The sequence below is a fragment of the Mytilus edulis genome, chromosome 4, assembly GCF_963676685.1.
Source record: "Mytilus edulis chromosome 4, xbMytEdul2.2, whole genome shotgun sequence".
NCBI classification, from domain to species: domain Eukaryota; kingdom Metazoa; phylum Mollusca; class Bivalvia; order Mytilida; family Mytilidae; genus Mytilus; species Mytilus edulis.
In genome coordinates this window covers 53,797,887-53,850,630 of record NC_092347.1, presented here as the reverse complement: position 1 = coordinate 53,850,630, position 52,744 = coordinate 53,797,887, and the positions used below count along the sequence as shown (strand labels likewise).

The following is a 52,744-nucleotide window of genomic DNA, read 5'->3' as shown; positions in this document are numbered from 1 at the left end:
CCATACCGCAAAGTCATCTGTAAAAGGCCTTGAAATGACAAATGTAAAACAATTGAAACATTTGTTTTTTTAAGCCTATATTTTTGAGGGAAAGAAGTTAAGGTTATAAATATAGTTATCAAAGGTACCAGGCTTATAATTTAATACGCCAGATGTGAGTACCGGTATATGTATACCATTTTTTCTGCTAGATTATTGTTTTCTGTTTTCTGTTTGATAATTGGTAATTAAGGTTCATTTTAGTACATCTGGTGAGCTGTTTGTTTGGCAATTGCAAATGGCAGTCAGCAGGGTTTAAGAACATGTCTTGTTCAACCTGCTAGTAAAAATGTTTTGGTCTTTTGGAAAATAATGTTTGTGCTGTATTTAGACCCCTCTGCCAAGAAATTTGTTTTGCATGCACATGTAATGTCGTATAAAAATTGCGGTTATTATCCAACGCAATCATGTTTGAAATTTGTTTTCAATTTAGACTTGTTTATATTTTTTGTGTGTGAATAGATTCATAAATAAAATTAATTTGACAAAACCTATGATAAACCCCTACTATAAAGAGCGGCATATAGTGATGCACATGTCCATCCATCCCTATGTACTTCTGTTAGAACTATAATTTCCACTCCAGGTTTCAAGTACAGCTTAAACAAATCTTTATGAAATATCAAGGCAATGTCATGGACCATAAAATTTAGGGTAAGTTAGATTTTGATGGTTTTGACATTAAAGTTGAACAAGATATGCCTTAGTTACTGCTTAAATAAGGGTTTTAATGATAATACTGCTTGACCAAATCTATTGAAATGATGTTAGTATAAAAAGGATGTGGTATGATTGCCAATCAGTCTGATTTAAACCAGTATAGGTTTAATCAGACTGGATGGCCAATGAGACAACTCTCCACAAAAGAGACCAAATGATAGAAATTTTTAACTATATCCCAAGTCAAACTGAACTGCTAAAATTATTTCTTCATATTTTTAGCAGTCCTTCAGCTATTCTAAACATTCAAATGCATTTTGACTCCAATTCTGTGTGTAAATATTTGCTAGTGAAAAACTGTATTTTTGTCAATTATAAAATTAATTTAGGCTAAATGGAATACTTTCACACACCTGCAGTACAGTAAGTTGAAGTTACAGATGCTTGTGTATATTCTGACAAATCATACAGAAAACCCAAAAAAAGGGGGAAAATTCAAATAGAATATCTGATATTGACAGGATTGTAATAAAATACTTTTGGTCCACATTAAACATAATAGACATAGAGAAAATAGTACATTTGGTTATAAAATAATGATGAAAATGAAATAAATTTTAATCTGAAAATCACTTAGTCAAGGTAGTATTAATAGTCTCTAGTATGAACCACTCTTATTAAATAGACAATAGACAATATTTATTAGTTAATATTTATTAAATAAGTTGCTTTTTTTAAAAGCCCTGATACTAAAAGTGCATATTTAATTGTTTCTATTATTACGGCCACTTACATAATTAGTAAGGAGTCTAAGGTCAGGTAAAGTACTCACAATTTTTTTTATATTCCTGTAACAAGTCTGTTATTGGATTGTATAGTTACTGCTCTAATTACAAATATAAATTAGTAACAACTTTTTGAAATTTTACAAAGACTTACAGTTAAATAAAAGAATTTATTTTTTCTTTCATATCTTGTACACTGAGTGTAACATTCATGTGTATCTTTGTATAGCAACTTTTGACATATCTGATAGTATTCCACAGCAGTTATTAGCAGTTAAGAAAACCATATTAGGATGTATAACTAAGCAGTTTGCATGAATATTCATTATTGATAGCTGTTATTATATCAAATCAATTCAAATCAAATACTTTTATTGCAATATAAATCAAATAAAATGCTTTGCTGTGCGCAGCCTGATATGACCACAACCTGATACAACCGCAGAGCTTGATCCCTGAACAGTTGGGGCAAATTTGAACACAATATTTAAGCTTGATGCATGTCTGAATTTGGATTGTGATCAAATTTTGGACATAATACAGGTTTCTGACACAAAACAAATGTCAAGGTCTTACAAATCTATTGGGCAATACTGAGCAATTAAAGATTTCTTCTTGAAACTTTTCAAAAATTTGAAATTTAAAAAATTTTGAAAAAAAAATTAAAACCCTTAAAAAAAATTGGAACCCCCTAAACTTTTTGACCCCCAATCCCCTATCCCTTTTGGAAAAAAATACCCCAAGTCTTGATCCCAGACTTTCCTTTGTAGTATGGAACCTTGTGGTACAACTTCAGAAAAATCTATACACTTATACACAAGTTATTGTCTGGAAACTAGAAAAATGCTTGTTTTTGTCCCTTTTTATGGTCACTTATTCCTGCATGAATGTGGCAATAACCCCCAAACTCAATTCCAGCCTTACTTTTATGATATTGAACTTTGTGGTACAATGTCAGAGAGATCCATACTCTTACACACAAGTTATAGTCCAGAAACCACAAAAATGCTCGTTTCTGGTCCCTTTTGGGCCCTTAAATCCTAAACTGTCTGTCGAAGGCAAAGGGGATATAAGCCCTAAGCCGGGAATGTCACAGTATATACCCTTTCCGGGACCTGAATTACACATATATTACGGATTACCCCTGACTTAATGTTATTTTTCAGTGCAGGTATTTGTTGAAAACACATATATATTGAAAAAACCCAACCTAGTATGTTCGGCATACGTGAAGGATTTTCTAATTTGCTGTGAACATAATTTTATCGTGTATGTAATAATTTATAATAACACTTTTAACATTAAATTAAAGTATTAAAAGTGTAAATTGCGTTATTTTGTATCAAAAATGTATTGACTGAAGCACGTCATTATTTTCCCTCTGTGAGCCTCTGACAGTCTGATAGCTTATGACTACGTCAATAGTAACTGATGTTATGACGACGTTTTTGAGGTTCCAATTGGGGATAAAAATGTCGTATATACCCCGCAGTTTCCTGAATATATACTGACATCTCTGTGTTGTTATCCAATCACAAACCTCAACACATCTGTAATCCATAATATAAGTTTTTATCCTGTAAGTAGAAAAATGCTTGTTTTTGAGGCCCTTTTGGTCCCCTTATTCCTAAACCAGTGGGACCATCATCCCCAAAATCAAACCCAACCATCCTTTTGTGGTATTGAACCTTCTTATTAAATTTAAAAGAGATCCATTCACGTAAACTCTATAAAGTTGTCTTCGGACGATGACAACATCCTACCATTATATGATCCAAAAAAATGTTTGCAGTCGTATAAAAATATGATCTGTTAAAAACGTAACATACATACAAAAATAAACAATACAATATTAAAATAGCAGTTCAAATTATTGATTTGGGTCTCCCATCCTCAGTTCTTATGACTGTCTTGTAAAGGAAACTATTTTTAATTTGTCTGTGAGATGTGGGTTTTAGTATTATTTTAAATTTTAGCATGTCATCTTTAGCAGTATCTTTCCACTCAGAATTAATTTTCATAGAGTCAAAATATGTTTTTCTATATAGGTTATATTTAGGGCATTTCAGAAAGAAGTGTTTTTCATCCTCTATCTCATTACAGAATTTGCAGTATCTTGGATCTTGAGATGTCTACCCTTTTCTAATAGATAGTGTGTTCGCCAATTCTGAATTAAGTGAATAGTTTTCTGGAGTCAGAATGGTTATTTTTTAGGTAAACTACTTGTTTTAAGTTAATCTTAATATTTTTGTAGAGGAAAATTTTTATTACTTTTATTTATTAAAGTCAATTATCTTTTTTTCCAATAGATTATTGATTAAGACATTGCAATTAGATTTAATTTGCTTTTATGTTATTTATGGCTGTACCTGTCTTGTACAGTTGTAATTATATCTGGATTAATATCTAATTCTGTTAAAATATCAAAAAGGTAAGTATACCAATATGTCCCAAGTCAGGAGCCTCTGTTAGTCTTGTATTATTTTTAATTTTGGTTTCTTGTGTATAATTTGGAGTTTAGTATGACGTTCATTATCACTGAACTAGTATATAAATATATGTTTAGGGGCCAGCTGAAGGAATTTCTTGCTGCATTGAAGACCTATTGGTGACCTTCTGCTGTTGTCTGCTTTATGGTCGGGTTGTTGTCTCTTTTTGGGTATCTCATTTAAATTTTTCATCAACAATAACTGTGAAGGCTAAATAAACTGATAAGAAACAGCTATGGAATGGTATTTGAATGCCTATATGCAAATTAATCATTGCCTAGAACAGCTATCAAGTAAGAACTGTGAATGCTTATAAACTGCTTAAGAACTGCTGTCCACTTTTACTTGCCAAGTTGGGCTATATGTCACTGTACAGCCTTCAATAATGAGCAAAGCTCATACCGCATAGACAGTGGTTGTCGTTTGTTGATGTGTCACATATTTGTTTTCCGTTCATTATTTTGTAAATAGATAAGGCTGTTAGTTTTCTCGTCTGAATTGTTTTACATTTGTCATTCCGGGGCCTTTTATAGCTAATTGCTTTGCTCTCTTTCAAGATAAACAACTTAAACCCCTCAAACACAGTGGCTCAAAGATTAAGCAGAATCAATTATGTAGAAACATAGAGTTAAGTGGAAAAGATTGGTCATAAAAAGAAGAAAGATAAAAAGACAAGCAGAATGATATGCATGTTAGTAGAAAATTAGTACAAGGTTATACTTCTAAAAAGTTTTTATTCAGAAGAAATATTACACAAAATGTTATGTGTTAGAAAGATCTAAAAAAGTTAAAAATTAACGGCAAATTACAAGGCTTCATTTTAAATATACAAACTGAGACAGCTAATACTAACAACACAACACCATTTTTTATAAATAAGGACTTTGCTTTATTAAAAAAAACATAAAAACTGTATCAACGCAGCAATGAACAAATTAACTTTAAAAACTTCCCATATACAAAAAAAACATGGATGACAATTTGGTCTCGTCTACATGCTTCAAGAACACCATTTATTTCTGTTCTATTTTTTTTATCAAATGACTTAAATAAAAAAAATTAAGGAAAATTATTCTTTTGAAAAAGTAAAATCCAAATTTGCTATTCTATTTTTGATTTTAATTTGCAATATCTATGTTTCAAAATAACCTTGAAAGGTTTCAGTTTCTTTTTATCTGGGTTTTTATATGAATGTTATAATTTTGCAGAAGTTGGAAGATTTTTTGTTGGAAAAATCTGCATCTCTTTATTTTTTTAAAAGTACATATATTAGTTAGCAATTTTTGTCATCTGCATAAACATGAACAAAAATTAACAACTTTTAATAAAATTCTGTATTAACTGTTTCTTCAGCGATTCCCTTGATAGATGTCAAAAGGCAGTATATTGTATATGAGAGCTTCAAAATCAAATCTATACACAATCCATGCTTAAAGGAAATTGTACTTGGCATACAACTTTTTTTCTTTTAACTTTTACCTTTTCAGAAGGACATCTGATAAGGGAAGATAACAAGCGTATTACACATATGAACCATAAATATAGAATATCATTATAAGGAAATAAAAGGTGTTCTTTGAAAACATCTGATAGGTAGGTACTAATATGACGTGAAATGGCTAACAAGCATAAGAGCAAAAATATTCCAAAAATAATGTGAAAAATTTATCTGATATATATATATACCATAATACTGAGTAACTACCATCACAATATTAACTCGTACAAATCTACAGGTAGTAAAATAACATGTGAAAATAGCTATTTGATTTTTTTTTCTATACACGTGATAAATAACAAATGTGACATGATTTTGTAAAAATACATGTTTCAATCAAAAATATGCTTTTTATTTGAATATTGCACTTAGGAGAGATTACATTTGACAACTGAGCCGATTCTGTTTAAAACAATGTACAGCCGTGGAGATACTTGTATAAAACTACACAGATATTTTTCAGATTGCTTTTCATATATGAAAACACATATTGAGATCAAAATGTCTTCTTCTTTGGGCTGGACTTTTCATAAATTAATATAAATTTTTACTTGTCATTTTTAATACAATTTTCTTCTTCTATCAATACTTTAATATTATTGAAATCTGAATATTTTGTATGAACTTTTCATCAGCCCAAATTTTTATCTATTTAAAAATTAAATCCACTTTTTTAGAAATTTGTTTGTGATGTATCATATTAGCTTTAAAATGAAAATTATCTATGTATTTTATCTACTGGCAAGCTGATTTTGGTAAACAACCAATATCAAAATAGACAAAAAAAAAACATACCACAACTATGTGACATAAACAGAAACTTTAAAATAAATGTTGAAAAATTGACTTTTGATATAATCAAACAAATTTCAAACTCTAAATAAGGTTAAATTTTAAAATTAGTAATTTCTTCATGTCAATTCTTTTGAAAGATGAAAGCTTCCAAAAAATGCTTGCATTTAATAACTAATTTGTTTAAAACAAAACAAAACATTAATAACCAGTGACTAGAGAAAGATCAACAAAAGAATATTTATTTTCTAAATGTGATCTGTTTGTTATTCTTAAATATCTGCTCATCCTCAGCTTTAAGAAGTTCAAATCTCACAACTGTAGAGAACGACAATAAAAGTAAATGCCTCTTAGAATTAAATACTTCTTCAATTTCTTTCAAATGTAAGAATTCGCCTCTCAGAATTAAATACTTCTTCAATTTCTTTCAAATGTAAGAATTCTTTAATCAAGTTAAAATTACCATCAAATTTGTCACATTCCATTTCATACAACCTTAATCTTAATTTTTTCCTTTCTATTCTGATACTTGTCTTTGAAATTCCTCTGGATATTAACTTTTTCCAGAATATAAGTCTCAGCCAGCCTCAATTAATTCATACAATAAAGTTTCAAGTTGTCTGCTTTGGTAAACCAATTATAAGAATGTCAATAGAGATCATTCTCATTTTTACTATAAAACAAGAATGTGTCCATAGTACACAAATGCCCCACTCGCACTATCATTTTCTATGTTTAGTGGACCGTGAAATTGGGGTCAAAACTTTAATTTGGAATTAAAATTAGAAAGATCATATCATAGGGAACATGTGTACTAAGTTTCAAGTTGATGCAGCTTTAACTTCATAAAAAACTACCTTGACCAAAAACTTTAACCTGAACTTCGCACTATCATTTTCTATGTTCAGTGGACCATGAAATTGGGGTCAAAACTATAATTTGGCATTAAAATTAGAAAGATCATATCATGGGGAACAAGTGTACTAAGTTTCAAGTTGATTGGACTTCAACTTCTTCAAAAACTACCTTGACCAAGAACTTTAACCTGAAGCGGACAGACGAACGGAGGCACAGACCAGAAAACATAATGCCCCTCTACTATCGTAGGTGGGGCATAAAAATAGTAATCTAAGCTATTCTTACAGGAAAACACTTAGTTATATGTACATTCTTGTATTGTCAAAGACAATTATTGAATATGTGACAATTTTGATGGTACTTTTAGCTATGTGTAGTTAAACATGCAGCTGCAGACAAAATAAACACTGTATACAAAAAAAAGTTAACTTCTATAGTATATAAATAAAATACAAAAATAAAGATATTAAAAATAAATGACTAAAACTGAAAATCTTCTGAAATGTTACAGTATCTGCTTATAATTGAAGTAGTAACAAATATCAAATAATTAAAAAGGAATATCACATTTATCAAATGAAAAGGTATAAAAATAACATTAAAAAAACCAAGGCAAGATTTACTATTAACTCTGTAACTAACAAAACATAACAAAATTATAATATATTCTACACTACTGAACATATAGACATACATATCTCCATCTGAGAAATTTTCAATTAAATAAATAATCTGATATATAAATATCTGCTATATAAATTTAAATAGTATTTTCTATTCTTGAATTCAAATTTCAGAAATGTATAAATCTTTGGAAAACCATTTGAATCTCTCTGAAGTAAGGACTGAATATAACAATGAAACTAATATGGTTATCAGTATATAGTTTCTCCTCTTAATTAAAGTTTCATTTCTTTTTGCTTTTAATATATTCAGACAGTTGTTGGAGCTGGCCATTTTAACTTGTCAACATTTGCTCTTTTCGGCAATTGTATGCACAAACTATTTTTGACTTGTCAACATTTGCTCTTTTTGGCAATTGTATGCACAAACTATTTTTTATTACAAATTCTTTTGTATGTGGTTAATTTAGAAGTTTAATGTTCAAAACTATTTCTCTTCCAAATGAATCACCAAATAAAAATTTCTGATAATTTGAACCATGTATTTTCTTTAAAATGTGTAATTCTCATTATACTACATCTCAATTTATTCATCAGTTTCCATGGCACCAAGTAAGTCAATTGGAGGCGTTTTCCTTCCTTTACTTTAGACAATTATGGAACCAAGGTGACTCAAAGGGGTCAATAATATAATGAGTTTACTTCATGCATAGACAAAACATTGACAAACATTTTAGGCTTTAAATAACACAGAGTTCACAGAGATATATCTACTTAACAACTTTTAATAAATAGGAACAACAACCAGATATTTACATCAATAAACAATTAAAAAAAACAGGAATCAACATCAGAATCAATATGAAAAAATACCTTTTTTTGTTTGTTCGGTCATACAAAATCCTTGAAAGTATTTACAAGGAAGCACAGTAATTTTTTTGTCATTGGTATAGTAAGCCTTTTTTATAACAAATTGAAAATACAAGAAAAAACAAAGGCGATCTTTGCAAAAATTTCTCCTATATGAAATTTCTCTTGAAATTCCCACTAAAAAATAATTTATCTTGAAATGCTACATTAATTCAATATCATTACAGAATAAACTTGTATAAAATAAGGTTTGGTGTTAATATATTTTGTGCATAGATTTTAATTTGAAGTATCAATAGCCCACATTCTTTGTTGACTAGTGTATGAAAAATACATTTAACTTGTTTAATGAACCAAGTTTTAAAGCTGACTTCCCAAATCTTTTAAAGGATCATGATTATTAATAGGAAAAAGGAGGAAATAAAAAGAAGTCAAAGATGAAACTGATTTTTTCCCCTAACAATTGCATAAACATTGTCTGAAATTTCTTCCATGAGCAAGTTTAAATTCACCAAAAGCAATTTAATAAGTCATAAATATTGTGCATCTTAGATACAAATAATATAAAAATAACAAAACAATTATGAAATGGAATTATCTTGAGTACAGTACAAAAGTTTAGAAAAAGTTTTTTTTTCATGCTATATAAAAGATTGGGTGTCAACCTCTGTGAAAGGTCCTGTCCATTTCTTGCCCGTCTATAACTTACACTAAGCCATCATTTTTAACATACAGTGTATAAATATTACACACGATATGTAAACCATGAAACAACTATAATCACCATGACAACACTGTCATATGGTCACCATGGCAACACTTCCTTCACCATGACAACCATCACAGATAACAGTTCACCAGTATACAGTAACCAGAATGATCACAGTAATCATTGTTTTGAGAGGTGTCTGGTTAATACAAATAAATACATCAGTAACAAAGGAATAAAAAATATAAATTAGGCATCTTTATATAAAAACAATAGCACCGTAAACAAAATATATACTCTAACCTTTTATTGAAATTTCTGTCATCACAGAAATGGAATATGGAGCTACTAGAACACTAACAAAAACAATCCCTGCATAAAATCTGTCGGTTTAATCTTTTGTTGTTTCTTAATTATAAAAAAAAAATATTTTCTCTTCATAAGTTTCATATTCAACAATGTGGCATCATTTACAGCTATTGTATTTGAAAAATTAAATGAATACATATAGATATATATCAAAGTTTGAATTAATTTATAATTTTTACATCCATTTTTTAAACTTAGGATAAAAATACATGCATGTATCAATAATACCATTAAACAAAAGCATCTGAAAAAGGATATGCAAGATGTTATATTTTGTATATTTTTCTACTAAGCTCTGAAAATGTTTGAAATGAAAGATGTAAAATTTAAAAGATTCAGCAATGATTTTTCTCTAAATTAAGCTTTGCATATAAATCCGCTATTTTGACATAAATATTAAAAGTAATTACACCAAATGAATATTAAATAGACAACAATAAGTTTGATTGCTGTTAAATGTATTCAAAATATACTTCTAAAACACTTTGGCCAGTTATGTTATGTCTTATAAAAATTCAATGAATAAAATATAAAAAGTCAAATTTCATTTTTGTACAAAAAGGCAATAAATAAGCTCATTTATAGCTAACACTCTAACCTGTATTTCTTGCAAGCCAACCAATATTTAGTCACATTGTTGTAGTACTGATAACATTACAAAAGTCTTTCCTCTTTTAAAAAAAAAATAAAATGACTTTGAACACTTAACTGTTTAATCTCAGCTGAAAATACTTTAATTTTATCCAGTAAGTTAAGTTTGAACAAATCTGATATTTTTAGATATCAGGTTTTTATTTTAAATAAGTATTATACAAAAATGTATGGGTTTTATGGGGATAACAGCAAAACTGTGTGGTCTTCACTGCACAATTAGTTAAATGTCATTTTTTTTTTATAGTATTTGGAATCTTGTTTATTCTTAAAAAATAATATCCAGAAAATGTGACCAAACTTTCCTTATTCGCCCATTAAAAAATTAATCATTTAAATATATAAAAAGTCACAAACAGCTAAAAACAAATGCTGGCAAGGCAGGGTTTAATATGATATGTTTTAATCAATTCAGCATCTAAAGTAGTGTAAATGTTTGTTTTTTTTTTATATATGCACTTCCTGCATAATATAAAGCCGCCACATTGAAAAAGTACATTTCATGAATGAATAAAGGGCTGCGCTTAGGCGCATGATATGCCCGTTGCTCTTTTAACTTGTCTTTTATGCTTTAAATGAATTTATATGATCAACTAGAAATAGTGTGAGCCCTGTCAAATACAAATAATAAATAAAAATGCACAAAAAAATGGCACTATTAAGGCTACCTCAAATTTAACTAAGTTTGTTTTCTTAATTTTTCATCCATACATAAAATTTTGTGAAAGTGTTAGTTATAGTCCCAAAATTGGAAAAATCCCCCCTTTTTTAAGCATAAAAATTCATAACACAGAAATGTAAAATCTGAAATTTATAAAAATTGAAAGGGAGCTTACATTAATAGATATAAACAATTCACCAAAGTTTCATGGACATTGGTGAAAGCCTTTTTGAGTTATTGTCCGAAGTGTTAAAAATCACCCTTTTTTTTATGAATAAAGCCCCATAAATCCAAAACTTAAAATCTGAAATTTATAAAAATTGAAAGGGAGCTTACATCAATAGATATAAACAATTCACCAAAGTTTCATGGACATTGGTGAAAGCCTTTTTGGGTTATTGTCCTAAGTGTTAAAAATCACCCTTTTTTTATGAATAAAGCCCCATAAATCCAAAACTTAAAATCTGAAATTTATAAAAATTGAAAGGGAGCTTACATCAATAGATATAAACAATTCACCAAAGTTTCATGGACATTGGTGAAAGCCTTTTTGAGTAATTGTCCGAAGTGTTGAAAATCCCCCCTTTTTTTATGAATAAAGCCCCATAAATCCAAAACTTAAAATCTGAAATTAAAAAAAAAACGAAAGGGAGCTTACGTCAATAGATATAAACAATTCACCAAAGTTTCATGGACATTGGTGAAAGCCTTTTTGAGTTATTGTCCGAAGTGTTGAAAATTCCCCCTTTTTTTATGAATAAAGCCCCATAAATCAAAAACTTAAAATCTGAAATTAAAAAAAAACGAAAGGGAGCTTACGTCAATAGATATAAACAATTCACTTAAGTTTCATGGAAATTGATGAAGGTGTTTTTGAGTTATTGTCCGAAGTGTGGACGACGGACGGACAGACAGACAACGGTATACCATAATACGTCCCGTCCCGGGCGTATAAAAATCAGAAAATAAATATTTAATTTTATCTTGCCAAAAGATGAAAAATTGAATCTGAATTACTACTGGAAATAATAATGTTGTATTTATTCAAAGTAATAATTAATTTATATGTTTTTCTGAACTCTACATTTCTAAAAATGAAGTGTACTTAAGAAATGTAAAACTTAAAAAGTATTTCCTTTCCAACAAGAGAGGAATATAAAGTTTAGTACATATGATTATAGACTAGATTTAAATGTTCAATCGTGAGGTCAGGTTAATAAACATCAACATAAAGCACTGGAAACCATAAATAATAAAATATGAGGAAAATAAATTACCAGATAGAGGAAATATCAACAATTTTACTTCAGAAGCAATTTTTGTACTTTGACATGGCTACCTAGATTTCCGTTTATACCATGAAAGTTTTTGTCATATAATATGTAAATAATTTCTGGTTCCATGGAATAAGCCAAGTCTTTAAGATGTTGAGAAATTTTCTTCAATCCAACAAAAAACTCACTGAAGTAAACATTTGATATCGTCTTAAGGATATATAACAAGGGATACACAACCATATAGTTTCAGGCACAGAACTAGTACTATGTCTGTACCTTAAAAATCTTTTTTTCAATGATTTTACACCTTCTGTAAAAATACCTCATCTCTTCTGATTTAATTTAATATTAACAAGTGAAGTTTTGAACAAACCAAATACCTGAACACTTTTTTTCACAATTTTCCACAAATACAGCACAACAATTAATTTAGAAACAATAAATGACATTATTGCTAAATACTCAAAATAACTGAGTACAGGTTAAAAAAAAAACAATCTAAAACTCTTAAGGAATTCAATAATAAATATAACATATTTACAGGAATAAGTTATAACAAGTAAAAAGTCTTTAGAGAAATTCTATCTTCCTTTTTTAATGAGCAATGAAGTAACAAAAAGTTTTGTTGACTAAATAAATAGCAATGAAAATTTTGAATTTTTTATACTCAAAAACTATTTTATTTTGCACCATATTTTATTAATTTGGCCAATAGTTTTAATCATTGAAAGGATGATGAAGATTTACACTCAAATGATTGGACAAACAGAAATATACAGTATACACAACAGCATATCTATACACTGGCCCTTTCTTAAAATCACAGTAAAAATTCATACAAAACAGCAAAGGTTATAAAATTTCTCTAATTACATCATTAACATCAGCATGCAATAACTTCAAAGTCGCAAAAAAGTATAAAATGCTTATAAACATCAAAATACAAAGTGAAAATGCTGAATAATTAAAAAAAAACAATTCCCTCAACTTCAAAATATTTAAAGAAATCATTCAAAACAAATAATTATTAAAATATATTAATTTACTATATGTGACTAGATTGAACACTTAATTTCAATTCTTATTCTAAAAATGTAAGTCTTTTGAGAAAGTGAAAACCACACTTGGCAAGACTGAGACAAACCCTTTTGTCACTGCTGCAATAATAAATGGACATACAAATAGCTTTCTAGAAAGTCTTCTGTGAAAAACTAGAAAAAAATTATTTCAGAAAAGTTTCTAAAAAGCTGTGAATATATTATGCCATGATCTACTTTAAAATTACAATAATATCATGGCTAGTCCATGTGTTGTTAAGTCCAAATGCAACAGCTAGCACTTTGTTCCTTCAGCACCAACGGAAGGGTACAGCTCTTGGTCTGTCTGCTCCTTCTTTGACAAGTGGTTTGTGAAACTCTCTCCCTGGTCTGGAATGGATCTGAGCCCAGCAATGCTCACAGTAGTACTGTAGGCAAGTCACATTGGCACAGAAAAATGGAGCAAACTTTCCTCCACATCTTGCCCCGTGACATTCATCACACATCTGGTCATCTAAGACATACGGCTTTACTTCAACCTAAAAAGAAAACTTTTTCTATAACACAAATCTTTTTTTAGGATTCTACATGTGCTAACACTTGTTTGGAGATGTCAGTCAGATTTAATACAGTGTATGAGTTCAAAAATTCAAGTAATTCAACAAGTTAAAGAAAGAAATTACTATAAATGTGGCACCTTATTACTATGTTGCTTTTTTTGGTTTTTTTTTAAATAAAAATGATAGTAAATAGATCTTTTTCTGTTGTTCAATTATTGAATTGCAAAAGTTTTTAATATTTTATCAATGCTTATTATAAAAATTATTTGTCTTATTCACCTTGGCATCAATATGTTGAATAACTGTATCAATGGTTCAAGTATCTATAGCTGGCAAGAACTAATTCATATCATAATAAATAAGAAAATAGTTCAAAGAATTTATTTTGCTCTATTAAATAACAAAAGAATAATATTTTACCCGTTTATCAATTTCTCCATGCTGTAACTGGACAAATCTAGCACTAATGGCAGCAATATAACTTTGCTGATTGGAGAAAGCAACTCTGCCTGCTCCTTTGGGATATTTCAGTTCTGGATCAGTATCAATTCCAGCATAGCAAACACCTCCATATAACCTATCCATTATCATTGCTAATTCAACTGAAATGAAATTTATTTCATCAATAAAATTGACCACCATTAAACCTTTCAATGCTAAACGAAAAAAATAGAAAAATGGCTGCAGGGTTAGACACTAACGCTAGCCCGCTAGCACAAGACTACCGGTAGTAACTTTTGTGTCGGGCTAGTAAATGTCTGTAGCGCGGTAGCCCAAGGGGCTAGTAAATTTATTTGTCATTGAACATCAATCTGTTGTACTTTCGGCAAAGTAAAGTCCAAACACCGGTCATATCTGACAACTTTGTTGAATATTGTCTACACTGGTTCCACGACCTCTTTATTTACATACAGATACAGATACTGGAGGGTAAAATTTCTACCGTAAACCAGTTGCTATATACAGTCAACTCGGTCTAAGATTACTCGTCCTATAAAGAAAGAATGCACCGTTTCAAGATAACCCGTTTTGAAATAAATATGAATTAGACTGCATATACATTTTGGTTTTATTATATTTTATTATTAATCACATCAGAGATCCTGATAAATGCGTAGTTTACCCTTATCTATTACATAGTCGTCGTGTAAATAGTTAAAATTGGAAATATCCTTTCGTTCTTAAAATAGAGCGTTAAAGGTTGCCTGTTGAAATTTTCCTTTACTCCAAAGGTACACGTGGTGATGAAAACTTTTTGATCTTGTCTCTTTATCGAATTAGCGTTTGTCATGTCGTCATAATTCTTTTCGTATTGCTCGGGATTTATCATTACAGTTGCAATGGACTGAAACGAAAGTAAATTTCCGGTAATAATATTAAATGTGATTAGCTTCTTTTTGAGAGCTGAGGGGTGATGATGATAGCAAGACTAAGCCATTGGTATCAGAAAGCGTCCATTGCACCGGGATGTATGCATGTCTTAATGCATTAAAGAGAACAGGGTTAAATCTCGTCATGATCCAAATCAGTTGGAACATGAAGACTCAGCATCAGAAACCAAAAGTAAAATAGGGGACAAGTCAACTTATGAATGTAAATAAAATTAAACAAAAACATTGTTTTTTTTTAATTTGATTATTTTAGTTGATGAGTTAACACACATGTTTGTTTTGATGTAAATGTAGATTGTCACTTTCTTTGTGGTTGGTCTATACACCTTATCACTATTAAGTCCAATCCGGGAAAAACAGTCATTTATACATCTTCCTGTTTGGATCAAGCCGAAAAATAGAGGTCATCAGAAGTGAGCTGAGGGAGGAAAAACTTTCGAAAGCGATCATTAAGAAACTTTGATAGAGTATGATCCACTTTTTCGAAATTAAAATTGAAGTAAAAAAATATTTTGTCTGAAGAATTTACGGTAGTTTAAACAGGTCTCATTAAAAAGTAGCATGCATGGTAAATTGTTTAAACAGGGTCCCAGATAGCTTCAATTGGATGAAAAAGTTGTGTAATTTTAGAACTTATCCGGAATGGAATAAATAGCGATTAGGTGTATTGTTCTGTTTGCTGGAGACTGTGAGATATATGTAGTTGTCAAACTCAGAACAATATTGTCATTAATTAATTTGATGCTGCAGGATTATTTGTAAATTGAATGTGGTGTCAGTCATTAAACCTCCCTATAAACCTGGTCAAGGTTTTGAGGTATACATCTTTAATCTGGGAACTATTTTTTTTTAAAAGTAGGTCTGGAATATACAAATGTTAACACAATAAATATTTAAGATATATCATCAATTCTTAAAAGGCCTCAGAATGCAGGATTTTGCCCCCAGACCCCCCTAGCAAGTTCGCGGGCCTACGGCTCGCCCACTCATGGGCCAACTCACCGTGCTACCTGACACAGAACAGGGCTAGTTGAATATAATTTTTACTAGCCCTGTATGCTAGTGCCTACAAAAGTTAGTGTCAACCCCTGGGCTGCTGCTGCTGCATTTATTTTTGTGTTCATTCATTAGAACAGTATAATAATTTTATTAAAATTTTCATCAAAAACTACCTTGACCAAAAACTTTAACCTGAAGTGGGACAGACGGACGGACGCACAGACCAGAAAACATAATGCCCCTCTACTATCGTAGGTGGGGCATAAAAACAATAGATCAAATGAAAATGCCGCCAAATAAGCATGAACATGTGTGAGTCTCGCGCTACAGACTTGACAGCCCTGCCGTTCTGGACACTATTATTTTTTTTTCCGCGGCTTTTCCCCGTCGTATTTAGCATTTTTGGGGGATGAATTTTCAGTTTCGTTACTCCCTTCATCTACCGTTTTTCGTTTTGAAACTGACGAAGTTCCTGGGGTTCTCGTACTAAAATATTAAGAAATATTTTGTTGCATGGTTTCGTGCTCAAGAACTGTGCAACAAGACAGGTCAATACCAATCAATACATCATACCCCCAAATACCGTTAATTGAAAATCTCGGCACGATAAGCAATGTACCATACCCCAAGCCAAGGTATGAGAAATCCATATTTAAAGTACGAGAATTGCAATCAACACATGATACCAGGCCACCCAGACATGCCAGAGTTATTTGTTCTAATTTTAAAATATGTACAACAGGACCTGTACAAACCATTTCAAATTATTGGAATCCCGGATGACTTAATTGAATCGAAATGGCCAACATAGAATAGTGATGAAGGGATTTTTCACTTTCTATTTTGGAAACGTCAAGAATTTTATGTTACTAGTCCGTCGGGCATATCGGATTACACATTTTAATTGCCCGTGGCGTAAATGATCTAGTCCCGGGCGTCGGGCTAGTGGATTTTTTAACCCCTGAGTTCATACAATGAAAAATTAGAGAGAACCCGAATGAAAACTGAATGGTAACGAGTCTGGATGAAAAATCCATTGTCAATGCGACATATGTTGCGAACAGCAGTGGTGGGGGCGTATGTCATCGAGGCATATGCTGTGTATAGCATTTAAAGAGTTAAAAGATTTCAAAGAATTTCATACTATGCACACAGCTATCCTCATAATCCTTAGCCATTTATGGCCATGACTTTTTCACAAACTGACCTTTAAATCAAAAGGCTTTCTCCCTGTCCTGCTTACAACAAATTGTATCAGTTTGATGTTCAAATTTTTTGGGCAGTATAATGATAAGGACAATAAATATAAATCTGGTCCCTTTAATCTAAAGCTTTATTCTAAATAAATCAAGATACTTTAAATAAGATGCTATTCTTGTTATATTAAGTGAATTACCAGCTCTAAGTGGTCTTGGTACTCCACCAACAAAGATAGTTTTTCTTGGGTCCAAAGGTTGTGATCCATCCATAACAAAATCAGAATCGCTCAAAGTCCATGGCCTTATCTGTACCTGAATTGAAATAAAAAATTCAGAATCACTCAAAGTCCATGGCCTTATCTGTACCTGAATTGAAATTAAAAAAAATCACAATCATTCAAAAGTCTACAACACCTCTTGCAAATTCATAAATGCAAGTCCAATTTTTTTTTTTTTTTTTTTTTTTTTAATATATCAGTATTTTTATAACCAAATGCAATTATAATAGTATTTTAACTCAACAGGATAATATATCATGTTGAATATTAGAAACTGTATCGATGCAAGAAAAAATCATTGTGACTGTGTCAGTATATTATAAATATCCTAAATCAGACTGTCAGATAATTCTTTTGTCCCTTCTGTAGACTAGTCCAGATTGACTGGAATTTATATCTTCTGTTAAAAAAGAATTAATCATGATTTACATGATTTACATGATTTACAAGTTTCTTATTTCTTGCTTTTAGTACTGTACCTCTGTTTACAAAGCAAAACGTGTCATAACTAAAAAATCGGGCGATTCTTCTTTCAACTTTATCAATCTAGATTGTGTTGAATAATGCTGGGTTGGTTCAGTGGTTTGAACACATATCCCAGATTTTTTTTAGTGAGATATGATATTATCTCGCAGGTGAATCTAGTAGATACTTAATTTAAAAACAAGCTGAAAAAACCCAATTGCTATCTAATATATGTATACTTACTGGTTTATCTTTCATTGTTGGACTGGAAACACACCAATACAGTTTGTCATCATCAAGAATACAAGATTCCACCAAAGCTTGAACAGACATCTCGTCTTGAAATAGCAGGAAACAGTAACCTGTTAACATAGTTCAAGTATAAAATTATTCAAGAAAAAAATAATTCAATTCCCACTTAGATTGAACATTCAATATCATAGTAGATTAGCAATGTTTTAGTGTTAAAAAGGTATATTATGTGTCTGAAATTTTCTAGAAAATCTCCATTAGGTAAAACAGGTTTTATTTTGTAAAAATCTAAGCCCATTCTTTCAAAATATTCACTATAATTAAGTATCAACATGAAAAATGCAAGTTATTCAAAAAGCAAATATCATAGAACATATGATATTTTTTGTCCTATTATTGTAAATGATTTTTAACATGTATGTTGTGTGTGTCATGGATTGTTTAAGTGTGTGTATTGTATAAGATGTTGAACATGTGTTACAAGTGAGTTCCATGGAATGTACAAGATGTTGTAGCATGTATGTTGTGATTGTGTGTGTCATGGATTGTATAAGAATTTGTGTGCATTGAATAAGATGTTTAACATGTACATCCCTAGTGAGTGCCATAGATTGTATAAGATATTGTAGCATGTATTTCACAAAGTGTGTGTAATGTTTTGCATATGATATTTGTAATATATGTATATGGTGAGAGTGCCTTTTATTGTATAAGATGTTTGAGTATTACTATTGTGTGTGCCATATATTGGATGCGATACATTGTATAAAATGCTGTAGCATGTTCATTGTGCGTGTGCCATTATTGTTAAAAGTTTTGTTGTATGTTAATACTGTGTGTTTGTCATGTAATTTTAAGATGTGGTTAGATGTAAATCACAAGTGCAGGTATGCCAATCATTGCTTAAAATCTTGTGTTACAAGTGCATGATGCATGTGAACTGTTTCCCATCCTCATTATCGTGTATCGTGTTTCTTGTGGTTAGTACTTCGCTGAAGAGTTAGTAGGGAAAGGTGTTGTGTTCATATCAAATTGTATTCAAGTTATGTACAAGGCAACGTTACGTAAACAATAGGCAACGTAAAACAATAGGTAACATTAGTGACGTTAAAAAAAAAGTGAAAATTAATCTAAAAGTATGAAAAAAAAATTAGCATACAAAGTGTGAAATGATAATTAACTATTTAAAGTCCATGTAAAAAAAATTGAAATTATTAAACTGTCTATTCACTATGATCATTATCAAAATTACGGCGCACTTGATACCAGTATTATATTGTCATGAAAATATTAAGTCCATGTTTGAATCTTTAGCTTGGCTTCAGTTTTACTCGGTGCTCTGTCTCCGGGGATTTTCATCATTCCTGGTTCCCTGCTAAATGTGTGAATCCTACCATTGTTCTTCATTGTGTTGATGTTTGATTGATACGTCTCAAAAAAGTCTTTGTTAAATTTAATTGAATTGTCAGATACTTCTCCCATTGATTCGATTTTCCCAAAACGTTTCAAATCGACTTCTTCTGTCTTGTGTTGAAACATGAAAGATGAGGATGTGGGTCCAGCTGAGTCTTTCATTGGTCCAGAAAGTAGGTATCCGAGTTTTGATTCTACTGCGGTCGGGCCTGGTCCACGGATAACAGTGTTTTCTACGATATTCCAGTAGTAATCTGAACCTATTAACTAGAGGCTCTCAAGAGCCTGTGTCGCTCACCTGTTAATGTGTTTACTGATGTCGGCCATCTTTGTTGGTAGGCGGGGTCATTAGACACTCTTTTTAAAAATAGATACCCTAGTATTATGATTGTGGCCAAGTTTGGTTAAATTTGGCCAAGTAGTTTTAGAAAAGATTTTTACACAAGTTACAAAAATGAGGAAAAGTTGTTTAATATTGACTCTAAAGCGCAATAACTCCTTAGGGGGTCCTCTAACAATTTTGATCTTGCTGACTTATTTGTAGATCTTACTTTGCTGAACATTATTGCTGTTTACAGTTTATCTCTATCTATAATAGTATTCAAGATAATAACCAAAAACTGCAAAATTTTCTTAAAATAACCAATTTAAGGGCAGCAACCCAACAACAGGTTGTCCGATTCAACTGAAAATTTGTGAGGGGATATATCTTATTCTGATGGACATTAAAATCTTGAAAGATTTGCCCTTAATGTCTTGGTTTCAAAGATATAAAGCAAAAACTGCATTTTACCACTATGTTCTAATTTTAGCCATTTTGTTTGGTAGGCTGGGTCATCGGACACATTTTTTAAACTATAAACCACAATGATAATTGTGGCAAAGTTTGATTAAATTTGGCAAAGTAGTTTTAGAGAAGAAGATTTTTAGAAAAGTTACAAAAAATGATGAAAAGTTGTTAAAAATTGACTATAAAGGGCAATAACTCCTTAAGGGGTCGACTGGCAATTTTGGTCATGTTGACTTATTTGTAGGTCTTACTCTGCTGAAAATGAAATCCTGAATTTATTCATGTCGCTTACAGGGTGCGCTAATCTAAGTCCACTGAGGTAAGGCAGTTTAGCAGCATTGTATGGCGTGCGATTGTGTAACGGGGCTACGATAGTAGGGACAATCAATACTTCCATCGGTATTTTCGTCCCATTCTGAGTTTGTAAATCTATTACAGCAATGTCCAAATTGCGTATATTTCTGTTTGCATCTCCAAATGCTGCTAGGCTTGATGGTGAGGTTCCATTCGGTTTCAATTGCAATTCAGCAGGTAATTCCTCGCTAATAAACGACTTTTGAGATCCTTCATCTAAAAGAATATTAGCAGAAGCTGACCTGTCATCTACCCAAACTGGTGAGATGGCTGTTTTTAACAATACGTCTGTACTTGGTTTAATGTCCGATCGATGTCCGAGCGATTCTAATCCCCTTATGCACAATTCCATTTTATTGTTAAATGCTCTTATGCTGTGCTGTGTAAGTGACGGATGCGTAAGTTCAAGTAGATTCTGCATGTACGCGTTTATAATGGTTTGTATCTGTCCATACCTCTCCTTTAACAATATAATTGCGTGTTCATAGTTAGCGTTTGATAGAGATAAACCGGATATGCATTGTGCGGCTTCACTGTGTACCTGAGATTTGAGATAGCTGAACTTTTGTATATTTGATAAAGAGGGATTGTGATGAATGGTTGTCTCAAACGATTCCCAAAATGTCTGCCATGTTAATATGTCTCCTGTAAAGTTCGGTAGATCAAGCTTAGGTAGTTTGTGATAGAAGTTTGTTGTTGTTGTTGGGTTTGCATTCGTATACACAGAGTTATTATCTACGGAAAATACATTCTCTGAATGGTTTGAGTTGTGATTTGCAAGCGTATTTGCTATTGGAACATAAGTTGATTCACTCACCGTTTGTTAAGATGAGGTTGTTTTGTTTCCAGAAACTATGTCCTTGAATCGGCGAATGGCGACTTCCATATTCATTGCATAATCGTTACGTAAACAATAGGCAACGTAAAACAATAGGTAACATTAGTGACCTTAGTTACTTAGTAAATGTACAGCGGCTAATACTTGACACCGATCATTTATTCATATAAAAAGAAATGAGCTGTCAAAATTGACAATGAACCAGGATTACTGTTGTTTTTTTATTGTAACAGTTGTTGAATATAATTATATAAAAGGACAGCTATGTACATGTACAAATGTATGATCCAACCTATCAAAAAGTAAAACCAAAACCTCTGAACAGCAAAAGTAAGTTGAAATAGTCAATGTCAAACTTGACCTTCCATCAGGCCATAAAAAAGAATAGGTTTATTTGCCCAAACGCTACCTACCCAGAAAAAAGCTACCTACTTAAATTCTTTTATTGTTCTGATTTGAAGAAGTTTTTTTTTTTATCAGATAGGCATGAAGACTAATAAACACCCGGTACTTCAATTTCTCTCTTTGAAAAAAAGAAAAAGAAAATACCTACCTACCAACTGTCTCAACCTTTGGGTAGGGTTTGGACAAACCAAAATATTTTTAATTGTGGCCTCAGTAACAACATATCAAAATAGCAATGGATGAACAGTTCACATGATATTACACTGAAATTACATAATTTCTTATTTATCAAGGACACTTACTCCTGTCATCAATAACAACAGAATTTGCACTTAAACTGCTGACCTAAAGCCCTCTGTACTTCACTATATTTTTAAATAATCATGATAATCAAGATTTTTCCTCAATGCTCGATTTGTATAGCACACATTTTTTATTTTGTGTTCAATACTTCTATTCCCTTTGCTTATATCAAGCATGTCTGTTAAATCTCATCATCATTAACTATATGGTCTATTCCCAATACACTACGATAAACTCCATTATATATAACATGTAATATATAAAATATTCTCTGGAGGAATGAAATGACAAGTATCATATAATTTCACATATTTACAACATGCAATTCATTTCTTATACAATACTTCCACCCACAATCAATAAGTTAATGACATAGTGGTATAGTCTTATATCTTTGTAATTTCACCATCAGTAAATTCTCTATTGCTGTTCTCCAGAGTTTGTTCTTAAATCATATCTTTGGACAATGCGCAATTCAAATGAAATACCATCTTTTATAAGACTTGGTGTTTTCATGCTTTCCTCTATAAACTCCTTTGCCTTGAAATGTGCTATTAATACATGTAATGACTAAATCTTACAAAATCTGTCTCTTAAATATTTTTTGAAGTGTTTTTTTGGTTATTCAGATAAAATTTACCTTTTGGTGGAAAATACGATTTACTTTCGGCTTTGTGGGGCCAGTCAACTACAAGAGGACCAAATCTTCTAAATGCTGCTGTAATCTCCTCTAGAAGAAAACAAAACAATTTGCTATATTAATAAAATTATAAATAACGTCAAGATTCCTTTTTCATTACAGCTTATGTTATATACTCTTTCATCTTAATCTTATCATAACACCAGTGATGTTTTCACTACAGTGCAATAGAAATATCTTAAGATTGTCTATTTGGATTACTCATGATCAGTCAATCAATTTTGTAAATATTTCTACAAACAACTGTCATACAAGTGGGAGGTTTTGCTAGAAATCAAACCCTGAAAATATTTATTCAAGTAAAGAAGAATCATATGACAGTTAATTTCAATTCATTCCAATTAAAATTGGGTGATATATGGGAGCGTTTGATTTTGTCAGGTTTGCTGGTATTCACCCTTTTTGAATTTGACCTTTGGAGTTTGTTTTGTTGATTCTTTGTTAACAGTAATTACCAGTCATACATATAATGACATGTGCTTTTAAAAAATAATCATCTACACACATAAATTACTATGATAGCATGTTATATTGAATCATTGTTATTGGCTTTAAAATGTCCAGTGGCCACAGCCCGTTATTACGAAAAATAATGTAAACAATCTTTTCTTTGCTTAATCCAAACTTCTGTTAACTTGTTTATGGATATCAAAATTGTTAAAAAGCTGAAAGCAAACAGCTGCTACCACGATCAATTATGAGAATACAATAAAACTATAATACCTTCATCAATATCTGGGGGAAGACCTCCAACAAATACTTTGCGTGAAAAGCGTTCAATTCTTTCCCCCTGTGGAGAACCCCTGGCAGTAAGGCTTGCCACTGTCTGGTCCAAAGAATCATCATCTAGCATTAGATTTCTGTCAGGGAAGCCATAAATCTGTTTACCTGAAATTAATCAAATATATTGATTACATTTAGCAAATAATTTAAAACCGATCAAGTTTTATAAAAAAAATCTGAAAATTACATGAAATATTAAAAAGTTCAATACAATCCATAGACCAATTACTTGGTAATTATAATTACCTAGTATTTCGGTCAACATCAGATATTTGACAAATCTATCAATCTCAGTACTAGCTAGTCTAATCATAATACCTACAGATATACTTTGTATAAAAATATGATTGGGCGTTTATTTTTTTTTATAATCAAATATATGAAAAGGATGGAGTACTGGATATCTCAGCTGCAGATCTCTCACCCCTAAGGCCCTGCAGCAACCTCCAAAAAAACACACATAAAAAATGATACAGATCTGAAACCGAAATGAATCAAGCCTTTGATTCTTCAGAAATGTTTACCCCTCTTCTTTAGTGCAAGTTCAAAGATATGTATCTGTAGCAAGGTTACATCATTTCAATCAAAGTTTAACAGATAAAATTTGTAAGAAATATATTGATATCATTGAAACTGTTTCTCCTCAAACTGACAAATGTTGTTTTCTTTTCCCTACATTTCACCATGTTCTTTATCACAGAGCCTTTCCCAAAAGCCATAATTTTTTATTGTATGGTATTACATGTATTTGTTTTTATTGAAACCTATAATGCATCTCCCATTTGAAATAACATATCCCCACATATTCATAAATTGGTATAATTAGTACAAAAACAGAGTTCACGAAAAGAGTTCGCGAAAAGTGGTGGTCCTCAAGACTTTACCAACAAAATTTGGCATAGGACTGACACAATTTTAGTATTTTTCAATAGAATTAATAGTGAGGACCTGCAGATTTTCTTCAAGGACCACCAGGGAAAAAAGATTTCGCGAACTCTGCAAAAAGCTAAAAAAAAAAACGCAGAAAAAAAAACTAACATGATATTAAAACACCATCTAATCAATAATTCTGTTTTATGCAGCTTTTATTCCTAAATGAAATAATAAACAGCTGCGCCATGAGCGCATGATACGCCCGACGTGTTATGTGGAAGTCTTATGCAATAATCATAAATAGTTTCTGAGAAAGTTTTAAGCAATAACCATATATTGTTTTAGAAACAGGGCGGGACATGTGAAACTCCCCACCCTGTTTTTTTTACAAAAAACTAAATATTACCAAAACAAAATTTTGAATCAAAGCCAAAAAGTATACAGATCTTTAGATTAATATAACAAAGAAGTGTGTAAAGTTTTAAGCAATAATCATAAATTATTTTTGAGATACGGCGCGACATGTAAAAAACCCTCCCCTGTTTGACAAAATACTCAATAACTCAAAAAATAAAATTTTGAATAATCACCAAAAAGTATAGATCTTTAGATTAATAGAAAAAAGAAGTGTGTAAAGTTTAAAGCAATAATCATAAATAGTTTTTGAGATACGGCACAACATGTAAAAACCAGGTGCTCTGCAGGGCGCAGATTTATACGACCGCAGAGGTCGAACCCTGAACAGTTGGGGCAAGTATGGACAAAACATTCAAGCGTGATACAGCTCTGAATTTGGATTGTGATCAAATTTTTGACATTACATTGGTTTTTTTTACACAAAACAAATGTCAAGATTTTACAAATCAATTAAAGATTTCTTCTTCAAACTTTTTAAATCTAAAATTAAATAGTTGACACAGCATAGGTTTCTGACACTGAATGAATGTGGTCTAATGAACTTAAAAGGTTTTTTTTGCCTTTGAGCAATTCACTATGCTGTTGAATATTAATCCTCTCAAAAAAATGTTTGAAGAAATTTTCTTTTTATTTATGAAAACTGAAATGAGAAAAATTTAAACCCCCCCCCCTTTTTTCACATCCCCGTTTCCCTTTTTCCAAAACTGATATCAATTCAAATTTCTAATGGAGTTTGCAACAATAACTACTCTTTTAAATACATCATAAAATATTAAAATGTAAAATAAAGTGCTTGTTATCACTGAATGGTAAAGATTGGTTGGTAGTAAAAGTGAATATACATTGTTTATTGTATAAAACAATAAAAAAAAACTTCATCAGCAACATTTTATATTAGCAAATTTCCAATGAAGTTATTTACATAAAGTTATTGGCAAATAAAAATAGAAAATGACATCATAGTCATGTCTGGCAAATGTCCAACATACATTATCTAAAAACATTTTAGATAAGATAAGGAAACTAGAGGCTCTAAAGAGCCTGTGTCGCTCACCTTGGTCTATGTGAATATTAAACAATGGACACAGATGGATTCATGACAAAATTGTGTTTTGGTGATGGTGATGTGTTTGTAGATCTTACTTTACTAATCATTCTTGCTGCTTACAATTATCTCTACCTATAACAGTACTTTCTGTGGAAAATGTTATTGAAAATCTTCAAATTTTAAGAAAATTGTTAAAAATTGACTATGAAGGGCAATAACTCCTTAGGGGGTCAATTGACTAATTGGTCATAGTGACTTATTTTTAGTTCTTACTTTGCTGTACATTATTGCTGTTTACAGTTTATCTCTATCTATAATAATATTCAAGATAACAAAAAAAAACAGCAAAATTTCCTCAAAATTACCAATTCAGGGGCAGCAACCTAACAACCGATTATCCGATTCATCTGAAAATTCCAGGGCAGATAGATCTTCACCTGATCAACAATTTTACTTCCTGTCAGATTTGCTCTTAATGCTTTGGTTTTTGAGTTATAAGCCAAAAACTGCATTTTACCCCTATGTTCTATTTTTAGCCATGGCGGCCATCTTGGTTGGTTGGCCGGGTCACCGGACACATTTTTTAAACTATATACCCCAATGATGATTATGGCCAAGTTTAGTTAAATTTGGCCCAGTAGTTTCAGAGAAGAAGATTTTTCTAAAAGATTACTAAGATTTACGAAAAATGGTTAAAAATAGACTATAAAGGGCAATAACTCCTAAAGCGGTCAACTGACCATTTTGGTCATGTTGACTTATTTGTAGATCTTACTTTGCTGAACATTATTGCTGTTTACAGTTTATCTCTATCTATAATAATATTCAAGATAATAACCAAAAACAGCAAAATTTCCTTAAAATTATCAATTCAGGGGCAGCAACCCAACAACGGGTTGTTCGATTCATCTGAAAATTTCAGGGCAGATAGATCTTGACCTGATGAACAATTTTACCCCCTGACAGATTTGCTCTAAATGCTTTGGTTTTTGAGTAATAAGCCAAAAACTGCATTTTACCCCTATGTTCTATTTTTAGCCATGGCGGCCATCTTGGTTGGTTGGCCGAGTCACGCCACACATTTTTTAAACAAGATACTCCAATGATGATTGTGGCCAAGTTTGGATTAATTTGTCCCAGTAGTTTCAGAGGAGAAGATTTTTTTAAAAGATAACTAAGATTTACGAAAAATGGTTAAAAATGGACTAAAAAGGGCAATAACTCCTAAAGTGGTCAACTGACCATTCTGGTCATGTCGACTTATTTGTAGATCTTACTTTGCTGAACATTATTGCTGTTTACAGTTTATCTCTATCTATAATAATATTCAAGATAATAACCAAAAACAGCAAAATTTCCTTAAAATTATCAATTCAGGGGCAGCAACCCAACAACGGGTTGTCCGATTCATCTGAAAATTTCAGGGCAGATAGATCTTGACCTGATAAACAATTTTACCCCATGTCAGATTTGCTCTAAATGCTTTGGTTTTTGAGTTATAACCAAAAAACTGCATTTTACCCCTATGTTCTATTTTTAGCCATGGCGGCCATCTTGGTTGGTTGGCCGGGTCACGCCACACATTTTTTAAACTAGTTACCCCAATGATGATTGTGGCCAAGTTTGGTGTAATTTGGCCCAGTAGTTTCAGAGGAGAAGATTTTTGTAAAAGTTAACGACGACGGACGACGACGGACGCCGGACGCCGGACGCAAAGTGATGGGAAAAGCTCACTTGGCCCTTCGGGCCAGGTGAGCTAAAAAAGCTTCATCAGCAACATTTTATATTGGCAAATTTCCAATGAAGTTATTTACATAAAGTTATTGGCAAATAAAAATAGAAAATGACATCATAGTCATGTCTGGCAAATTTCCAACATATATTCAACTACTATTCTATACAAAGAAAGATAACTCCAATTGAAAATTAATTGCTATTGCACAATATTTGTGCAATTTAGATATTTCTTGCTACATGTATTGTGCAATACTGTGCAATTGAAAATTTCTTGCTATTGCACAATACTTGATATGGAATCCTGATTTGGACCAACTTGAAAACTGGGCCCATAATCAAAAATCAAAGTACATATTTAGATAAAGCATATCAAATAAGCCCAAGAATTTAATTTTTGTTAAAATCAAACTTGGTTTAATTTTGGACCCTTTGGACCTTAATGTAGACCAATTTGAAAACTGGACCAAAAATTAAGAATCTACATACACAGTTAGATTTGGCATATCAAAGAACCCATTTATTCAATTTTTGATGAAATCAAACAAAGTTTAATTTTGGACCCCCATTTGGACCAACTTGAAAACTAGGCCAATAATTAAAAATCTAAGTACATTTTTAAATTCAGCATATCAAAGAACCCCAAGGATTCAATTTTTGTTAAAATCAAACTAAGTTTAATTTTGGACCCTTTGGACCTTAATGTAGACCAATTGGAAAACAGGACCAAAAATTAAGAATCTAAATACATAGTAAGATTCGGCATATCAAAGAACCCCAATTATTCAATTTTTGATGAAATCACACAAAGTTCAATTTTGGACCCTTTGGGCCCCTTATTCCTAAACTGTTAGGACCAAAACTCCCAAAATCAAACCCAACCTTCCTTTTATGGTCATAAACCTTGTGTTTAAATTTCATAGATTTCTATTTACTTATACTAAAGTTATGGTGCAAAAATAATGCTTATTTGGGCCCCTTTTTGGCCCCTAATTCATAAACTGTTGTGACCTCAACTCCAACCAGGTGCTCCGCAGGGCGCAGCTTTATACGACCGCAGAGGTCGAACCCTGAACAGTTGGGGCAAGTATGGACAAAACATTCTAGCGTGATACAGCTCTGAATTTGGATTGTGATCAAATTTTTGACATTACATGGGTTTTTTTTTACACAAAACAAATGTCAAGATTTTACAAATTTTACAATTAAAGATTTCTTCTTCAAACTTTTTAAATCTAAAATTAAATAGTTGACACAGCATAGGTTTCTGACACAGAATGAATGTGGTCTAATGAATTTAAAAGTTTGTGTTTGCCTTTTAGCAATTCACTATGCTGTTGAATATTAATCCTCTCAAAAAAATGTTTGAAGAAATTTTCTTTTTATTTATGAAATCTGAAATGAGAAAAATTTAACCCCCCCCCCCCTTTTTTTCACATCCCCGTTTCCCTTTTTCCAAAACTGATATCAATTCAAATTTCTAATGGAGTTTGCAACAATAACTACTCTTTTAAATACATCATAAAATATTAAAATGTAAAATAAAGTGCTTGTTATCACTGAATGGTAAAGATTGGTTGGTAGTAAAAGTGAATATACATTGTTTATTGTATAAAACAATAAAAAAAACTTCATCAGCAACATTTTATATTGGCAAATTTCCAATGAAGTTATTTACATAAAGTTATTGGCAAATAAAAATAGAAAATGACATCATAGTCATGTCTGGCAAATGTCCAACATACATATCTAAAAACATTTTAGATAAGATAAGGAAATAAGATGTAAAAAAACTGCTTGTTATCACTGAATGGTAAAGATTATTTTAATTTATTAGTTGGTAGTAAAAAGTGAATATACATTGTATATTGTACAAATGTATATAACAAAGATTTAAGTTGATTCTGGACAAAGAAAGATAACTCCAATTAAAAATAAATCTTGCTATTGCACAATATTTTGCAATTAGATATTTCTTGCTTACTATTCTGGACAAAGAAAGATAACTCTAATTAAAAAAAAATTTGCTATTTCACAATATTGTGCAATTAGATAATTCTTGCCATTGCGCAATACTGTGCAATTGAAAAGACTTGCTATTGCACAATACTTAATATAATAATTTTAGATCCTGATTTGGACCAACTTGAAAACTGGGCCCATAATAAAAAATCTAAGTACATTTTTGGATTCAGCATATCAAAGAACCCCAAGATTTCAATTTTTACTTTAGTGTAGACCAATTTGAAAACAGGACCAAAAATGAAGAATCTACATACACAGTTAGATTTGGTATATCAAAGAACCCCATTTATTCAATTTTTGATGAAATCAAACAAAGTTTAATTTTGGACCCCGATTTGGACCAACTTGAAAACTGGGCCAATAATCAAGAATCTAAGTACATTTTTAGATTCAGCATATCAAAGAACCTAACTGATTCATTTTTTGTCAAAATCAAACTAAGTTTAATTTTGGACCCTTTGGACCTTAATGTAGACCAATTTGAAAACGGGACCAAAAGTTAAGAATCTACATACACAGTCATGACAGTTAGATTCGGCATATCAAAGAACCCCAATTATTCAATTTTGATGAAATCAAACAAAGTTAAATTTTGGACCCTTTGGGCCCCTTATTCTGTTGGGACCAAAACTCCCAAAATCAATACCAACCTTCCTTTTATGGTCATAAACCTTGTGTTTAAATTTCATAGATTTCTATTTACTTATACTAACGTTATGGTGCGAAAACCAAGAAAAATGCTTATTTGTGTCCCTTTTTGGCCCCTTATTCCTAAACTGTTGGGACCTCAACTCCCAAAATCAATACCAACCTTCCTTTTGTAGTCATTAACATTGTGTTTAAATTTCATTGATTTCTATTTACTTAAACTAAAGTTATTGTGCGAAAACCAAGAATAATGCTTATTTGGGCCCTTTTTTGGCCCCTAATTCCTAAACTGTTGAAACCAAAACTCCCAAAATCAATCCCAACCATTCTTTTGTGGTCATAAACCTTGTGTCAAAATTTCATAGATTTCTATTAACTTAAACTAAAGTTATAGTGCGAAAACCAAGAAAATGCTTATTTGGGCCCTTTTTGGCCCCTAATTCCTAAAATGTTGGGACCAAAACTCCCAAAATCAATACCAACCTTCCTTTTGTGGTCATAAACCTTGTGTTAAAATTTCATAGATTTCCATTCACTTTTACTAAAGTTAGAGTGCGAAAACTAAAAGTATTCGGACGACGACGACGACGCAGACGACGACGCCAACGTGATAGCAATATACGACGAAAATTTTTTCAAATTTTGCGGTCGTATAAAAATCAATCCCAACCTTCCTTTTGTGGTCATAAACCTTGTGTTAAAATTTCATTGATTTCTATTTACTTAAACTAAAGTTATAGTGCGAAAACCAAGAAAATGCTTATTTGGGCCCTTTTTGGCCCCTAATTCCTAAAATGTTGGGACCAAAACTCCCAAAATCAATCCCAACCTTCATTTTGTGGTCATAAACCTTGTGTTAAAATTTCATTGATTTCTATTCACTTTTACTAAAGTTAGAGTGCGAAAACTAAAAGTATTCGGACGACGACGACGACGCCAACGTGATAGCAATATACGACCAAAAAATTAAAATTTTTGCGGTCGTATAAAAACCTCCCCTTTTTTACAAAATACTCAATAACTCAAAAATGAAATTTTGAATCATCACCAAAAAGTATACAGATCTTTAGATTAATATAACAAAGACATGTGTAAAGTTTTAAGCAATAATCTTAAATAGTTTTTGAGATATGGCGCGACATGTAAAAAAAACCTCCCCCTTTTTTACAAAATACTCAATAACTCAAAAATGAAATTTTGAATCAACTCCAAAAAGTATACAGATATTGAGATTAATATAACTAAGAAGTGTTTAAAGTTTTAAGTCATAATCAAGAATCGTTTTTGAGATACAGTGCGACATGTGAAAAAAACACACCCTTGTTTTAGTTATAAAGTGCCTTAACTCAAAAAGTTTAAATCTTATTTTCACCAAAAAGTATACAGATCATTTGACCATCATAAGAAACAACTATATTAAGTGTCATGAAATTTGGATAAGTCGTTCTCAAGTTATGGTGCGACATGTTTACACCGGACAGACGGACAGATGGACAGACAGACGGACACCGGACATTTGTATACCATAATACGTCCCGTCAAAATTTTGACGGGCGTATAAAAAATCATATTCATCAAGTTTCAGGTTTCAGGCAAAATGTGATGTACCACCATCGTGTCAGAGAAGAAATTATTTGAAACCCTTTCCAGTCCATGATATACTCAAGTCTTTTACCACTATTACATAAAAAGTAGCAAAATTAATCCATAAATGAATAGATTGAAGCTCATTATTTGAAACCTTGACAGAATAACCTTCGGCATGTATTTATCTAAAGGTGATGAATGCAGTCAATTATTTTCTGTTATATACATTTTGTCAAAGACTGAAAAGAATGTAAAGCTTAATAATGATGAAATTCCTGCATTTTTTCTTAATACAAGTAATTGTGTGAAAAACATTCCTGATGAATTAAAGTAATTATTGGCTGAAAATCACAAATAAAATCAAACTTTAAAACTGTAGATTAGATAAATTCCATTGATTTAAATTTAGCTTTGTTCAGTACCAGTATAAAAACACTTTATTTCCTCATATTCAGCCATTTGTAGCATTTAAAAGCGTATTGAACAATCCTTTACAATTGTACAATCTCAATAATGGTGAATAATCTGCCAATTTGTTTACTGTAATACAGTGTAATATATGATATACAGATATAACAAAACCAAGTCTGCTAAATGATTTTTGTCACAGATCTTTGGAATTTGATGTCTACTCTTATTTTCCAAATTTAAGAGCTACAACGAATCAATATAAAATTGTGTATGAATTTGTATTTTTGTTGGTATATGGAAAGTGAAACAAATAACAGAAATAATGGCCATGGTAAAAGAGTTCTATTGCTTCATTCATTATATTATTTCAAAACGAATTTTAATATATACATGTCATGCAACTAGAAGAAATTGTAATGTCTTAAATAATTGAAAGCGGCTGCACGGTAAATGAGTGCCAAAATTGTGAACAACATTATCAAGCTGCAGATAAAATATAAAATCTTTCCCTCACATAGAAGTAATTAAAGTGGTTCGACAAAACATTTCCAGGTACAAGTGTTGTCAAATTAAACTATTGATGTTACTTCATGTAGGAAATTAACCAAACTCAAAAAGTTAGGGGACTGGACTAGTAGGCCTACCGTCCTGTTTCTCATAACATAAACAATTTATGACTTAATAGTTATCGAGTGGCTTGACAGGCCTGAGGGGTCACCACACTTCTGAGTTTTAGGGAAAAAGACTTTAAGTGACTTCTATAATTATATTAAGGACACAAAGAGCACTGGTTTAATTCCTTACCTTTAAGCATATCATTGTTGTCACCAGAAGATTTCATAATGTCTAACAGCTGACTTTCAAATGCAGAAAATTTCATACTGTCTAGAGAACTGGTGCGATCCTGAAATCATACAAAAATAATAAATATAAACAACGTACAAGTAGCCAAATTTTGTAAACTTTTTTTATATATAAGTTATTGAAACAATAAACTAACTAACTTTAAAACATTACTGAGAAATTGACAATGGCAGAAGCCAATGAACGTACTGGTGTTGCCATTATTTTGCTTAAATGGTCAGATGTAATAGTAAAGGCATTTAGTATCTTCTATATGTTAAAGGATAGTTTCAACATAATTTTCATTGAAGACATTCAGTATTTTTAGTCATCCTCAAAAATCAACACTTGAAAAACTTGCAATTTGATCACACTTATAAACAGTGGCGGATCCAGAACTTTTCAAAAGGTGACTGACCTAAGGGGGCTCTAGTCATGCTTCAGTGATTCCCTTTATGATCTGTCAATTGCCGATCGCTAGTCAAAAAAGACGTCCTCGTTGGGCAAATGCTACATGAACAAAATGTTGACTTTGCAATTTTAACAGAAACCTGGTATTACGATGAAAAGCAATATCAATTCGAAACATCAGATCTTAATCAAAATGGGTACAAAATAAGCGTTTCAAACAGGCAAAATAGAATCGGTGGCGGCGTTGCCCTATCATGTCGAAGCAGTATTAAAATGTGTAAACTGTTTTCCGGCACAAAATCGTGTTTTGAGTATGGAATATGGCAACTAGTATTTAAATCTATAACAATAAATTGCATTGGTATTTACAGACCACCATCCTTAGCGACACCAAATCAATTTGTGAACGAATTCTTTCAGTTTCTAGAAGATATAGTCCCTACGTATTCAAATCTAATAATCATGGGTGATTTTAACTTGCACATCGAGGAAAACAGTAATGCGATTTCGGAATTCAATAACTCTCTCGATGCACTCGGATTAATACAACATGTAGACTTTCCAACGCATATTCACGGCCGTAGTCTAGACTTGGTTATCACGGAATTCACATCATTTAAAAATCTTTCAGAAGGCGAAGTTAAGACCATCATAAATAAATTGCAATGTAAATCATGAGAACTTGACATTTTGCCTACTAAAGTACTTAAATCGTTCCTTAGTGAATTGTTGCCTGTTATCACAAAGTTAGTTAACTTGTCTCTTAGTCAAGGCGTCTTCCCATTAAGATGGAAGCAAGCGGTAGTCAGGCCTCTGCTGAAAAAGGCTGGTCTTGAACTAATTTACTCAAATTATAGACCAGTAAGCAACTTGTCTTTCCTGTCAAAATTAATTGAAAAATGTGCGCTATATAAGACTGAATAAACACGTGAAAGATCATGATCTCCTTCCTACAAACCAATCTGCGTATCGTCAATTCCATTCGTGCGAATCTGCCCTTCTACGACTCGTTAATGACATACTCAATGGGATGGAGCATAAAGAAGTCACCGCTATGATCGCCGTTGATTTAAGTGCAGCATTCGATACTGTAGATCATAGTATTTTGATAAAAGCACTCGAATATCAGTACGGTGTAAATGGAACCGCACTTAAATGGATTGATTCCTATTTGAGACCTCAAAGCTGTCGTGTAAATGTCAGCTCTACAACATCATCAGAGCGACAACTTGAGTGTAGCGTACCACAGGGAAGTTGCTTAGGTCCCTGGCTTTATTTAGTCTACGCCGGAACTCTATTCGACATTATTCCACCATCTATTACTGTGTACGGATTTGCCGACGACCATACTGCTAATAAACGTTTTGTGCCAACATTAACGAATGAGATGGATGCAATTCCTGACTTACAGGACTGCGCTGTTCATATAAACACCTGGATGAACAGTAACAAACTAAAAATGAACAATGCGAAAACAGAGTTTATTCTCTTTGGCAGTCAACACCAACTCTCTAAATGTCAGACAAAAGAAATAATCATTTGTGGAGATGTTATAAAATCAAAAACATGTATACGGTACTTAGGAGCTTTTCTGGATGATGAGACTCTAAACTTCAAAGACCATATTACTAAAAAATGTAAAACAGCAATGATGAACTACTACAAAATAAAGTGCATAAGATCCTATCTATCGAAAGAAGCAACTGAAACTTTGGTCTTATCTTTGGTTATATCACATTTAGATTATTGCAATGTTATACTTTTTGGAATTTCACAAACTGATTTATATAAATTGCAACGTATACAGAATATGTGTGCCAAACTTGTGTTCAACCGTTCTAAGTATGATAGTGCCAAGCAGGCATTGTTTGACTTACACTGGCTTCCGATCAAAGCTAGAATTACATTCAAAATCTTAACATATATGTACAACTGTCATGTAGGTAATGCACCGTCATATTTGATCAATTTGTTAAATCCTCAAGTGTCGAAACGTTCATTAAGGTTGTCAGAGTCATCTATTGGTTGTTATGCAGTCCCATATAACAAAAAGAAAACTTTTTCAGATAGAAGCTTTAGTACTATTGGGCCAAAATTGTGGAATGAACTAGGTACAAATGTAAGAAACTCTGAATCTTTGGATACTTTTAAATGTCGGTTGAAAACATTGTATTTCGAAAATTATTTTGAACTTTTCAGACTTTTTTCTTGTGTATCACAGTGTATATTTTCAATTTTTGGTATAGTACATACATATTGTATTTTTGTATAGTATTTTTGTATTTTATATGTCATTTATGTACAACGCCATTGAATACATATTGTATATGTAGAAATAGGCGTTTAATTAAGTTTTCATGTTTCATGTTTCATAATCAACCAATTCTCCCCTGGATCCGTCTATGCTAAAATTCACTAAAGAATTAAGAAATCTGTGTCATGTGACTTCTTTGTTGATGAGAAATTAAAACTTATTTAAATATCAAAGCATAAAAATACATTTTCAACATATAGTCCAGTCAATCTAGGATAAACCTTAAACAAATTGCAACAGAATATTTTTCTGCTCGGGTTTAAATTAAAATATTGTTTGTTTGCCCTTTACCGACCGACCCTATAAATTCGTTCCGCCTGAAAATCTTTTATTTGTATTTACCAGCAAGATTTTATATTATTTTATTTTTTCGTTCCTACAAAAAATCTTATATTTGTATTTCCCGCTCAAAACTTTTTTACCGGAATCCTCGGGTTTTATCTTTATCACATAAGGTCTAGTCCGTTTGGTATCAAGTGAGCGTTTGACATGCACACTTGCATTTAGAGTTTCAAAGCATTTGTTTGAAATCGATGTTGAACGCTTTGAAATCATGATATGACGTACGTTAACTCTGCATCTTTATACTTGAAGAGCAGGGTTCATTTACAAAAAAGTTCGTTTAATACAAAATTATCAACGTGTGTACAAACTATTTTGTGTAAACGGACGTTGTATTCTATGTAGGGATGGCCTTTTGTGATCCGTAGATCAGGATGATTATGTTAACAATGCCTTCGACCAGCATTGCTATATTATTTATATCTGACATGAACCAAAGGTTACAAAAGCCTGTAAAGTGGAGAATATTTGGCAGTAAAATCGCCCAAGTTTTCCATACAGATCATTTATAAATGTGATGTAAAATACGTGACAATTGATTTTAAGTCTTGTAGCATTTTTATTGGAAACATAGGCACACACGGAAATGTAAACACTAGGGACCTTTTCTACTAGTAATGTATGTCTGCCCGGACATATTTTACCAGGACAAAGTTATCCCTTACAGAAAACCTTTAGGTAGAGGTAAGCGTACAAGGTACGTAGTACAGAATATAAGTGCAAGTTAAAACTCTTCAAAGTTCCAGGCATATATAAACGTTGAAAATATGCGGCACAGCTCTATATTTTGATATTTGAAAACAAAATAGTAGTGCATATGAATTAACTTCACATTCTACATTTTTTTTCAAAACGTAGTCCCAGAAACTTATTAGCAAAGCAAAACAGACAAAAATGACATTATGCAGATTTTGTATCTATAAAATAAAATATTATACCTACCTGCCTACCCATGAAAAAAATATACCGAGCCAAGTTATTTTTTTGGGGAAAAAAATAAAATATTTTACCTACCTACCTACTCTGTTTCAAAACATAGGGTCAGAAAAGGGCAAACAAACAATATTTTAATTTAGGCCTCAGACCCGTCAATAACGTCATTATATCAAACATACTTCAAGTCCTTAGAATGGTCTAAAATCTTTTTTTTGCGATTTTATATCATGGTCTTAAAACGTCTAAAATATGTTCAACAAAGGCCGCCATACATACAAAGGGGAATAATCGTAATAGATGAACATTTTGTTTTGGTTGATTCTGAGCGATGTTCTGACGAATTTAGTAAATACAGACTGACTAAGAATATTTATTAAAAGGTAAGTTACTATATAAATACGAGAATTGGTACAAAAAACCCGTATGAGTAGTGAATTTTGCGCATATTTACAAAAACAAGAAAAGATAAATGACGTCATCAAATTCACGTTTGAAAACGCTTACCTACGATTTACAGTATTGTTTACAGTTAAAAAGTTTATTAATTGTATTGATACATCATAAATAATATTAGGCTGAACAAATTCTCCGTCAATGACTGCCCATGGTTAAATGAAACACATTTCTGTAAGACGTCTTGTAAAATCTATGGAAAGCCAATCGGGACATTAATCCAAGCATTTAACGTTTATCGATAAAAAAAAACAGAACGGCAACAATTAAAAGGAGTATTGCTCTTAACAACCAGGTGCTCCGCAGGGCACAGCTTTATACGAACGCAGAGGTCGAACCCTGAACAGTTGGGGCAAGTATGGACAAAACATTCAAGCGTGATACAGCTCTGAATTTGGATTGTGATCAAATTTTTGACATTACATGGTTTTTTTTTACACAAAACAAATGTCAAGATTTTACAAATCAATTAAAGATTTCTTCTTCAAACTTTTTAAATCTAAAATTAAATAGTTGACACAGCATAGGTTTCTGACACAGAATGAATGTGGTCTAATGAACTTAAAAGTTTTTTTTTGCCTTTGAGCAATTCACTATGCTGTTGAATATTAATCCTCTCAAAAAAATGTTTGAAGAAATTTTCTTTTTATTTATGAAATCTGAAATGAGAAAAATTTAAACCCCCCCCCCCTTTTTTTTCACATCCCCGTTTCCCTTTTTCCAAAACTGATATCAATTCAAATTTCTAATGGAGTTTGCAACAATAACTACTCTTTTAAATACATCATAAAATATTAAAATGTAAAATAAAGTGCTTGTTATCACCGAATGGTAAAGATTGGTTGGTAGTAAAAGTGAATATACATTGTTTATTGTATAAAACAATAAAAAAAACTTCATCAGCAACATTTTATATTGGCAAATTTCCAATGAAGTTATTTACATAAAGTTATTGGCAAATAAAAATAGAAAATAACATCATAGTCATGTCTGGCAAATTTCCAACATATATTATCAACTACTATTCTATACAAAGAAAGATAACTCCAATTGAAAATTAATTGCTATTGCACAATATTGTGCAATTAGATATTTCTTGCTATTGTGCAATACTGTGCAATTGAAAATTTCTTGCTATTGCACAATACTTGATATGGAATCCTGATTTGGACCAACTTGAAAACTGGGCCCATAATCAAAAATCAAAGTACATATTTAGATAAAGCATATCAAATAAGCCCAAGAATTTAATTTTTGTTAAAATCAAACTTAGTTTAATTTTGGACCCTTTGGACCTTAATGTAGACCAATTTGAAAACTGGACCAAAAATTTAGAATCTGCATACACAGTTAGATTTAGCATATCAAAGAACCCATTTATTCAATTTTTGATGAAATCAAACAAAGTTTAATTTTGGACCCCCATTTGGACCAACTTGAAAACTAGGCCAATAATTAAAAATCTAAGTAAAATTGAGAAAGGAAATGGTGAATATGTCAAAGCGACAACCACCCGACCATAGAGCAAACAACAGCCGAAGGCAACCAATGGGTCTTCAATGTAGCGAGAATTCCCGCACCCGTAGGTGTCCTTCAGCTGGCCCCTAAAATATGCATAATAGTACAGTGATAATGGACGTCATACTAAACTCCGAATTATACACAAGAAACTAAAATTTAAAATCATACAAGACTAACAAAGGCCAGAGGCTCCTGACTTGGGACAGGCGCAAAATTGCGGCGGGGTTAAACATGTTTATGAGATCTCAACCCTCCCCCTATACCTCTAGCCAATGTAGAAAAGTAAAAGAATAACAATACGCACATTAAAATTCAGTTCAAGAGAAGTCCGAGTCTGATGTCAAAAGATGTAACAAAAGAAAATAAATAAAATGACAATAATACATAAATAACAACAGACTACTAGCAGTTAGCTGACATGCCAGCTCCAGACCTCAATTAAACTGATTGAAAGATTATGTCTTCATCATATGAATATCAGGTACAATCCCTCCCGTTAGGGGTTTAGTATCATACTATCATAAAATATATGAGAAGAACATAACCCGTGTCATGCCAACAACTGTTTTTTTAGAAATAAATGTGTTTAGTTCCGATGCAAAGACCCTATCAGTGAATCAATGTTAAAGCCAAAATATGCAATCTTTAATGACCTGACAACAGTATCGTAACTATATCCCCTTTTAATAAGTCTATTTAAAGGTTTTGTTAGTTTCTGAGGAGAATACTGACATTTTTGTGCTTTATAAAGAATATTTCCATAAAATTTTGGATGTGAAATACCTGAACGTATAAGATGTCTGCATGTTGAGTTATATTTACGAATTATTTCCTTATACCGGTGATAAAATTTAGTAAATGTTTTGACCAGTTTGTGATATCGAAAACCCTGGTGTAATAATTTTTCAGTAATACATAAATTTCTCTCGCTAAAATCTAATACATTGTTACATACACGAGCGAATCGTACAAGTTGAGATATATAAACACCATAAGATGGTGACAAGGGAACGTCACCATCTAAAAATGGATAATTAACAATAGGAAATGAAAAATCATCTCTTTTATCATAAATTTTTGTATTAAGCTTCCCGTTTATGATATAGATATCAAGATCGAGGAAAGGGCAGTGGTCATTGTTATCATTAGCTTTATTTAAAGTAAGTTCTACAGGATAAATTTCTTTAGTATACATACTGAAGTCGTCATTATTTAGAGCCAATATATCATCCAAATATCTAAAAGTATTGTTAAATTTTTGTATCAAATGTTGTTTTGATGGGTCTTTGTACATTTTTAAATTCAGCATATCAAAGAACCCCAAGGATTCAATTTTTGTTAAAATCAAACTAAGTTTAATTTTGGACCCTTTTGACCTTAATGTAGACCAATTGGAAAACGGGACCAAAAATTAAGAATCTACATACATAGTTAGATTCGGCATATCAAAGAACCCCAATTATTCAATTTTTGATGAAATCACACAAAGTTCAATTTTGGACCCTTTGGGCCCCTTATTCCTAAACTGTTAGGACCAAAACTCCCAAAATCAAACCCAACCTTCCTTTTATGGTCATAAACCTTGTGTTTAAATTTCATAGATTTCTATTTACTTATACTAAAGTTATGGTGCAAAAACCAAAAATAATGCTTATTTGGGCCCCTTTTTGGCCCCTAATTTATAAACTGTTGTGACCTCAACTCCAAAAATCAATCCCAACCTTCCTTTTGTGGTCATAAACCTTGTGTTAAAATTTCATTGATTTCTATTTACTTATACTAAAGTTATTGTGCGAAAACCAAGAATAATGCTTATTTGGGCCCTTTTTTGGCCCTTAATTCCTAAACTGTTGGAACCAAAACTCCCAAAATCAATCCCAACCTTCCTTTTGTGGTCATAAACCTTGTGTCAAAATTTCATAGATTTCTATTCACTTAAACTAGTTATAGTGCGAAAACCAAGAAAATGTTTATTTGGGCCCTTTTTGGCCCCTAATTCCTAAAATGTTGGGACTAAAACTCCCAAAATCAATCCCAACCTTCCTTTTGTGGTCATAAACCTTATATTAAAATTTCATTGATTTCTATTCTCTTTTATTAAAGTTAGAGTGCGAAAACTAAAAGTATTCGGACGACGACGACGCGGACGACGACGACGACGACGCCAACGTGATAGCAATATACGACCAAAAAATTAAAATTTTTGCGGTCGTATAAAAAATGCTTTCGGTTTCTTATGGTTTCCTGTCACGTTTAAAAAAAACTTTAATTTAACATGGAAAATATATAGATTTAAAATATTAACATGAAGCAAGTAACACTAGTAATGGTGTTCATTTATGTCTTTTGAAATATATTGTGCAAAATAAAGAAAATAAAGATTGGTTTCCTGTTTGGTTTCCTATCACGTAAACGGTGAATCAAAATGTATTAATTTTTTCTTGAAAAACTCAATTGTTCCATTAATACTGTTCTAACACCAACACAACCCACAGAATAAAAGTTAAAGTTTTAGAACTTATAAAAAAGGATACAAAAAGAAACCAAAGGCTGAATACCAAATTATGGTCCATATACGATATGACAAAGATACAGAACATAAAGATAGGATACAATGTTAACACAATAACGACACTATAAAGTTGACATTGCGATGTTGACAATATCGACAAAACATCGTGCACTGGACATACTTCAGATAATAACCAAAAACGTTAAAATTTCTTTAAAAATTACCAATTCAGGGGCAGCAATCCAACAACCAGTTGTCTGATTCGTCTGAAAATTTCAGGGCAGATAGATCTTGACTTGATTAACCCTTTACTCTATGGAAATTATTTTTTAGCATACTTGATTTGCATAGGATTTTTTCAATAAAAAAAATCATCAGGTTTAAAGTTGCATTGTTAAAGCAAATATTTCATTTATGAAATTCCGATCAGATATTCTCATGAATATTCTGTTTATATTAGATACAACTTTTATTAAGTCTAATTCTTATTTGTCTTAGGCAAGACGTTTTAACTGAGGCACTGCACAGGCGTCAAAAGGCATCATTATGGCAGAGTTCGCAAAAAAGGTCAGTCTAGAGGATTTTACCCCCAAAATTTTGCGTGGGACTGACACAATTTTAGTATATTTAAATAGAATTAATAGTGAGGACCAGTGGATTTTCTTCAAGGACCACCAGGGGAAAAAAGATTTCCCAAACTCTGTTATGGAGTAAAGGGGGTAGCGTCAAAAAGCGTCATTATGGAGTAAAGGGGGTGGCGTCAAAAAGCGTCATTATGAAGGAAAGGGTTAATAATTTAACCCAGTCAGATTTGCTCTAAATGCTTTGGTTTCAGAATTATAAGCCAAAATCTACATTTTACCCCTATGTTCTATTTTTAGTCATAGCCACCATCTTAGTTGGTTGGCCAGGTCACCCCACACATTTTTTAAACTAGATACTCCAATGATAATTGAGGCCAAGTTTGGTTAAACTTGATCCCGTAGTTTCAGAGGAGAAGATTTTTGTAAAAGATTACAAATATTACGAAAAAGTGGTAAAAGATGACTATAAAGGGCAATAACTCCTTAAGGGGTCAACTGACAATTTTGGTCATGTTGACTTATTTGTAAATCTTACTTTGCTGAACATTATTGCTGTTTACAGTTTATCTCTATCTATAATAATATTCAAGATAATAAGCAAAAACTGCAAAATTTCCTTAAAATTACTAATTCAGGGGCAGCAACCAAACAACTGGTTGTCCAATTTGTCTGAAAATTTCAGGGCAGATAGATCTTTACCTGATTAAAAATTACCCCATGTCAGATTTGCTCTAAATGCTTTGGTTTTGGAGTTATAAGCCAAAAACTGTATTTTACCCCTATGTTCTATTTTTAGCCATGGCGGACATCTTGGTTGGCAGGGTCACGCAACACATTATTGTAAACTAGATACCCCAATGATGATTGTGGCCAAGTTTGGTTTAATTTGGCCAAGTCGTTTCAGAGGAGAAGATTTTTGTAAAAGTTAACGACGACGAAGGACGACGGACGCAAAGTGATGGGAAAAGCTCACTTGGCCCTATATATGGGCCAGGTTAGCTAAAAATGTATTCTAGAAAAAAAATGTTGAATAATGCTGTAATACAGCATTACTCTTCAAGTGCTTTGTTTGAATTTTGGCAAAAACAAAATAAAATTAATTCTTATAAACAAGTTTTTCTGTCTGTAAACCCATGCAAAGGAAACCAACGTTCTATTTTCAACAGCCTTGAGGCCTATTTCGACCACTTTCCTGTCAAGTAGTGAACAAATTCACATGAGATTAGAGCAAAACTGGACTAAGTTCTGTTGCCTAAATTAGTTAGGGTGATGGACAGAAAAATCCTGGAATAACAATTGTAATGTTTCCTTCATGTAATCATTTATATATATATATTATATATATGGACCATAATTTGCTATTGGGCTGGTTTCCTATAACGATAGAAAAGTGATAAAAATGTGTATTTCTGTAAGAAAAGTATAAATACATCTAAAGATGCCTTTATAAGTGTATGCTACTCTTCCCTAAAAAAAAAATTGAAATTAACAAATTTCAAAGATTATACGACCGTATTTTTGTGTCGTTTCTCGCGTTACTTTTCACTTCCGAAGTGCATTGTGCTGACTGATTTATAGATAATCGTCACCGGCAAATTCGTAACTTTTGCTTTCAAATAATAAAGAACATCGACCAATAAGAATAGTCAGAAGAAAATGCCGAGAACTATAAGTATTTCTGTAGCAGGTGTAAGAACACTGGCGTTACTTTCGTTTCCGATTTCGTATCGCAAATTTTAGATGATGAAATCTGCTTTGTTGTAACAGAATTCTTTATATCAATATGCAAATATGAACTCTCGCGAGATGTTCAAACAGGTAAATCAGAGATGATTTACATTCTAGTTTTGTTCTTCGTAATAATTAAGTTAGAAAATGACGTTATCGTTATGCGTTACATTTCACACGAAACAGAAATCCAGTTATTTCCTTTTTTTTATTAAAATTGTTTTGTCGTTAAGGTTAAATCATTACCGGTCATACGTGAAACAATTGTGACTAACATGTGATCACACCCTTACGGCCGAATATACGAAATACTAGGTCTAAACATTGTTTTTGTTTCCAACGGGATGTTAGCAAACATAATCTGTAGACTTGTTTCGTCTTGTTACAAAAAGGAAAATACAATTTTCAAAGAGATTGCGCCGGGGGTCTATTATTTTTCCTATGTGCATAATGTTACATACGATCTTGTGTGAAAATAAATGCCCAATGACTTGACAAAATCGATTTCAGAATTGACGATGTTATAACACACTTCGTTTCCGGATAACGATGTAAAGGGTCCTTGGAAAATTCAATCGAAATTACATCTCTTATCATTGTGCCGATGCTCGTTGGATTGATTTTGCTTCAGCAGTAAATATTACTGGATATTTTAGGTGAATTAAGATAATTTAATAAAAAATACATGTTAATATACCGTTATACTTGGAATGTACAAATTTGGTATCTTTGTCACAATTTTTAATTATTTTTTTTTATTCATGTTCTGCAAATACTTTTCAGAAATGCAATGAACTATATTGATTTTAGCCCACTAAAGTAGGTTAAAATGTGGAAACCATGTAGATGGTGTACAGGTCACAAATACCAGATGGTGCCTATTTTAAAGATTTTAATTCCAAGTTCAAAGTTTTTTTCTTTACTGGATTTAAAGAATTTTACATTGCCAATGATTTGGAATAAATTGTATATAACTGGAATTTCAAAACCAAATATAAATACATTTTTTTTGACTAAAACATCAAGATACAAAGATTATGGTATCCTGTATCAATGAAGAAAATATGGAAATTTCTGAATAAATTGTACTAATTGTTTTCAAAACAAGCACATATTTAGGAGTTTTATAATACTGTTACATTTAAGATGGATTTTAAGAAAAAGTATACTGTTCAGATTATTTTAAGCAGATTTTGCAATAAAAAACTAAAAAAATGCTTTCGGTTTCTTATGGTTTCCTGTCACGTTTAAAAAAAACTTTAATCCAACATCGAAAATAGATTTTAAATATAAACATGAAGCAAGTAACACTAGTAATGGTGTTCATTTATGTCTTTTGAAATATATTGTGCAAAATAAAGAAAATAAAGATTGGTTTCCTGTTTGGTTTCCTATCACGTAAACGGTGAATCAAAATGTATTAATTTTTTCTTGAAAAACTCAATTGTTCCATTAATACTATTCTAACACCAACACAACCCACAGAATAAAAGTTAAAGTTTTAGAACTTATAAAAATGCATACAAAAAGAAACCAAAGACCAAATACCAAATTATGGTCCATATAATCATTATATCCAGTCTTCACGCTGAGTGGCAGCCCGGGCAGCCTAGGCTTGTAAAATTGTTATCGGGCCTGTAAAAATCATATCTACAGGCCAACAGAATCTAACTAAAATTTTTCAAAAACTGAGCTCTGGGCCTGTAGATTTAACAGTTCATCGTGAAGACTGTATATCCAATCCTACATTGTCAATGATTGTAGTAGTCAAAAATAATTCCGACTTTTGAAAGGCTAGTATTTTAATTCTTTGCTGTGACGTAGGAAGGCATACCAGCATTACAAAGCAACATTGAAGGGAATCAAATAAGTTCCTAAAATTTTTCATTATTGTACAGTCATAGGACAAAAGTGAGTTCTCACTCAAAAAATGTCCTATCATTTCAACTAAAATCAATATTTTTCAAAAAAATATTACCAAGTATATCTATGAGCGATTTTTATAAAAAAAGATACCATAATTAAGATGCAGAAATGTCTGAAGTTTTTTTGTTTATTTGGCCATAATTTTGGTGAGGTTCATTTTCATTATCTAATTGGTCAAACACAAATGCACATTTGTACGATTTTAATTTGGTTAGAATACATGATGCAAACTTTTCAAGAAATATTTTTCTGTGTTCCCCTCATCAGAAATTTAAAATAAGCATGAGAAATATCATGGCCAAATAAACAATAAAACTTCAGACATTTCTGCATTTTATGGTATCTATTTTATAAAAATTGCTCATAGAGTTACTTGGTAATAATTTTTGGAAAAAAATGTACATCATAATACACATGGTAACACATGTACCATGTGTAACGTGAGGGTACCCAAATTGCACCTAGGCCATAATAAATAATAGGTTTGTTTGCCCAAACGCTACCTACCCAGAAAAAAGCTGCCTACTCAAATTCTTTTATTGTCCTGATTTGAAGAAGTTTTTTTTTAATCAAATAGGCATGAAGACTAATAAACATCTGATACTTCAATTTCTTTTTTTGAAAAAAAAATAAAAAATGCCTACCTACCTACCCACTGTCTCAACCTTTGGGTAGGGTTTGGGCAAACCAACATATTTTTAAGTGTGGCCCTATTTTGACAGTTTTTTCACCTACGTTTTTTTATGATAAAGACAATAATGTCCATTCTGTGTTTATTTTGTAGCCGTATCCTTCTTCATTATATAGGTATACCAATTCGATTTTTAATCCATATGGAATCATAGAAAAATTGGTCTAGAATGACCTCCAAACCATCAATGATTCTGAAATGAGGAGTACCCAAATTGCATCTATGCTTAAATTCTTATCGTCAAAAGTCGAAATAACAGAGCTTTTGTTTAATTTCTTCAAATATTTTGAACAATTGGATATAAGTCCATGCTTACTTTTCATTTTTTTAAATGGGTTCTTGTAACATATTGTATTTGATCATTTTAAAAAGATGACGTTTTGAAAAATTGGTTTATTTACCACTTGTTACGTAACAGTACCCAAATTGCACCGAGTAATTTGGGTACTCGGTGCAATTTGGGTACCGTTACGTTACAAATGGTAAATAAACCAATTTTTTAAAATGCTACAGCCTCTGGCCTTCTTTGGTTTCTTTAAATTGTTAACAAAATTAACATACATGTATCCCTCTTCATAACTTTTTTATATCAAAAATGAAATTATCTGACACAAAAGACCGTATATGGTATTTTGTCATGTTTGTGAACAAAGTTAATGCCCTTTCCAGTCTTCACGATGAACTGTTAAATCTACAGGCCCGGAGCTCAATTTTTGCAAATTTTTAGTTAGATGCTGTCTTGGCCTGTAAATATGATTTTTACAGGCCCAAGAGCAATTTTACAAGCCTGGGCTGTCTGGGCTGCCATTCAGCGTGAAGACTGCCTTTCAGACAAAGTAGAACTTGAATCTGAGAATTTGAAAGTGGTGTTACCATGTATTGTTAGCCATGCATCATCAACCAGGTTGAATATATTTTTAGTAAAGATAAAATACATGTACATGTTATTATGTATATTGTATTGTAGACTTGTACACTGTTGTATTAACTTATATTACTTTCTGTTTAACTTGAAATAATATCAAATAAATTGTTGAATACCCATTGGCATTGGTGGCCTTTGGCTGTGTTCTGCTCTTTGGTTAGCTATAGGCTGTTCACTGTCTCAGTCTTTGACACATTCCCCATTTTCATTCTCAATTTTATGTATATTTATTACAGCATTGCAGCAATCATGCATTGTCAGAAGTCTGCGTACAAATTACAATATAACATTTTTAATTTAGATTGTATTATTAATACCACTATGGTTCTGTTTAATTACCACTTTTATAGTGGTAGATTGTGATGTGTACATTCATGTATCTCAATTACATGAATTATATATATGTATATGCATACATAGTATATTCAAGCACTGTCAGACTGTGTACATATTTTTAATAAGCCTGCATAGATCTGTATAATTTACTGGCAATACAGAAACATCTGTGGAATGTGAAGATTATTTTGATATACAGCATATGGAGCAGATTACAACATAGAAAATATTACCTGCAACTACAAAATAACATACCTGGTAATTAAGTACGCTGTCTCTCTGAAGATCATCAATAGCAGACATGTGATCAAAGCTGCTAGGTTTCATCATCGTCGCTTGGTGCATCTGACCTGGGAATGAAGTGCTGCGACGGAACTTTGATGGGGCAAGAAAAGTTTGATTAGAAAATTGCTGTGAAATGCTGCTCTTTTTCAAAAATGGGTTCATATTTGGCATTGACCTTCTTTGACCTGGTTGGGTCATACTATTCCAGGATGCCATTGTTGGAGGCTGGTTCTGTGTTGACCACTGTTGTTGTTGTGTACTCCAATTACTTGAGAATGGTTTGGCATTACTATTTAATAACATGCTTGGTTGGGGTCTCTGATTCTGAAAGTTATGTTGAGCAGTAATGGCTCTCCTTTGGGGATTCTGTGGTAGATGATTTACTCCCATATGGGATGATATTCCACTACTGTAGATACTGTTTGGGGCTGGAGGAAACTGCTGAAAAGCAACAGTGCCATTCAATGATTGATATCCTTGTAAATAAGAGTCATCGGCAGTGGAGTTTGACCATAATCCCGTGTCAGTTGTGGAATGTGAAGTAATGACAGCTGTTGACGTAGATGGCTGGTCCAGCCCTTGAAGTGGGTTACTTAATCGTTTCTCGTCGATTAATGGGAAGTGTATATTCGAATTTTCACTCTTAGATACTCTATTTAAATCTCCATTTTGATTACTTGAATTATTATTAGACTTATCTGATTGCTGCAGCTGTTTATTCACTGATCTGTCATTTATCTCATCTTGCATCGTACGTGTTGATGGTGAAGATTCCGATGAAAACTGCAACTTGTTTTGGAGTTTAGCTTGTATTCCACTTAGATTCGAAGCCAGAGAAAGACCGTAATCCCCCATTGAAAATATATATATCACATTAATGAAGAAGGGGGAGTATCGTCTCCGTCCCTATATCCGCCACGTCTGCTATCTCTGGAGCTGCACTACACAATACTGCGTTTATGTTCAGTGATCTTCATTTCCGTTTTGTTTGACAGTCTCTAGATTCCCAATATGCAAATGAGATTGACCGCAATATCTGTACTTTTCTTCTTATTTAAATAAGATCTTGAATGAAACTAACATTATTTTTATTAAAAATGTGTTATGCTGCAAATCTGAAATTCTGTAACTCACCTATTGTTTTGTTTTAACAGGCAAATTATGTTAAGGGTATGTGAAACGGTAATACGTATACATTACACTGGGCCAAATTCAAGGAGGAGCTAACGGTATAATATGCAAATCAGATACATGTGGGTTCTTTATGGGGTAAATCAATATGCTTTGATCTTTAGAAAATCAGGTAATTGTTACAGTTTAATCAACTTTTTTATGGCCCCGCAACGAAGTTGTCGGTGCCATATAGTTTTACCCTTGTCCGAAATTCCGAAATTCCGTAATTCCGAAATTCCGTCATTCCGTCATTCCGCAACAAATCATTTTACGGACTTTTTTTCTAAACGCCATCAGATATTGGGCTGATTTTTGGTATGTGAGTTAACCATGATGAGTTACAGATCAAGTTTAAGTTTCGTTCCGCTCCACTAATTTTTGCCAAAATTATGGGCTTTGAACTTTGAGAAATTGTTGAAAATCACAGTTAAATACAGACTTTTTTTCTAAATGCCTTCAGAAATTGGGCTGATTTTTGGTATGTGAGTTAACGATGATGAGTTGTTAACAGATCAAGTTTAAGTTTCATTTCGCTCCACTTATTTTTGTCAAAATTACAGGCTTTGGACTTTGAGAAATTGTTGAAAATCCCAGTTATACAGAATTTTTTCTAAATGCCTTCAGATATTGGGCTGATTTTTGGTATGTGAGTTAAACATGATGAGTTACAGATCAAGTTTAAGTTTCGTTCCGCTAATTTTTGCCAAAATTATTGGCTTTGGACTTTGAGAAATTGTTGAAAATCACAGTTATATGGATTTGTTTTTTTAATTTTGATATATATGAGACTACCATCCTGTTTGTGTCCACATGTGTTTATATTAAAATTGCAGATTTTCAACATTTTGGGGACGGGGCCATTTGTGTCGCTTTGACATATCTAGTTGAATATACAATCTCCAATATAAATAGCAAACTGTATTTACAACATAATAAAATTATATTTAAAGCATTTTTTTTCTCTTTTCAAAATCCTGTGTTAACATAAAGCAACTGCCATTATCATACTAATCACGTTTAAAAAAATATAAAGAAGATTTTCACCATACCCTTACTAGATTATTATTTTGCATACATCGCTATTTTCTTTTTAAAATATCAAGTACCTTCTTTTTTTTTCTATCTTGAAATGACACTGAGATAGTTACTTTACTTTTCTACAATGATTGGCTAGAGGTATAGGGGGAGGGTTGAGATCCACAAGTGTTGAGATCTCACAAACATGTTTAACCCTGCCGCATTTTTGCGCCTGTCCCAAGTCAGGAGCCTCTGGCCTTTGTACGTCTTGTATTATTTTAATTTTAGTTTCTTGTGTACAATTTGGAAATTAGTATGGCGTTAATTATCACTGAACTAGTATATATTTGTTTAGGGGTCAGTTGAAGGACGCCTCCGGGTGCGGGAATTTCTCGCTACATTGAAGACCTGTTGGTGACCTTCTGCTTTTGTTTTTTTTTCTATGGTCGGGTTGTTGTCTCTTTGGCACATTCCCCATTTCCATTCTCAATTTTACAATTTAATGTTTTTACAATTAAAAAAAAATTATCAAGTTGAAACTATAGAAGTCGGAACTGTGAATTAGCTTGATGCTCAGTTGATTTTGTTCTTGATAACATATTTGTTATAGTTAAAACGTGATTTAAATGGGCATCCGCCATTTTTATATAGGAACCTGCTATTACTATAACATGTTTTTCGTAATATCAGTGGGAACTAAGTGTGCCAAGTCATATTCATATCGGTGTGATTCTGTGAAGAGTGTTCATGGGACATTTAAGTCGAAAACAACTGATTGCAACTCCACGGCAATAATCCGGGAAGAACAAACATCTCTACAAAATACTACCAGAAGCCACGGATTTATGAGGGCATGGTCCCCTTATGGAGCTACATTTTAATACGACCGCAAAAATATTGGTATCACGTCGTCGTCGATAGCGTTATCCGAAGACGTTTTGGTTTCCTGACAATAACTTTAATATAAGTAAATATAAATCACTGAAATTTAAACACAAGGTTAATATATAACTACAAAAGACAGGTTGTCCAGAATTGATTTCTTTGTCCAAACATTAAACAGGAATTAGGAGGCCAAAAAGACGAATGGAAGTGTTTAACGATCTTGACTGGATATGTATACATCCCACGGGCCTGAATAAGCATTTTTCTAGTTTCCAGACAATAACTTGTGGAAAGGTGTGTGGAGTCTCTCTGAAATTATACCACAAGTTTCCATACCACAAAGGGATGGTTAGAATTGGCTTTTGGTGGTTATGGCTCAAACCGTTTGGGGATTAGGGACAAAAAAGGGAGGAAAACAAGGGTTTCCTGGTTAATGGACAATTACTTCAGACAATTTAAAAGCAGTGTAAGGGAGGTAATCCAAACACATTTATGTTTTGTTTAACTCCCTAACACTGCTTTTAAATTATGTATAAAGAAATGTTGTATCGTCTTAAGATGATTAGCTGTCAATTAAGAAGTTACTATATATATATTAACATGCTGATTAAGGAATATTACTTTTATCCATGATTATGTATGTCATTTCCTATTTTAAGACTATTATGATGTATTTTAAATGGTAATTGTGGTTGCATAAAAAAGAGGGTAGGTATTTTTTTTATTTTTTTTTATTGGGGGAGGGCAACAGTATAGTGTATTGCTAGTCCAAATAATTATGACGTCTGGCAAGGCTATTTTAATTTTTTTCTGGGACGCCTTCCTGCGTCAATGTGGGATCAAAAAAAGTCAAAATCGAAAAATACCCACAGCAGACGACATGATTATCTGGACTAAGTGTGTTGCACACAAAAAAAAAGGAATATAAAGTCAAACCATATAACCAATTCTAAGTTCTTTGACTACAGTTCTTCTGTGTCAGAAACCTATTATGTCTCAAAAATTTAATTACAATCCAAATTCAGACCTATATCAAGCGCGAATATTGTGTCCATTTTTGTTCCAACTGTA

General features: G+C 32.0%; 1 protein-coding gene across 2 annotated transcripts; it reads right to left on the bottom strand.

The window, feature by feature from the left end:
- Positions 1 to 10,576: 10,576 nt before the first annotated feature.
- LOC139521919 (cytoplasmic polyadenylation element-binding protein 2-like) lies at positions 10,577 to 49,613 on the bottom strand. Of its 2 annotated transcripts, none has more exons than XM_071315672.1 (8): positions 48,569 to 49,613; positions 33,596 to 33,695; positions 23,989 to 24,153; positions 23,206 to 23,295; positions 18,454 to 18,572; positions 17,665 to 17,833; positions 14,299 to 14,480; positions 10,577 to 13,857 (listed from the first exon to the last, which is right to left on the bottom strand). In XM_071315672.1, exons 1-8 carry the CDS (start codon positions 49,451 to 49,453, stop codon positions 13,630 to 13,632), a joined length of 1,938 nt encoding a protein of 645 aa, XP_071171773.1. In that variant the 5' UTR covers positions 49,454 to 49,613; the 3' UTR covers positions 10,577 to 13,629. The 2 variants fall into 2 exon arrangements, with proteins under 2 accessions (XP_071171773.1, XP_071171774.1); XM_071315673.1 differs by having other exon boundaries at positions 17,665 to 17,779.
- Positions 49,614 to 52,744: the final 3,131 nt, after the last annotated feature.

What these genes read in the sequence shown, in the direction of transcription:
- LOC139521919 (XM_071315672.1), bottom strand. Translation starts at nt 49,453, where the DNA reads ATGGGGGATTACGGTCTTTCTCTGGCTTCGAATCTAAGTGGAATACAA. An exon ending in ATCGTATTTTCCACCAAAAG is followed by an intron (nt 18,573 to 23,205) that starts GTAAATTTTATC and finishes CTATGTTAACAG; the next exon opens with GTTACTGTTTCCTGCTATTT. An exon ending in CAACAATGAAAGATAAACCA is followed by an intron (nt 17,834 to 18,453) that starts GTAAGTATACAT and finishes ATTTCAATTCAG; the next exon opens with GTACAGATAAGGCCATGGAC.